This window comes from Pseudorca crassidens, chromosome 2, assembly GCF_039906515.1.
Source record: "Pseudorca crassidens isolate mPseCra1 chromosome 2, mPseCra1.hap1, whole genome shotgun sequence".
NCBI classification, from domain to species: domain Eukaryota; kingdom Metazoa; phylum Chordata; class Mammalia; order Artiodactyla; family Delphinidae; genus Pseudorca; species Pseudorca crassidens.
Window position 1 is genome coordinate 28,579,198 of NC_090297.1, and position 52,941 is coordinate 28,632,138.

General features: G+C 43.7%; 1 protein-coding gene across 5 annotated transcripts; it reads left to right on the top strand.

Moving 5' to 3' along the window:
- The first annotated feature begins 18,303 nt into the window (after positions 1 to 18,303).
- AGO1 (argonaute RISC component 1) lies at positions 18,304 to 52,477 on the top strand. 5 transcript variants are annotated; one of them, XM_067725468.1, is made up of 19 exons: positions 18,304 to 18,531; positions 23,485 to 23,668; positions 25,933 to 26,053; positions 26,486 to 26,667; positions 27,066 to 27,202; positions 27,427 to 27,561; positions 27,712 to 27,799; positions 28,458 to 28,605; positions 32,663 to 32,782; positions 33,154 to 33,285; positions 33,412 to 33,545; positions 36,691 to 36,875; positions 42,154 to 42,313; positions 42,499 to 42,589; positions 43,688 to 43,882; positions 46,072 to 46,206; positions 46,820 to 46,921; positions 47,250 to 47,449; positions 47,688 to 52,477. In XM_067725468.1, the coding sequence occupies exons 1-19, from the start codon at positions 18,507 to 18,509 to the stop codon at positions 47,794 to 47,796; spliced, it is 2,583 nt and encodes an 860-aa protein (XP_067581569.1). In that variant the 5' UTR covers positions 18,304 to 18,506; the 3' UTR covers positions 47,797 to 52,477. The 5 variants fall into 5 exon arrangements, with proteins under 5 accessions (XP_067581569.1, XP_067581570.1, XP_067581567.1 ...); XM_067725469.1 differs by having other exon boundaries at positions 33,154 to 33,276; XM_067725466.1 differs by lacking the exon at positions 18,304 to 18,531 and adding an exon at positions 18,625 to 18,794.
- The last annotated feature ends 464 nt before the right edge of the window (positions 52,478 to 52,941 follow it).

A 52,941-nucleotide genomic window follows, 5' to 3' on the forward strand; every position in this document is an offset into this window, starting at 1 on the left:
ACACTTCTTCCCCCTCCATTTGTGTCCTGTTCATGTCCATCCTTGAATCAGTCCCTGGGGGATGTGTCACATAATGACTCCTGTGTCAGGGAGTGGCTAGCAAGTAGGCATGTCACAAACAAGGCATGTTCCTCCTCCGTCTCTTTTTCTCTATCTCTTGGCTCTGATTTCCTCTATGTTGACTTTATTCTCCAGAAGCTATTGGCAAATCTTTAAGGAGAAGAGGGACAAAATCAGATGGGAAAACTAGCAACTATATTGCAAATTGACTGGAGAAGGAAAGAAATTATTTTAGTTTAACAAACATTTTTGGAGCTCCTATTATGTGCTAAGGAATATAAAGATGAAAGACACAAGTTCTGGTCATTGAAAGGTTCACTTGTAAACTTGGGTGCCACATATGTAACAAGGTAGCTTTAAGGGTTAAGTATTATGAGAAATATATACACATAACCATGGGACCACTTAGAGAGGCTGCTAACCCAGCTTGGGGAGATCAAGGAAGGCTTCTTAGAAGAAATGATGACTGAGATGTCTTATAAAGAATAAATAAGAGGGCTTCCCTGGTGGCGCAGTGGTTGGGAGTCTGCCTGCCGATGCTAGGGGATGCAGGTTCGTGTCCCGGTCCGGGAAGATCCCACATGCCGCGGAGCGGCTGGGCCCGTGAGCCATGGCCGCTGAGCCTGCGTGTCCGGAGCCTGTGCTCCGCAACGGGAGAGGCCACAACAGTGAGAGGCCTGCGTACCGCAAAAAAAAAAAAAAAAAAAAAGAATAAATAAGAGTTTTATAAATGAACAAGGTGGAAGAAGGCATTCTAAGGATTCTTTTCATGGGCAAAGGCACAGAGAGGAAAACAAAGATCATGACTTGTTGGGAAAAATTACAAGTAATTTCAGTACTCTTGGATTATAAGGGAAGTGGAAATGATAAGGCTGAACCACAGAGGCAAGCATCAGTTCCTGACAGGACAGGACTTGCATGGCATTCTAAGGAGTTTAAAGTTTGTCCACAGGTACAATAGCACAGTCTGATTTGTGTTACTTAGGCTGTCAGTAGTGTTGTGGGTAGTTTGAAGCTGAAGTTCTGAGAGTTTTACTGTGGAGCTCAAGCTAAAGATGATGAGGCTTGAACTTGAGCAGTGATAGTGCAATTGGAGAGAACGAATGAACACGAGATATTCAGAATTTAGAAGAAGCAGAACTTGGGGAAAGTGGATATAGAGAGTGCAGGGAAGGAAGACTCATTAGGAGGGCTCTCAGATTTCTGGCTTGGGTAGCTGGGAGGTAATAGTGCCACTGAGAAAATGAACACAGAAGAAGCAGATTTGTGATTTGTGGGAAGTAAGAATGTGGTGAGTTGAATTTTGGATGGATTTGATTTGAGGGTGGTATATATGGACTGGAGAAGGGGATTTGGAAGCCATCAGTATATATATCTATATATCTAACTATAGCTATGTCTATATCCTATTCGTTCTGTTTCTCTGGGGAACACTGACCAGTACAGGCTGCTCTTAGTATCTTCTCTTTGTTTTTGATTTGCAACACTTTAATAGGCCTAGGAATCTTTATATTTATCCTGCTTAGAACTTTGTCTTATTCATCTTTGTGAAACCAGCACACAGGGTCTGGCATATAGTAGATGCTCAATAAATGTTAGCTAATATCATTATTTGAGGAAATTCCCCAACACAAAAGTCAGAGAACAAAACAAACAGTAAACATAACTCAAAGAAAATAGAGACCATGTGAAGGGAGCAGAAGAAAACTTCCCCCCGCAAATTGTTTTATTTATTTATTTATTTATTTTTGCCTCTCACTGCTGTGGCCTCTCCTGTTGCAGAGCACAGGCTCCGGACGCGCAGGCTCAGCGGCCATGGCTTATGGGCCTAGCCGCTCCGCGGCATGTGGGATCCTCCCAGACCAGGGCAGGAACCCATGTCCCCTGCATCGGCAGGCGGACTCTCAACCACTGCGCCACCAGGGAAGACCCTTTTTTTTAAATTTTAAAAATTTATTTGGCTACATTGGGTCTTTTAAAAAATATTTATTTATTTTAAGATTTTAAATTTTATTTATTTATTTATTTGGCTGCATTGGGTCTTCGTTGCTGTGTGCAGGCTTTCTCTAGTTGCAGCGAGCGGGGGCTACTCTTTGTTACGGTGTGCGGGCTTCTCCTTGTGGTGGCTTCTCTTGTTGCGGAGAACGGGCTCTAGGTACGTGGGCTTCAGTAGTTGCGGCATGCAGGCTCAGTAGTTGTGGCTCATGGACTCTGGTGCGCAGGCTCAGTAGTTGTGGCGCACGGGCTTAGTTGCTCCGCAGCATGTGGGATCTTCCCAGACCAGGGCTCGAACCCGTGTCCCCTGCATTGGCAGGCAGATTCTTATCCACTGCACCACCAGGGAAGTCCCTTAATATTTATTTTATTTATTTACTTATTTGGTTGCTCCAGGTCTTAGTTGTGGCTTGCGGGCTCCATAGTTGTGGCTTGGCGGCTCCTTAGTTGTGGCATGCGAACTCTTAGTTGAGGCATGCATGTGGGATCTAGTTCCCTGGCCAGGCATCAAATCTGGGCCCCCTGCATTGGGAGCTCAGAGTCTTAACCACTGCGCCACGAGAAGTCCCCCAAATTGTATTTTATATTCTCGGAAAGATAAAAGAAGATACTGCATTCATTAAACAAGAGGAGACTATAACAATAGGAACAACTTAAATTAAAAGAAAATATTAAAATAGCAAAAATTTTAAAAATCATAAGTGAAACAAATGAAATCCATAGACTCCCACAGATATTTAAGGAAGTCATGCTTGAACTCCCCTCCACCCTAAACTTTGCTCACCAGTGATCCTGTCTCTTCTAATTCTGAACTCCAGTCTCTGTGATCTCTTTCCTTGACCCTGCTCCTGGCCCCTGGACTTGGTTGGCATTTGGACTTGGTTTCTCTCATGTTTAATCCTGCTTTCTCTAACTTCCTTCACTTGGTTGCCCTCAGAGTCTCGGTGTCCCATGTAACATTAACCCCCACCCCGAACCCACATGTGTGTGTGTCGGGGGAGGCAATTCAGACATCAGCAATAGTGAAAAGTTAAGAAAATTCTTGTTAAAAAGATACCAAACACAATGGCAATCGATTTTTACATATCACCTTTCAATGCACATACATTTTTATATAGTTGTAATCTTAATGCGTACAGGATTTTGTGTTCTGTTATTTCATTAACTATTACATAACGAACAGTTACCCTTTTTCAAGACTGAAGTCATGTCATTTTGTGGTCATAGTTCATTAGGCAAGCATTTATTGAATACCTATTGCCTACTTAACATTGTGTTAAGCATTGGGGCTACAAAGGTAAGTATGGGTTTTTCTTCATGCTTTTGAGACTTTTGCATATTTAGAGGGAGGAGGAGGAGGAGGATGGAGAAGGCTATATCAACAAAGGAGAGCAGCTAAGTATTGCCACATGCATCACAGGAAGTGCAAGCAAGGACACATGGGAGGGAATGTCAGGAAGTTGTCATGAACACAGGAAGCAAGTAACTTCACCAGTCTGATGGAGGAGGTGTTGAGGTTTTAGGGGATTAATAAATCATACCCCCTTCCCTGCAACAGTTCAGAACCAACTGAAAAATAGCCATAGATATCAGATAGTTGGATGAAGAGCAAGATGTCAGTTTTATTGCTGATAAGACTTAGATAAGAGGACTTGCTTAGAAGTGAGGGCAAATGGGAGTGTAACATTCCCCTTTACTTAACATGCTTGCCTTCCTAGTCATAGTAAGCACAGGAAAACCTTGGTTTTCCACAAAGGGAAGAGTCTACTTTTCCAAATGTACTGATTAAGCAATTTAGGATAAAATGGAAACAAATTAAATCCCATTTAAATAGCATCAAAAATAAAAAGTGTTTAGGAACCAATTTGAAAAAAATGTGCAAGATCTATACATTGAAAACTAGAAAACATTGCTGAAAGAAATTAAAGACCTACATAAATGAAGAGATGCAATACGATCATGGATCAGAAGACTTGATAGTGTTATGGTGTTATTTGTACCCAAATTGATCTATAAATAAATTCCAATAAAAACTCCAGCAAGCTTTTTTCGTAGAAATTTATTGCTAATTCTAAAATTTATTTGGAAATTCAAAGGACCTAGAATAGCCAAAAACAACTTTGAAAAGAAAAACGTATTTGGAACTTATCTGTGGAGGATGTAGTCTAAGATGGCCTTATGGTCCCCACATCCTGGTGTTAAGGCATTTGTATAATCCCTCCCCTGTTGAGTGTGGACAGGGCCTGTGACTTGCTTGTAACCAATAAAATACGGCAAACGTGATGGGATGTGATTTTTGTGATTACCTTAATTTATATACGATTCTGTTTGCTAGCAGACTCACTAGAAAGTCCTCCCCACCACCACCACCACCTCGCCCCGTCTCTCTCTCTCTCTCTCCCTTTCGGCTGTGTTGGGGATGCCAATGTAGCAAGGAGTTGTGATGTGAATGGGCTCTAGGACCTGAGGTTGGCCTCCAGCCACCAGTCAACAAAAACAGAAGCTCTTGGTTATACAGTTGCAGTGAACCAAATGACAAACACAGGAGCTGGAAAGTGGATTTTTTTTCCTAGTCAAGCCTCCAGATGAGAACCCAGCCCAGCCCACACTTTGACTATAGCCTGTGAGATGCTAAGCAGATGATCTAAGACATGCCTGGATCCTTAACCCACAGCAACTATGAGATAATAAACGTATATTGTTTTAAGCCTCCAAACTTGTGGTAATTTGTTATGCAGCAATAGGTAACGAATACACTACCTGATTCAAGACTTATTATAAAGCTACAATAATCAAGACAGTTGGCATCAAGATAGATATATGGAACAGAATAAAGTGTCCAATTGCATAAATGGCTAATTGATTTTCAACACAAGTTCCAGGGCATATTAACTGAAGGAATCTTTTCAAAAACTGGATAGACTTGTGCAAAAAAAAGATGAACTGATGAACCTGACCTTTACCTTTCACCATATATAAAAAGTAGCTCAAAAAGGATGATAGAACTAAATGTAAAAGCTAAAACTGTAAAACTTCTAGAAGAATACATGGAAGAAAATCTCAGTGACCCAGAGTTTTAAAACATAACACAAAAAGCATCAACTACAAAAGAAAAAACAATCAATAAATTGGATTTCATGAAAATTGAAAATCTTGCTCTTCATAAGACACTGCTATGAAAATGAACAGGCAAGCCATAACCTAAAAGAAAATATTTGAAAAATGTATATCTGATAAAGGACTTTATGTAGAATATATGAAGAATTCCTACAACTTAAGAAGACAAATAACCCAATTAAAAATGATTGACAGATTTGAACAGACACTTCACCTAAGAAAATATACAAATGAGGATCTCCCTGGTGGTCCAGCGGTTAAGACTCAGCGCTCCCAATGCAGGGGCCCCGGGTTCAATCCCTGGTCAGGGAACTAGATCCCAAATGCCGTGCCGCAACTAAGACCCGGCGCAGCCAAATAAATACATTTTTTAAAAAAAGAAAAGAAAATATGCAAATGGAAAATAAACATAATTTGTCATTAGGAAAGTGTAAATTGAAACCACAATGAGATACCACCGTACTCCCACTGGAATGACTAAAATTAAAAAGATTGTGGGTACCAACTGTTCAGGAGGATGTGGAGCAACTGGAATTCTCATAACACTTGTGAGAATGTAAAGTGAGGCAGTCACTTTGGAAAGCAGGTTGGCTACTTTTTAAAAAGTTCTTTAAGTTCTTTTAAAGTTATGCACCTACCCTAAATCCCAGTCATTTGACTCCTAGGTGTTTACCCAAGCAAATGTCCCAAAGACTTGTAGACAAATGTTTATAGCAGTTTTGTTTGTTTGTTTTTTTGCGGTACACGGGCCTCTCACTGTTGTGGCCTCTCCCGTTGCGGAGCACGGGCTCTGGACGCGCAGGCTCAGCGGCCATGGCTCACGGGCCCAGCCGCTCCGCGGCATGTGGGATCTTCCTGGACCGGGGCACGAACCCGTGTCCCCTGCATCGGCAGGCAGACTCTCAGCCATTGCGCCACCAGGGAAGCCCGTTTACAGCAGTTTTATTTGTAATGTTCTCAAACTGAAAACAACACAAATGCCCACCAACATGAGAATGAATAAACAAGTGGTCATATATCCACATAATGGAATACTCTTCAGCATTGAAAAGCAATGAACTCTTTCTTTTTTAAAATTTTATTTCTTTATCTATCTATCTATTTATTTATTTTTGGCTGCATTGGGTCCTCGTTGCTGTGCACGGGCCCTCTCCAGTTGCGGTGAGCAGGGACTACTCTTCGTTGCGGTGCCCGGGCTTCTCACTGCCGTGGCCTCTCCTGCTGCGGAGTGCGGGCTCTAGGCTTGCAGGCTTCGGTAGTTGTGGCATGCAGGCTCAGCAGTTGTGGCACACGGGCTCAGTTGCTCCGCGGCATGTGGGATCCTCCCGGACCAGGGCTCGAACCCGTGTCCCCTGCATTGGCAGGTGGATTCCTAACCACTGCCTCACCAGGGAAGCCAGCAATGAACTCTTGATACACACAACTACATAGGTGAATCTCAAAATAATTATGGTAAGAGAAAGAAGCAGCAAAAAAAAAAAAAAGAATTTATTCCAGTTATATAAAATACGAGAAAATGAAAACTAATCTTTGATGACAGAAAGAAGATCAGTGGTGGCAGGAGGGGAAGGCAAGGAGTGACAAGACGTAGGATTACCGAGGGTCAGGAGGAAACTTTTGAGGGTGATGGATATGTTAATTGTCTTTTTTTTTTTTTTTTTTATGGTACACGGGCCTCTCACTGTTGTGGCCTCTCCCGTTGCGGAGCACAGGCTCCGGACGCGCAGGCTCAACGGCCATGGCTCACGGGCCCAGCTGCTCCGCGGCATGGAGGATCTTCCCGGACCGGGGCGTGAACCCGTGTCCCCTGCATCGGCAGGCGGACTCTCAACCACTGCGCCACCAGGGAAGCCCTGTTCATTGTCTTGATTGTAGTGATGGGGTAACGTGTATACTTATGACAAAACTCATCAGATTGCCCACTTGCAGTTTATTGAATGTCAATTAAACCTCTGCAGAATGGTGAGTGAGCGGTTGCAAAAAGGCCAGCTTTCTGCAACCCTGAGGCTCTGAAATGAGGGGTGGGAGGAGGGGCTAGGTCGCGCATGCTCAGTCCTTCCTCCACGCTCACCAATCAGATCCCGGCTGGGCGACCTGACTAGTTGCAGACGCCGATAGACCTGAGAGGTCGCCATGATGAGAAGGAGCCACGTGAGAGGTGCGCAGCCGGGATGCCTGAGGCCTTCCAGAACTCGGTGAGTTTATATCCTGAGGGCACAGAAGCGCCATGGAAGTACTCTAAGCAGGCAAGTGATTTAAGCGGGTGTTCATTTTGAAACGATATTTTGAAGCTCTGTGGAAAATGGGCTCGAGAGGGTGGGGAACGACGCGTCGGGAGGCTGTGGTAATTTTTTTCTTTCTCTTCGTTGGTCTCCTTATTCAACCACGAACTCTTGGAGGGATAGGACTCTTTTGTACTTATCACCAAAGTACCCCTTCCCCACATGCGCCCCGGCCCCATGGCTGGTGGTCAGTAAGTTTTTGTTGAACGGGTTGAGTAATCCCAGGTCACACAAGCTTGTAAGTAAGAGCCGCGTTCGGCTTTAGCACTTTTGGACTCCAAACCCTGAGGTCTTTCTTTCCAAGCATAATGACAATCTAAAAAAAATTTTGGGTGTTCCTTTTGGGATTCAGTAGTCGAATCAATGAGTGACTTCCCTGAAATGCCTGCCATCAGTAATGAGGGGTTTCCAAGGGTGAGTGGAGAGATTGGTGTATTTTTAAAAATTATGCAAGATTGATTCAACGAATATTATGTACCTACTCTTCTCTGGGCACTGCATTTGGCTCTGGGTATTTCAGTGAGGAGGGTGGGCATAGTCCCTGCCGTCACGAAAAACAGACAAAATAATAAACAAGAAAGTGTGCTAAGTGCTCTAAGATCTCTTTCTTTCTCTGAAATTTTGAAATTTTACTGTGATCTGCTCTTGTGTGAGTTTTTTTTTCTCCTTTTTTTCCCTCTCAGTGGGTTGAGCACAGAATTGCCCCCTACAGGAAACTAAGCCTTTTAGGTCTGAGAAAGTTTTTTTGTATTAGATCTTTGATAATTTCTTCTCTTCCATTTTTTCCCTCCTCTCTCCTGAATTGGATCTTCTGTTGTTCAGCTGTGGGACCTAATGAGTGGCACCTCTAATTTTATTTCATTCTCTCTTCTATTTTCCATCTCTGCTTTTTGTTCTACTTTATGGGGTCATTTTCTCAACTTTATCTTTCGTGTATGAATTTAAAATGTTAGTTATCTTAATATTTTACTGTAAATTGGTCCTGTTGTTGTAGTCTCCTCCTGTTAAATGAGTTCAGTATCTTATTTTTCTGAGAATGTAAAATGCAGTTTGGGGGGAGGTTTTCTTGTGTTCCATTTGCGTGGTCTATATTTCCTTTGAGTTGTGTTTACAGTTTGTTTTGTTCTCTGACTTTCATGTTGGGGCCTCTCCTCAAATAATATTAGCTAACATTTATTGAGCACTTACAGCATTGTGGGCAAGTTTAAGCTCTTACAAATATTAACTTATTTAATCATCATAATAACTAATGAAGTAGGTGCTACTACCTTCAATTTATAAATGCTGAAATGAAGGAAATGAGAGCTTGAGTAATTTAACAAAGGTCACACAGTTGGAAAGTGGTGGAGCCAAGATATTAACTAACCAAGGCAGTCTGGGACATGTGTTCTTTTTTTTTTTTTAATGATTTTTTTAATTTATTTTTTTTGGCTGCATTGGGTCTTCATTGCTGCATCCTCCACAGATAAGGCTTTCTCTAGTTGTGGTGAATGGGGGCTACTCTTTGTTGAGGTATGTGGGCTTCTCATTGCAATGGCTTCTCTTGTTACGGAGCATGGGCTCTAGGGCGTGCAGGCTTCAGTGGTTGTGGCTCACAGGCTCTAGAGCGCAGGCTCAGTAGTTGTGGCGCACAGGCTTAGTTGCTCCATGGCATGTGGGATCTTCCCTGACCAGGGCTTGAACCTGTGTCCCCTGCATTGGCAGGCAGATTCTTTTTAAAAATTTTTTTTAATTAATTAATTTATTTTGGGCTGTGTTGGGTCTTCATTGCTGCACACGGGCTTTCTCTAGTTGCAGTGAGCAGGGACTACTCTTCATTGCCGTGCGCGGGCTTCTCGCTGCGGTGGCTTCTCTTGTTGCAGAGCATGAGCTCTAGGCATGTGGGCTTCAGTAGTTGTGGCATGCAGTCTCTAGAGCGCAGGCTCAGTAGTTGTGGCACACAGGCTTAGTTGGTCCGCAGCGTGTGGGATCTTTCCGGACCATGGCTCGAACCCGTGTCCCCTGAATTGGCAGGCGGATTCTTAACCACTGTGCCACCAGGGAAGCCCCTGTTGGCCATCGTTATGTCTTCTTTGGATAAATGTCTGTTTAGGTCTTCTGCCCATTTTTTGATTGGGTTGTTTGTTTTTTTGATATTGAGCTGTATGAACTGTTTGTTAATGGTTTCCTTTGCTTACACTGCCTCATATTTAAGAATGAGACCTTGCTTCTGATTAAAGATGGTGGATTACACACCCATATTTACCTGTTTCTTCTACTAACCCCACAAAACAAAAATAAATGGATAAAATAATAAGTAAATAAATAATACATTGAAAAAAGGAGAAAACAGTTACAAAATTTTGGAAGTTAGAAAGCCTATGGACCTATGGTCACTGACTTTGCATATCCCAGAAAGCTAAATCCTAAAGTGATGTGGGAGAAAACCAAAAGGCAAACTATTGATAATTTTCCTTGTGGACCACCATCCTTTTCTCTCCTCAAGCTTTCTTTCACACACATACACACACACACAGACACACACACAGGTTTGGAATAGGAGGCACCAGGAATCTCTGGACATGGGGGTGAAGTGGGGCCGAAAATAGGAAGATAGGTTGAAAGAACGGTAAAAATCTGTTAGATCCTCTCTGGCTTCACAATCGTCAGATGACTGCCCATCTCTGCTACATGCAGCCTGATAGAAGATTGAAGGTTTATTCTCTAGAGAGGATAAAGCAGTCTTAGTCTGGGGGACAGTAAGTATCATTGAGGTACAGAGTACCACACTGAAAACAGGCAGTAAGTGAACGTTTACACATTAAATTGAGGCACTTTAATGTGTATCAATATTAAACAGTTAAATTCTCCCAACAGCCTTATAGATGTGGGTGTTATTGTTTTTCCTGACTTACAGAGGAGAAAACTGAGGCACAGTAAGACTAAATAAGTTGCCTAATATCACATAGATAGTCACAAGAGAATATTTATAACATACATACATATAAAGAAGAATGCTGTAACAGACACCTATAACCCAATCTCCTACCATTCAGTTTACCAAAAAAAAATAATAATAAAGAAAAAGAAAAGATAAAGAGAATATTACTTTTATCTTTGTGTTTTTTTTTTTTTAACCTTTACCTTTTGAGTTGTGTTCCTTCAAAACCCAGTCCCATTCTTTTCCCTTTCAGATGTAACTGCCATCTTGAAATTTGGGTTTATCTTTTCCTTGCTTTTCTTTGTTTCTTTCTTTTTTTAAATAAATATTTGTTTATGTATTTTTGGCTACATTGGGTCTTTGTTGCTGCGCATGGGCTTTCTCTTGTTATGGTAAGCAGGGGCTATTCTTCGTTGTGGTGCACGGGCTTCTCATTGCAGTGGCTTCTCTTGTTGCGGAGCATGGATTCTAGGCACGTGGGCTTCAGTAGTTGTGGCATGTGGGCTCAGTTGTTGTGGCTCGTTGGCTCTAAAACACAGGCTCAGTAGTTGTGGCACACGGGCTTAGTTGCTCCATGGCATGTGGAATCTTCCCGGACCAGGGATCGAACCCATGTCCCCTGCATTGGCAGGCGGATTCTTAACCACTGCGCCACCAGGGAAGTCCTCTATGAGATTTTCACAAATGAGGAAATTACAGTTAATAGTGGAACTATACTTTGCTTGAGATCACATGTTTACATGTGGTAGAACTGAGATTTGACCCAGGTTTGTCTGATTTCAAGTGTTGCAGTATGTAACTGGGTGGAATATTATAAGTCAAAGAGCAGAAACATGGTTGTTTCATGGCTGTTGATAAATATTGCCAAATTGCTTTCCAAAGGATCATACTGGTATAAAATGCCAGTGTATCAGTTCCATCACAATATCTTGATCACTGAGTATGTAATAAAAAATTTTAAATTAATAGATATAGGATTATTATTCTATATTGACTTTCTTAAGAATGAATGATAATTATATAGTCCTACTTATGCAGACAGTCTTTTTCCTTGGCCCATTGATATACTGAGGCCATATTTATTAAAAATACTTTTCCATTGAGCCCCCTTGTGTATTAATGGAGGTGAAGGAAGATAATAGGAGTTAATTCTGCCCCTATCCTTTCCACTGATCAGCAGCTTGGTAACATCCACCCAGATAGATTCTGGGTCGAAAGTTGAGTTGTTATTTACGTTCACTAAGGGATCAAGATAGGACACCACAGGTTGACTAACATCTTTGGGGTTCATTTGGTATAGTATATCTACATCTACTTTTATTTTAAAGAGGATGCCTTTCCTGGACATACCTGACCCTTAACTTCAATATCCCAGAGTTCTGTTCCTAGACATGGATGTTCATAAGATTCTCTAACCCACTCAGGGCCAGCCTATCCAAAGGACTCTCCTGTTCTGCCAGCCCAGGTGTAGGGTTTTGGGGCTTCCATGTGTGCTGCAGAAAGCCCAAAGAAATAGACTTGATCTGGGTCAGTTCCAGCTTGGGTGGAACTTACACTGTGAATCTGCCTTGGATGTCAGAACCAGGGACAGCTCCTTCCATTCCTCCCCCAGCTGCCCCTCCCCTGGCTTCGGCTGGGGAGAGAATGGGCAGATTTGGGAATGGTGTACTTCTCTAGCCTCATCTCAGTGTTTCTTGCTTCCTTCTTTATGCTAGGATAGCACTACTGATAGTTCCTTGTATAAGTGCTCTTTCTTACTTTCATGCTCTCCGTTAATGCTGCTTAGAATGCCTTTCTCCCATCCTTCCTTTGCCTGGCTAATTCCTGCTCATCCTCCCAGGCCTGTTTAAGTAGGTATCTCTTGTAGGAAACCTACCCTGATTATCCCAGACTGAATTAGACATATCTCCTCTTAGTTCCCATGGCACCCATGCTTGCCTTTGTCATACTCAAAATTGCATTGAAATGACCATCTGTGCTGTCCAGTGCAGTAGCCATTTGCCACATGTATTAAGCACTTAAATTTGTGGCTAGTCTGAATTAACATGTGTTATGAGTGTAAAATACACACCAGATTTCAAAAACTTATATAAAAAATGTAAAATATTAATAATTTTTATATTGATGACATGTTGAAACGATAATATTTGGAGGTTAAATAAAATATTAAAATCAATTTCACCTGTTTCTTTTTTGCTTTTTATAATGTGGCTGTTAGAAATCCAAAATGACAAATGTATCTCACAGGTATTTATATTGGATAGCACTCAACTGTATGTTTGTCTCTTCTTAGGGGTAGGAACTGGCTCTAATACATCCTTATCTCTTTGTATTTCTAAAGCTCAGTACACAGGGAATGATGGAAATACCTGATGCTAGTCCTCAGAACTTGGGGCTGGAAAACAAGGGTCCAACAGACATCATTACATTATTTGGTTTTTCCATCCAGGAACTTGGCATCTCTCTCTACTTAACTCACTTTTTCTATTTAAGAAAACTCTCTTTAAGAGTTTTTACTTTTAACTCTACTTAACTTACTTTTTTCTATGTCTTATTGATTCTTACAGATTTTCTTATAGAACACAAGCATCTCATTAAATTTATTTCTAAGTATTTTAAATGAGATATTTTACCCTTATAGTTTCTAATTAGTTATTACTTATACCAGTAGTGAATGCTATAGATTTCTGCTTATTTTCTTGAATCTTTCCACTTAGTCTTACTAATTTTAAAATTAGCAAGACTGTATATTCCTATTATATAATTGCAACAACTGCAATAAAGATTTTTTCTTATATACTTAATTTTATTTCTCTCTCTCTCTCTGTCTCTGACTCCCTCTGCTCTGGCTAAAATATCCAAAGCAGTATTAAAATAGTATTAGTGGTGAAGAGTGACCTCATTTATTCCTTAAAAACAGGAAAGCATCTCTGCTTCTCCACTAGCTAAAGATAGATATTCTATTATCTTGTTAATATTATTATTAATAATAATAATAATTAAATAAATATTAATAAATAATATAAATAATAAAATATAATATAAATTATAATTATAAATAAATATAATTAAATAATAATATAATAATAATTAATAATATTATTATTATTCTATTATCTTGATTTTAATGATTTTTATTAAGAATGGGTCTTGGGCTTCCCTGGTGGCGCAGTGGTTGAGAGTCCGCCTGCCGATGCAGGGGACACGGGTTCGTGCCCCGGTCCGGGAAGATCCCACATGCCACGGAGTGGCTGGGCCTGTGAGCCATGGCCGCTGAACCTGCACGTCCGGAGCCTGTGCTCCGCGGCGGGAGAGGCCACAACAGTGAGAGGCCCGCGTACAGCAAAAAAAATAAAAAATTAAAAAATTTTAAAAAGAATGGGTCTTAAAATTTATGAAATATTTTAATCTATTACAATTATCCTGTTTATTTTTTGTTAATCTACCTATATGGTATATATTTATTTTTGAACCATTCCTGAATTACCCTTATGCTTGTGATATGCTGCTCTTTTAATAATAATGTCATATAGTGTTATGAAGAGTGTTGACCTTGGAACCATCCAGCATGGGTTCATGTTCTGCCTCTGCTAATTGTAAGCTGTGTGATCTTGAGCAAGTTACTTAGCCTCTCTGTGTCTTCATTTTTTAAAAATCTTTTTAATTTTTAAAAAAATTTATTTTATTCATTTTTGGCTGTGTTGGGTCTTTGTTGCTGCGCGTGGGCTTTCTCTAGTTGCGGCGAGCGGGGGCTACTCTTCGTTGCGGTGCGCGAGCTTCTCATTGCAGTGGCTTCTCTCATTGTGGAGCACGGGCTCTAGGCGCACGGGCTTCAGTAGTTGCGGCACGCGGGGCTCAGTAGTTGTGGCTCACGGGCTCTAGAGCACAGGCTCAGTAGTTGTGGCACACGAGCTTAGTTGCTCCGCGGCATGTGGGATCTTCCCGGACCAGGGATCAAACCTGTGTCCCTGCATTGGCAGGCGGATTCTCAGCCACTGTGCCACCGGGGAAGCCCTTCATTTTTTTAAAAATTAATTAGTTAATTTGGCTGCGCTGGGTCTTAGTTGCAGCACGTGGGATCTTTGTTGCGGTGTGTGGGATCTTTTTTAGTTGCTGCGTGCAGGATCTAGTTTCCTGACCAGGGATCAAACCTGGGCCCCCTGCATTGGGAACATGGAGTCCTAACTGCTGGACCACCAGGGAAGTCCCTCTGTGTCTTTATTTTTAATGATAGTATCTGCCTGTGCTGTTTATTTACCTATTGCTTCTTAGCCCAAGCTCACCTATATGTTCTATGATGCACCAGGATTTTTGTGAGGATTATGTGAGTTAACTTATGTAAAGTGTTGGAACAGTGCCTGACACTTAATATTAAGTAAATACTTAATAATGTTAAGTGTTAATATTATTATCATAATTTTAATTATTCTCTTACAGAATTCTGTAGGCTAGTATTTGACTTGTGATTTTTGCATCCATATTCCTGAGATCTCTTTTTGTAATATCATCATATGATAAGAGGTGTGGGTCTTTATCTGCTATTGTGAACAAATTGGGAAAATTCCCGTTTTTCTCATGTTCTAGAACCATTCATATAACATGGAACAGAATTATCTCTTTAAGGAATGGTTGGAAATATTACACAGTAAACCTTCTGGGCCAGATGTTGTTTGGTAATTTTTGATAGTTTTCTCAGTGTCCTCCTTAATTGTTGCTCAATTCTTGCTTTTTATTCTGTTTTGAATTTTTTAAAGGAAAAAAATTGTAGTTTAAACTTTTGATCAGGTATCAGATTCATTAGTCTATAGTTATGTAAAAAAATTCCCTTGTATTTGTTAAATCTCTGTGATGAGTTTTAAAATTGGGGAGATAAATATGTTCACTGTCTTGATTGTGATGATGGTTTCACAGATCGATACATATGTTAGAATTGATTAAATTGTATACTTTATGTGCAGTTTATGTATGTCAATGATAGCATAATTTTAAAAAGTCTACCAATTGCATAAATCTTTTCAAAGTACAAGGTAACATTTATTAATTCCATTGTTCATGATTTCTGATTTTTAGAATTATCTCCTGAAATATTATACAAGAAATACATTTTATTATAGATAAAAAGAGATGGTGCATGCAGGAGGTGTTAGTGATTCATTTTCTGATAATAGGGTATACGATTTGTTTTATGTCTACTATACTACCTTGATTTCATTGTTCCCAGGCTGTTCTTTTAATATTTTAAAAAAGGAAAATATAGATGGAGATACAGTTTTTTTCTTAGGCCATTCTTGTTGTTTTGGGGCCAGGAAACTCTGCGTTTAGGGAAGGTGTGTAAGTGGAAAGATCTGAGGTCTGGCCTACGTAGCAGAGGCCCCTGGGTGTGACTTAGCTATGGATTGAGGTGGAAGGATTGAACTGGAAACAGAAGGAGCCAATAAGCTTTCTGGGAAGGTACATCAGGAGTTACTGAAAGAAGTCTGAATAAGAAAACAAGATACTATCTGGAATTCCTTTATACTCTACCACTTTGCCTAGCCAAGAGTGAAATCCTTGATGATGAAGACACTCTGCAGAGAGACCCTGCAAGGCCAGGGCAAGGCTTGACTCCACTAGCCACTTTGGAGGTGGATCAGAATAGTGACCAGTGCCTTTCCACAAAGTTAAGTGTGAGGCTTCATATTTAGAACAGGGGATTCAAACTCTTCTTAAGGAATGCTGAGCTTCTAGCTTAGTTACACCAAGGCAGAGATCTTGCTATTTCTGAGGATGTTTTGATGCCATCTGTTTGACACAGATCAACCCAAATTTACTGATCATTCTGGGCACAGCTTGTGCGAACCACTAAAGGGGGACAGAAGTACATCTGATATGGTCCCTGCTCTTAAAGAATTTAGAATGTAGTACAAGAGACAGACAGTAATTATGGTAGTAGCCAATACTTCACCTGCATTCTTCTAGGTACTGTTCTAAGGTCTTTATATATATTAATAACAGTCCAATGAGGTAGGTACTATTTTCACCCCCTAAAATAGGGGAGGAGGAAATTGGGACACACAGAAGTTAAGTAATTTTCACAGCTAGTAAATGGCAGCACCAGGATTGGAACCAAAACAGTGTGGCTTTAGAGTCTTTGTTCTTAACTTTATCTTGTAGAGCAGTAGTTCTTAAAATGTGGTCCCCAGATCAGCAGCAGCAGCCCCATCTGGAAACTTACCAGAAACATGTATTCTTTGGGTCCCACCCAAGACCTACTGAATCACAAATTCTGGAGGCGGTGCTTAACATTCAGTGTTTTAACAAGCCCTCCAGGTGATTCTGATGCCTGCTATTTGAGAACCTCTGCTAGAGAAAAGCAAAGCATACTATGAAAAGTGTCAGAAATTAATCTTCCCAATGGGTAGCAACTGGATATGGTCTCTCTCTTAAGTTCCTAGCCTTCTGCACGGCATCTAGTGTAAAGTAGGCATCAAAAAATACAGATGGATGATGCATACATATGAATGAATATATGGAAAAGTGATGTTTGAGCTGGGGTCTCTTACCACCTATCAATTGATGCAGACCAAATAGGAGAAATGTTCCCCGAAACCGTGAGACCAGCAAGGAGGTGATTGTGATACTTTTGGCAAGGTATGGTAAAGGTCTGCACCAGCACAAGGAGCCATCAGAAGAATGTCAGGGAGATCATGCGAGAGCAGTTCAGGAGGTAAACATGTCAGGTCTTTGTGAACAGCTGTATAGGGGAAGAAGCAAGGGAGAGAGAGAAACTGTCATTTCTGGGATGAAGGTGCCCTTCACAGAGACAGGAGGTATAGGACAAGCACGTTTGTGGGGGAAAGATAGAGTTTGGATTTGGACTCTTGAAATTTGAAGTGCTGGTAGATCCAGGTGGAGCTGTCCAGCAGACACTTGGAAATATGAGTCTGAGACATGGTTGGAAATAGAGATTTGGAAGGATAGTTGAGTCATAAGAATGGATGAGACCTTTAAGGGAAAAGTGGAGAGTGGAATGAGAAGAGAGGTGGGTTTGAAACCATGGTGAACACTGTTATTTAATGAATCAAAAGCAAGAGTGGGGCCCTTGAAGAAGGCTGAAAAGGGCTTAGGCAATAGGAGACCTCAGAAAATGCTGAAGCCAAGTAGAAGCCTCAAAAAGGAAGGAGAGGCAAAGTGTCAGATGCTGCAGAGAAATAAGAGTTGAAAATTATCCTTTGAATTTCGACACAAAAAGTGTTTTAAGTGACATGGTGAGGGCAGAAACGGATTGACTGAGTTGAGGCGTGAGCTGTAGATGAGAAAGTGGAGACAGGTGTTTCCCAGGTCCCGCAGGTAGAGCTCAGGAGCTGCACTCAAGTTGAGACTGCGACATCTTCCAGGGTAGGCAGTCTCTTTCATATCTGTGGTCTCAGCGCCCGGTAGTCGGCCTGGAAGAGAGGGTGGCGTCAGTGAGTTCAGTGACTAGGGACGGAGAAAGGCTTCGCGGAGGCAATCGCTTTGCAGCCGAGGCTTGAAGGATGAGGGTGATTGGGAGGAGAGGTGGGAGGCAGGGCCCCTGGGTGACGGGGCTCTCGGAGTGTGTGAGGGTGACCTGGGAATGAGGTGGAAATGTGCGCGTGGCCCTGTGTGAAGGGGGGAGGCTGTGTGTAGGCTTGGAGGGACAGGTTTGGGGAAAAGACAAGGCCGGAGGTTGCTGCGGGGGGTTGTCCTCCCGCCCCGCCCCACTTAAGCCACTGCGTGGTTCCGCGGCGCCTCTACCGGAGCCCTCTCGCCGGGCTGCATGGCGACGGGTGACCGCCAGGGGCCGCTGCCTCCGGTCCCCGGTGCCCCCGCCCCTCTCCATTGGCCTTTGTTGCTGTCGGAGCGCCCCGTTTGACTCGTTCCCGTCCGCCCCCTGGGCCTGGCGGTCGCGCCTGCGCACTGGCAGCGGGCCGGGCGCTAGCTGGGGGAGCTGCTGCAGGCTCCGCGGCGGCGGCTGCAACGGAGGCTGCGGGGGCGGCGGCGCGAGCGGCCGGGCTTGGGGGGGTAGCCGAGCCCGGCCCGGGAGCCCAAGCAGCTAAAGTGCGGGGTACCTAGGCCCTTCACGCTGGACTCCACAGTCTCCGGGCCGCCTGACCTCCACACGGGTATATGGGATGGAAGCGGGACCCTCGGGAGCAGGTAAGGGCCCCCGGCAGAGGGGCACGGTGCATGCTCCAAGGACTAGGGGACTCCCGCGTGAAGAGCAGGATTTCCGAGTGAGGAAAGGTTTCCTGAGTGAGGAAAGGGGCTCTTATGAGATGGGGGGCCCAGTTTGAAGGGGGCTGTGTGCAGTTCCGGGGGAAACCTTGTGAAGGGAGCTCAGAGACGGGGGCCATTTATCAAAGGAGGCTGTATGCACTCCTGGAGGTGGGAAGTGCTCTGGGAGAAGGGCCTGAACGCACGTAAGGACACTCGGAGATCCCGGGAGGCCTAGGGAGAGGCCCGGCAGGTGGCAGGGGGCGGGCCCCAGGTGTCCAGGAGAGGAGGGGGTCGACACAGATGGGCCCAGAGCTGCCGCATGCCGGGGGCGGGGGCTCAGCCGGGCTGGGCTGGGCTGATGTCTTTTGGGAGAAGGCGCCAGAGCTGGGCTGTGAGCTCCGCCCCAGCCGGGCCTGACGCGGGGGCGAGGGTCAGGGGGCAGTGGGTGGGGATCCAGCCCCGGGATCCCCCCCCCCAGTCTAGGGAGATGGAGCGGAGGCGCCGGAGCATGCGCGGAGGTGGCAGCTGGAACGGGTTGCCCGATGTGGTGGGGGCGTGGCCGCCCGAACCCCCCACCCCCAGACCCTCAGGTTGGATTGCAAAAAGGAGCGCACTGTTGGGCTGCAGTCTCTCTTAGGTTATGCTGGCAGAGTACAAGTGGAAATGGGCCCCTTCCCCATCTTGGGGCTCTTGCACTTGGCCCTGAAAACCTTCAGTCATAATTTGCCAAGAATAGGTTGAGGGAAACTGCTAAAGTGCCTTATTCTGCCACTGGGATGAGGAAAGACTGGGATGGAAGCAATGTTTTAGGTTATGGACGGGTCCCCCTTGAAGACAGGCCTTAAAAAATGTGTTGGTTACTGAGGTACCAAGGCCAGGACCAGGTTTACCTAGAAGGGGTTTTCTGCCTGGTTTGCACGGTCCAACAGTGAGCAGAATTGGGATCTTTTAATCCAAGGAAAATGACCTCTCTATTGAATGTCTCCTGAGTCGACAGCCTAATCTTTCTATACCTTAATATTTTTATGTTTGTTGTCCCCCACTGAGTATCTTTTCTTTTTCCTCTCTCTACTCCCCAGAAACTGTCAGGGCCATGTTATTAGACCCAAGGTCGTCAAGCTAGCCTTTTGTCACAAATACGTTGTTTGGGGTAGGGGGAAGTCTATAGCCTTCACCATGGTGTCCCAGGTGATAGCCTTAACTTCTCCTTATTTACAATCAGGAGAAAAGGTGGTAAGAATAGAGGAGAAACTGAGGCAAGGCTGCCCCAAGAAGACCAGAGTCCCTGGATGTGTTGTGTAGTGGTGGCACCTCCTGTGTCCTGTCTCTTACCCTTTTGATGGGAGGAGCAGTCTGGACCTGGGAATCCTTTAGGTCTTGTCTCACTACTTCCTTCCATTTGATCTCGGAGTGGGAATAGGATTTCCATTTGGGACAGGAATTTCATTTCTGGTTGAAGCATCTTTGTCTTTTATACCAGATCTAATCCCCTTAAGGAAATAGCTCCTGCCGACTCAGACTCATTCTTCGAGTCATCCATTCAGTGATCTATAAGTACTTAGTGACTACTTTCCCTGGGACAAAAACAACCTTGTAAAGGCTGTGTAAGCCTTAAGGTGGAATGCAGGGAGCAACTGACTTCAGAAAACTACTTCCTCCTTCCCGTAGGCCCCTTTCTCCATTCCAGGAGCTCTCGTGGTTTTCTGGGCTGGAGACTACTTGCAGCAACCCAGGGACTAGAGTAGTAGAGGTCCCAGAGGTCCAGATGGATTGCTGGGAGCTGGCACCCATACCAGATTGATCTATTATGGTGAATTTCTAATAGCCTCTAGAGTGATGAAAAAGTTGACTTTTTCCGATTCATGTTACATATTTATAGCTTCTAGGGAAGGAACTAGAGCCTGGTATCTGGAGTTGGCTGTAGCCTAATGAGGCAGGCTTTACCTCATCAAAAGGTGTAATTGAAATTCATTCTGGAAGCTGTGAGTGGAGGGATCCCATAACTGCCTCCTTCCTAGGCTCGGACTATTTTCTTGGAGGTTTGAGGACACAGTACGTACACAAAGCAAGGTATTGTTGCTGGCTTCACTGGGCTTATGGCCAGGTGTGCCTTCTGTGCTCAGGTGTGTTACAAGTACATATACTGGACTGGGAGCTCCCAGAGGGTAGAGGTGGTGTCTGATTTATCTGTGGAACCAACCAATGTCTAGGCCCTGACACAAGTACGTCTTTATTTTTTGAATTGAATCACATTCCAGTGTGAACATAAATGGTTAAGCACATGTGTGGATATTTAATAATTTGTGTGTACTCAGTGTGTGGACAAATTCTTTTTGGAGCGATTGGCCCTTTACTCTTTGCTTACTGGACAGCTAACCCAACCTTGAGTTTGTCTTTTGAGTGGGCTGTCTAGCTTATTGGGAGGTATGTGTGCCTCAGAACTGCAGGGAAGGAATCCCTGAGCCAGGCCTTTCAGCTCTGTTACTTTTCCTTCTCAGGGCTGGTTGAGGATGGGGGAGGGGGAGTGTCCTTTTCATAGCCCCTCCCTCCATGCTTTTGTCTGCAGGGAAGGGCCCCGCCCCTTTCCCCCAAGGCCCAAGCTTTGTCCTCTGTGCTGGGGCCCTCATCTGCATCACAAAGTGGCCGTCTGTCCCTGTCTGGCTCTGAAGGGAAGTGTCTCCCTTTCTCAGACTAAAAGCTGGGGGCAGGGTGGGGTTAGGGGAGGAACTTTGTACTGCTGTAAGGCTTTCAGGGGAGTGGAGTGGGAGAGAGGTTCTCTCTTCCTCCTGCCTTCCCTAGTTTGGGTATGAAGGGGAGGGTGGGGGCTCCTTGTTTTTCCAAAGCCTCCTAGGAGTGGAGGGTGCCTAAGGCTAAGTCTGGTGTGTAGTCCTGTTTCTGGGAAAGAGAAGGTTTTGAGGCTAGAGTGTCTGTCCCATCCCCCATCATTTCTACCCAGCCCCTAGCTCTAGGGGATGTCTTTCTCCCAAGGCTCCTAACAATTATTCAGCCTGGGAGGCTAAGGAGATGAATGGAATGTAAGAACTTGGGGAGGGAAAGGGTATCTCTTACCAGCTACTTCCACTAGGGTCATGTTTGTCCTGTGCTGGGTTTATAATTGTTTCTGAGCAGTGTGCAGGTGTTTGTGTGCTGTGTATGCTTGTGTGTTCTTTGTGGTGTGTCTATGGATCTGTTTGTTAATTCATTTAGTATCTGTATATTGAACACCTATATGCCAGGCGCTGGAGATTCAGCAGTGACCAAGGCAGATACAGCCTGTATCTTTGAAGATCTCACAATCTAGGCTGGTGAGGGGTATGTGTATGAAGGTACACTGTCCAGGTCTAAGTATGTGTTTGGATGTGTATGTCTATCTATGGCTTGTGTATAATTTCTGTTCAGCTCTTTCTGGGGTATGTGGCCAGGTGCTAGTAGTTAAGCTTTCACTTCCCCAGGTAGCTGAATCCTGAAGGCCTTTTCTCCCCAGACTGGGCTGCCATTCCCGTCTGTGTTTCCCTGTCTGTGGAGTAGGGTAGGCTTGACAGGTGGTTAGAAGGAGACACAGCAGCTTAGCTCTGGAAAGCAGGCCCCTCCCTTGAATGGTTCTGACCTCTTCCTGACCCCCCTGCTGAGGATATGCCCCATCCCCCCAGCCTCGCCAACTGTGAAAGCAGATCTCTGGTAATGGGAGGTTCTGGGCTGTTTTGTCCCTCTTTCCTCCCACCTGGGCTGGTCCTCTGCTGGCAAAGACAATAGTAGATGCTGAGGGAGGGTTCTCTTAGGCAGTTTCCTCTTTTCTTCCCTTTCCCCTCAAGCTAGAAAATAAAACCAGGGGCAGCAATCAGACTGGTCGCAATAGAGGAGAAAGTAGTGGGAGTTGGCCCTGCCCTAGCCCTTTCCCAAGGGCTGCCTCTGTCTTAAACCCCTTCTGCTACTGTCTGGGCCCTCTGTGTAGAAGGAGCTGTGGGCCTGGAAAGAATCTTGTATTCTTCCCAGAAGCAGTAATCTCGTCTTCTCCAGGATGCTACTGTCTGCCCCTCCTTCCCAAATCCTCTACTCTAGTTTACTCTTGCCTCAGTCTCCTATATTTAGCCTGTCTTCATTCCCTAGCTTTTTCTTCTTTTGAACTTCTTCATTGTCTCCCCACTTGCAGCCTTGCTTCTTGCCCAGGCTCTCAACTGTCTTGCCCCAGCCCTAACTCCAGTCTTTCCTCCTTCCCAGTTCAAGCATTTTTGGGCTGTGACCTCCAGTTCCAGCCTCTTCACCAGCTCCGTGTTTCAGCCTCTCTCCTTTCCTTAGTCTCCAAAATCCATCCTTTTAGCCTTTTCTCCTTTTCTGCTCCATCCTCAGCCATTCGGTTGCCTTAATCTTTTCTCAGACACTGCCCTGTTCCTTGCGTGGCCTCCCCCCATCCGCCCGCCCCAGCACTTGGCCTTCTTTAGGTCTTCCTCCTGCCTGCAGTGCAGAGAAGCATTAAGATGATACTATTTTGTGTTCAGGATGGTGATGAGTGAAGTGAGCATCTGGCTGACAGATAATAAGGCTTTCTTGGTCTGCTAGATACCTGAAGGAGTCTTCATCTAGTAGAGGGAAGAAAGAGTTTTGTTACTAGAGCCAGATTTAGCCCGTCTACTTAACATGTAATAGGAAGATATTACATACTCATTTGATGAATTTAAGATAGACAACAAGGGTAATTTTCCTAACTGGAAAGAGTTTTTAAAAAATGAGCCTGGGTTGTTTCAGCCAGTGGAAGCCCTCAGTTGGGTTGGGTAGTCAGGAAAGAGGCTTTTCCTACACTTTGCTGCTCCCGTTCTAGGAGGCCTTGTGCCTTCTCTGATCAGAGTGGTAAGGAAATTACCAGACTCTACCCTCACCAGCCTCTCTGTCTTGTAGCTGCAGGCACCTACCTGCCCCCCCTGCAGCAGGTGTTCCAGGCACCTCGCCGGCCTGGCATTGGCACCGTGGGGAAACCAATCAAGCTTCTGGCCAACTACTTTGAAGTGGACATCCCTAAGATTGACGTCTACCACTACGAGGTGGATATCAAGCCGGATAAGTGTCCTCGCAGAGTCAACCGGTAAGTAATGCACGTTTAAGCCACTAAGTCCAGTAGTCCTTATTTTCCTGAGTCTCACAGCCTTAAAAGAGAATCCAGAGGGATAAAAGAAAAACTAGTAGAGGGTGATATCACCAAATTCAAGAAAGTTCTTGAGGAAGAGATTCTAAGTAAGGTAAATGTTGAAAAATATCACTGGATTTGGCTATTAGGAGACAGTTGGTACCTATTGCCACAGTAGTTTCAGTAGAGGAGTTGGGCTAGTAATCTAACAGTGAGTTAAGGAATAAATGGAAGGTAATGTGGTAGGGATAGTGAGAACAGATAGCTTTTTTCTAGATAGCTTGATAGTGAAGCATGGGGAGAGAGGGAATATGTTGGCTAGAGAAGATTATAGGGGCCAAGTATGGTGCCTACTGCATTTCATTATTTGTTGAAATGAATAAATGAAAAGTTTTTAAGAATGAGACATGGGTATGTTTATAAACCGAGAAGGAGCTAGTGCAGGAGAGGTTAAAGGTACAAGACAGAGAGGAGAGGAGTGAGTGGGATGTCCTTGCTGAGGCAGGAGGACACATATATATATGCACAATGTAAAAAAAAAATTTAATATTACAGGAAGAGTAGCAATGAAAAATGTCTCGTATTACCCTGGCCTCCTGTCTCCTAGTCCCTTTCCCCAGATGCATTCATTATTACCATTCTTGAGTACACTTCCAGATATTTTTCTATACATATGCAAGCCTATATGTTTACAGAACATTTTTAAAGCACACAGAATACAGAATCTTATATACACTGCTCTGCACCTTGCTTTTTTCCACTGAACAATATAATTTGGAAAGTAATACATATCAGTACCTACATATCTGTCTCATTCTTTTGCATAACTTCATAGATATTCCATTGAATGGATATATTATAACCTATTTAATAAATCTATTCAGGAACATTTAGGTTGAGTCTAAACTTTTGCTACGAAAGTGAAACTGTGTAGAATATTAATATAGATACATTTTTGCACGCAAATACAAGTGTATCTGTAGGATAAGTTCCTAGGCTGGAATTGCTGGCATAATACATTTAAAATTTTTGAGATGTTACCAGTTTTTTTTAAGGTAAGTTGTACCAATTTATACTCCCATCAGTAAGGTATCATCCCATATCCGCACCAATTCAGTATATTGGATTTTTTAGTTGTTGGCATTCTGATAAGTAGAGAATTGTATCTTGGTCTAATTTTAAATTGTATTTCTCTACTGAGTGAAGTTGAACATATTTTCAGATGTTTAAAAATTATATATGGAAGGGATATTTCAAGTGTGAGAGGAAAGAAAGAGGAAAAGAGGCAAGTGTATATAAATGTATTTGTCTATATGTCTGGGAACTTGAGGGTGGCCTTGCCTTCTATGTTCTACTCCTTTCAAAATTATTAAAGATGCTTTTTGATCTGAGGTAGGAGTGGATTCTGTCATTAGGCGGGTAGTGGAGAAGGTTTGACACAATCTATGAGGATGGAAGTGATCAGAGATATGAAAAAGATTGCTGGGCAGCACTGAGGCCTAATTGGCATTAAAACCATGTGTTTACAGTTGCTTCCAATGTATAGTTTGAGTCTTTTTATCCAATAGTATTCAAGAGCTTTGGTTTAGAAAGCGAAGAGTTCAGATAGTTGGATGGACTGGGATTTTGAAGGCTAGATGGATACTCTGGAATCTAAGTAGCAGAGCACAGGAACTGAAATCAGGAAAGAGATGATAATGGAGAGAAAACAGGGTGGTAGGACTAAGGACTTCAGAGAGATGGAAGAGGTGAGGTTCTTCTTCCACACTTTATTCCTATTCCAATTCAGGGCTCTTCCCATCTACCTTTCTTGATTATCAGCTTGGGGATTGGAGCAGCCTAGATTTTGTTCCTGATTCTGGACAGACCCTGAGATTAAGCCCTTCTCCCCTCAGCCTCCCCCTCTGCTCAGAAGGCACTCACAACCACTCTTTTAGGTCCTTCGGAGCCTGGGTGATCCGAGGACCAAAAATATCACCTGGGAGCGTATTAGAAACGTAGAATTTCAGACTTTGCTCTAAATCTGCTGAATCAGAACCTGCATTTTAGATCTCTAGGTGGTTCATATGAATGTTGAAGCTTGAGAAGCACTGCTTAGAATAGAGATTAGTAGCTGGTAGGACAGAATATAGTAGATGGGACATTGCCTGGAGTTTAAATTACTTCCAAGAGCTTGAAGTAGTAGTGTTTCAGCTTCCACTGGCCTTTCCCATTCCCCACAGGGAAGTGGTGGAATACATGGTCCAGCATTTCAAGCCTCAGATCTTTGGTGATCGCAAGCCCGTGTATGATGGAAAGAAGAACATTTACACTGTCACAGCACTGCCCATTGGCAATGAACGGGTAAGGTTGGGAGTCAGGCTGGACCTGTCTGGGGAGGGACAGAACTCAACTAAGCCTGTTTGGAGTCTGGCAGTCCAGAGATCCCTTTCGTCTTTTGTGCTGAGAAAGTGTGTTTTAGGGTGAGGGATGGGTAGGTGCTGATGTTTATTTAGCCTCTTGTATGTCTGTCCCTGTCCAAACAGACTGAGATTAGACTTAAAATAGACCTAAGGGACTTCCTACTAAGTGTGGTTGAGAGGGACAGATACACTGAGCCAAGGTGGCTGGAGACTAAGGGGCTGGATTTACTCTGAAGTTTTCATTGTGAGTCCCTATCAGATTAAGAAGCAGATTCTGGGAAATCTATGGGGTGAAGGATAATAGGGGCAAGGCAGGGAATATTGGACTGTGGGACAGCATCAGCAATCTTTCACCCCTTTCTCTTTCCTGAAGGTTGACTTCGAGGTGACAATCCCTGGGGAAGGGAAGGATCGAATCTTCAAGGTCTCCATCAAGTGGCTAGCCATTGTGAGCTGGCGCATGCTGCATGAGGCCTTGGTTAGTGGCCAGATCCCCGTTCCCCTGGAGTCTGTGCAAGCCCTGGATGTGGCCATGAGGCACCTGGCATCCATGAGGTACTGGGTGTAGTTAGTATCTGGGCTACAAGTGGTGGCAGAAGTGCTGTGGGAGGAGGAGGGGAATGAGCGTATATTAAGGTCCCACCGTGTGCCTTTCAAATAAAAAATTCTTTGAAGCCCTACCATATACCAGGCAAGTGTGCATATACATTTAGATGGTTTAAAGCTTTGGCCCTGTCCCTTGTAGATATCTTTGGACCTCACCCCATCTGTCCCTGCAGGGCAGTAAAAGGGGAGAGACTTGCACAAGGTCAGTCACACAACTAGTAAAGGATCAGAGCTGGAATTAAAGCCCTGGTGTCCTGCCTTCCAGGCCAGGGCTCCTCCGTGCCCAGGATGCCTCACAGGGTGGGGGCCTGTGCCCGAGGGACCAGTTCTCTGCCTGTCCCTGCCAGGTACACCCCTGTGGGCCGCTCCTTCTTCTCACCGCCTGAGGGCTACTACCACCCGCTGGGGGGTGGGCGCGAGGTCTGGTTCGGCTTTCACCAGTCTGTGCGCCCTGCCATGTGGAAGATGATGCTCAACATTGATGGTGAGTGGGGAGAGCTATGGAGCCAGGGGCACCCTGAGTCCAGTGACCACACTCCCAGCCTCATCCCTCCCAGCTCTGTAACCACACTCCTAGTCTAATCCCTACAGCCCTGGGACCCCTCCCCCATCCCAATACCCTATAAAGAAGAGGGTGTAAAGAGCAGTGCTTCCATTTATTCTGGAAGACAGAACCTGAGCTGAGCTGTACTTACCATGTCCCCACAGTCTCAGCCACTGCCTTCTACAAGGCGCAGCCAGTGATTGAGTTCATGTGTGAGGTGCTGGACATCAGGAACATAGATGAGCAGCCCAAGCCCCTCACGGACTCTCAGCGTGTGCGCTTCACCAAGGAGATCAAGGGTGAGGACCCAACCAGGCGGGGAGGGGAATCAGTGCTACTTTCTCTTTAGTCCTAAAAGGAAATCCCCTTGGGATATATTCAGGGGAGAGGCCAAGCCTGGGCACATGAGCAACCTTTTCCAACCCTGACAAGCAGTGTGTGTGTCCCAGGCCTGAAGGTGGAAGTGACCCACTGTGGACAGATGAAGAGGAAATACCGCGTGTGTAATGTTACCCGCCGCCCTGCCAGCCATCAGACGTAAGTTGACAGGGCTGCTAAGCCATACTGTTGGTGGAAGAGGGCCGATATTTCAACATACTCTGTTCACTTTCTCTGCACCCACACCTGGCCCTGAGGATGAGCCCTGTTTTTGAAGATAAGCTGTGGGAATTTGGCATCCCTCCCCTAACCTTCCCAGATCCATTGATACTCTCCCTACCATTTTTACCTTCTTGGTCTCCACCTTTCCTTCTTGGGCCTTTACTGGAGAGCAGGTGTCTTTCTCTGGCTTCTTTCTCAGTTCTATAAATGTTAGGATCTCTCTCAACTTATTCTTCCTCCTGAAAAAGCAAGTTGATATCCTAGGCTAGACCCTTGGGAAAGTTGTCACTGATTCCATCTACGTCCTTCACTTCAGACTGTGCTGGACTGTGAGTGCCTACTGTGTGTCAGGCTTCATGCACAACACTAGACATACAGATGAGTCAGATATGATCTGACCATTGTGGAACTTGCCTTTCAAATCTTTGGCTTCACTCTTGGAGCCCTGTATTTCCTCTGCTTTCCTGTGAGTGGTGGGAGTGCTCAAAGAGGTTGGATAGGGATGAAGTCAAGTCTGGCGCTTCCCATGGTTGTAGGTCTAGAAAGGTGTTACTGAATGCTAGGCTATGACACTTCTTTCCCTTCCCCCAAACAGGTTTCCCTTGCAGCTGGAGAGTGGACAGACTGTGGAGTGCACAGTGGCACAGTATTTCAAGCAGAAATATAACCTTCAGCTCAAGTATCCCCACCTGCCCTGCCTGCAAGTTGGCCAGGAACAAAAGCATACCTACCTGCCCCTAGAGGTGAGACTGCCAAGTAATGGCCTGGCTGGGGAACAAGCACGGTACCTGCACACTGATCATCAGAGGTCTATTCTTCCATTTGTAGTCTCTCATCATTTTTAGGTTTGGAAAATTGATGTTCTGAGAGGTCATTCTGTGAAATGTAGGCCTCATTCTTAACTGCTGAGTTCTTTACTTATCCCGCATCCTGCTCTCGTATTCTTTCAGGACTGCCAGGCAGAGGCGAAAGCTGTATTTACTGTTTAATAAGTAATTAGTTCATTCAGTACAGAGATTTCAGATACCTACACTCATGTCCTCTTAATTTCTCTTTCCCTGTCTGGAGCTCGGGATCTAAATGACCTAAAGATACAAGTATACTTTATTTTACAGAAAATGTACATGAACGTTACCTATAACGTGAATCCTGTATCCCCAGTGATCAATGTGTTCCTTTTTTTTAAAAAATTAATTAATTTATGTTTGGCTGCATTGGGTCTTCATTGCTATGCGCGGGCTTTCTCTAGTTGTGGCAAGCGGGGGCTACTCTTCGTTGCGCGGTGCGCGGGCTTCTCATTGCGGTGGCTTCTCTTCCTGAGGAGCACAGCCTCTAGGTTCACGGGCTCAGTAGTTGTGGCTCAAGGACTCAGTAGTGGCTCACGGGCTCTAGAGTGCAGGCTCAGTAGTTGTGGCGCATGGGCTTAGTTGCTCCGCGGCATGTGGGATCTTCCCAGACCAGGGCTCGAACCCGTGTCCCCTGCATTGGCAGGCATCAGATTCTTAACCACTGTGCCACGAGGGAAACCCAGTGTGTTCCTTTTGAAAAAGTTTTCGCTCCAAGATTTGTCATATTTTTATGCTTCAGCAGACCTTTGAAATTCTGCAATTAAGGAAAGAATAGTAATGCTCTTAAGTCATTACTTAAGTCATTACTTAAGTAATGCTTTTAAGTCATTTGCATTAAGTCATAGAATGCAAATGGAGAACCACTGGGCTGTATTTGGTTTTCTATACACTAGCCAAAATGTCTAATGAGAAACTGTCTCTGACTGCTTCATTGTCTAGTCTAGTGCTGCTCAAAGTGTGGTCAGTGGACCAAGAGCATAGGTATTACCTGAGAGCTTGTTTGAAATGTAGAATCTCAGGTTCCACCTAGACCTACTGAATCAGTATCTCTTTTAACAGAATCTAAAGAGGATTCATATGAACATTTAAGTTGGAAAAGCACTAGCCTAGATGACCGTCCTCTGTTCTAGCAGCAGGAGTCAGATAGCTGGGACCAAAACTTAAGCCTTCTTTCTGTGAGCTTCTGGGATTTCAGAACTAACCAGAGGAAATTAGGCTGAAGGGAGAAGAGATCCCAAAGCCCAAGAACTCTGACTTAGTAATAGCTGCTGATGCACAGAAAGTGGGATGAAGACAGTATGTTCTCTGAGATGTAAACAGAAGTCTTTAATGGCAATTACAGCTAAGTAGATAGGCTTTGGGTAATATCTACTGCAAGCTGAGATTTGTTAGCAAATTGACATTACTTCTGTTTAAACAATAGTTTCCAAGGTGAATAACTTATGTGTTTTGATTTTTACTGTTGCTTGTTTATTTAACAAATATTTATTGAACTCCTACTATGAGTCATACACTCTTAGGTGTGGGGAAAGCAGAGATTAACAAGACAGATAAAGTCCCTGCTGTCATGGAGCTTATAATCTAGAAGGGGGAGATAGATAATAAGTTGGTAAATAAGATAGTTTCAGTTGGTGGTAAGTGCTATAAGAATAATAAAACAGGTTAAGGGGATAGTCATAAGGGTGGAGCGGGTTGGAGATTCACTTTAGTTATTGTGGTCAGGGAAGGCTTCTTTTTTTTTTTCTTTTTGGCCACACTGACGGCATGTGGAACTTCCTCAACCAGGGATCAAACCTGTGCGAGTGCGGAATCTTAACCACTGGACCACCAGGGAAGGCTTCTTTTAGGAGACATTTGAGCTGAGTCCCAAATTATGAGATAGAACCAACCTTTTACAACCTGAAGGAAGAGCCTTCCAGGCAAGAGTTTAATAGTGAGTACAGAGGCTCTAAAGCAGCAGGGAGCTTGGATCTTCTTAGAGAGACAGAAGGCTTAGTGGCTGGTATGTAGTGTATGAGGGGAGAAGTAGTAGGAGATGATTTTGGAGAGAGGTACAGGGTCAAATCACATAGGCTATTGTAGGTGATAGGTTTTTTTTAGAATTGCTTTATTGAGATATAATTCACATTCCATAAAACTCACCCTCTTAAAATGTACAATTCAGTGGGTTTTAGTTAATTCACAGAGTTGCGCAACCATTACCGTTGTCTGATTCTAAAACATTTTCATTGCCCCCAGAAGAAAGCCCATACCCATTAATAGTCACTTACCATTCCTTCTGCCCTCCTCACCAGCCCCTGCTAACCACTGATCTACTTCTGTCTCTGTGGATTTGCCTATTCTAGACATTTCATATAAATGGAATTATATAATATATGGCCTTTTTTTAAGTGGCCTATTTCACTTAACGTAATGTCTTCAGGGTTCATCTATATTGTAGCATATGTCAGAATTCCCTTCCTTTTTAAGGCTGAATAATATTTCGATGTATGTATATACCGCATTTTGTTTGTCTGTTCATTCATTGATGGACACTTGGGTTGCTTTCACCTTCTAGCTATTATGAATAATGCTGCTATGAATATAGGCGTACAAATATTTGTTCTAGTCCCTGCTTTCATTTCTTTTGAGTACATACCCAGAAGTGGAATTACTGGGTCATATGGTAATTCTGTGTTTAATTTTTTGAGGAATCACCATACTGTTTTCCACAGCAGCTGTACCATTTTACATTCTCACCAGCAATGCACAAGGGGTCCGATTTCTCTACATCCCTGCTTTAGTCTTTTTTCCAGTGTTGATTCTGTAGTTGAAATTATCCGTAAAGAGTTCTACAACTTGAAGTTACCTTCAAGAGAGCAACCTCACAAATTTTAACAATTCTGGATTTTCATTAAGGGAATTGACTAATTCTTTGAGGTACAGAGTCTAAGGGCAGGTGACCTTGTCCTGGTTTTCCCTACCATTGTTCAGCATGAACTCTGGAAGTTAGGCAGAGAAGCAGTACTTAGTGTATTGGCCCTATGGGAACAAGTTTTACATTTCATTTCATCTAAATCCTCACAACAGCTTCAGGAGACAGCTAGTGCTTTTTCCGGTGGCTAAAATTAAAGAAGCAGAGCCTTAGAGTGGTTAAGAGTCCTACCCAAGGTAGCATCTTCTAGAATTGGCAAAGCTAGACTTCAAACTCAAGTGTTCTTGAGTTCTCTCTACTTTGCCAAAAGGCTTCCTGTTCACTGCTTCCTGAATATAGTATGTTGGGCAATGGAAGTCTTATATATCACTAGGAAGTCTTTTCTGATCTCCATTGTGTTCTCTTGGGCCCAATACAGAGAACCATGTGGCAGGATGTTCCTCACACCAACAGAGCACACTGTCAGTCAACAGACAGTGATTTCTATAGTCCAGGGGCTCAGTGATCATCTGTAGGCTCGGGCTCAAGAGTTGAGTCACTGCTGGTTCTCCTGGTGTGTTGCAGTGTGGAACGACTGACTGCCTGCTACCATTGGAGAGCTGTCTGCTACCCAGGCATCCAGTTTGTGTGTATTGAGTTTTTTTAGTCTTAAGAAGAGCTCTAGACTGGGTCCTTTGGTAAATAATAATTTATGCTACAACTTACTGAGTGTTTACAATGTTCAGAACTGTACTTGGTTCTTTAAGTGCTTTATTTAATTTAGTCTCCAGACAGTCCTAGGAGATTGTTACTGTTCTCCCTATTTAATATATGAGCCCTGAGCCCAGATCTGCCTCTGGATCCCAAGCTCTTAATCACAAAGTGGCTGTATTACCTTTTGTATTGCACGTGGATATTTTCTAACTTACCTGTCTATGAACAAGGGATTTTCTAGTCCATTTCCCAGGACTGAGAGCCAAGTCCTCTTTCCTTACTATGGGGCTCTGGGTATAGGGTGAACTATACTCAGGCCAGCGGTACGTATTCTTGTTTCCTTAGGTCTGTAACATTGTGGCTGGGCAGCGCTGCATTAAGAAGCTGACTGACAACCAGACTTCAACCATGATAAAGGCTACAGCTAGATCGGCCCCAGACAGACAAGAGGAGATCAGCCGCCTGGTCAGTGAGGATGCAGAGAAACGTATGCTTGGTTGCTCAGTCATGGGAGTCCCTGGTAGCACAGATGCCTTTCTGCCCTGGCAGGACCCTTAGGAAAACAAAAGTCTGGATTTGTTACCTGGGACTCCATAGGACTGCTCTTGCTTCTTGACCCTGTAGCTACTTTGTTTCCTATCTCTTTTTCTCTCCTGTATTACTTCCCTATGTTATCCATTCCCACTTACCTCATCTTCCACTTCCCCCCAACCCCTTTTTTAGGGCTATTTCTTGCCAGCCTCAGCTGTTCTTCAGGGCTTTCTGCTTGGGACCTGGAAGGTGAGCAGTATTGCCAAGCTACTGCTCTCCTGAGATCCCCTTCTTTTGTCTTACAGATGAAGAATGCCAGCTACAACCTAGATCCCTACATTCAGGAATTTGGGATCAAGGTGAAGGATGACATGACGGAGGTGACGGGGCGAGTGCTGCCGGCGCCCATCTTGCAGTACGGCGGCCGGGTGAGCAGGGTCAGGGCCAGACAACATCTCTGGGACATGTGGGGGGAGGTTGGGTTGTATAGCCCGTGGCTTTTGCTCCCCTACGCACCTGGCTCTACTGAGGCTCACCTGGACGCCCCCTTTGCCTATCCCCAGAACCGGGCCATTGCCACACCCAATCAAGGTGTCTGGGACATGCGGGGGAAACAGTTCTACAATGGAATTGAGATCAAAGTCTGGGCCATTGCCTGCTTCGCACCCCAAAAACAGTGTCGAGAAGAAGTGCTCAAGTAAGGAGGTTGGGTGTATGGATGGAAGGGTGGGAAGGATCCTAGAGCTGCCTAACTTCCTCTACTCCCAGGGGGCCACAATTTGATCTGTAGTCTGTTCTTTCTGAGTCTTGACTCTCCCCACCTGTGCTGTCTGGCTCACACTTCTGCCTGCTTCTTTTCTGTCCATCTGTGGTCAGGAGTCTTGATAAGGAGCCATATCTGCGTCAGAGATGATGATTTCAGGACATGAATCTCCTAAGGGAGACCTGAATTATTTTATTGTTATAATTATTAACATGGATGGTAAACAGTAGTAGTGATGACTATAATGTTTGTGCCAACATTGTACCTAATTTTATGTTCTCATTTCATCTTCACAGTGAGTAGGTGGTGGTATTTCCATTTTCAGGAGACTGAGGCTCAAAGAGGTTAAGTAACTTGTACAAGGTTTGCATATCAAGAAAGTGTCAGATTGGAATCAAATCAGTTCTGAGGTTTCAAAGCTTATATTCCTAATTGGAAATAAAAGTTCAGCTGGTACTCTGAGCTGTCCTTTCCTGTGCACAGAATTTGTTCAGTCGGGTCCAAGTGACCTGAATTAGGTGAACATGAATTGTAAGGGCCTCTGAGCCACCTGTGGCTGAGTGGCTGGGAGTAGATGATAGCAATGAAGAAAGTGATATAGCCAAATGGTTTAAAGGAACAGTTTAGGGGAGTAATGGTCTTGAATGAGTGAATAAGTAAGTGAAGAAGTCACCAACCCTTCCCCTGCAGTCTTCTTTTTTTTTTAACAGCTTTATTGAGATATTTTTCAAATACCACAAAATTTACCCATTTAAAGTGTACAGTTCAGTGTTCCTGCAGTCTTTTGAAGTGGTAGCTTTTTTTTTCCTCTGGATCTGGAGTAAGGTCAGTGCACTCTGGGGCTGAGAAAGAATCAGTGGAGCTGACCACTTCGGGCAGTGATGAGAATTAGTAGAGATGTGTGCCCTGGTGGGTTCAGCTGGCCTTGGGATTTTCATAAGAATTAGTTACAGCAGCTCCTGATGAATATGGAGACTCTGGCCCTCCTTCTCCTCTCACAGATACATAACTACTTCCACACAATTATAGTTTCTCTTAAATGTGTTCCTCTTGTCTCCTTTCCTGGGTTCTTGGGATTTTAGCCCCATTTAAGCCAGGCTGCTCTTAGCCTTGGCCAGGCTTTGGAGGGCTGGTCCTTAACCAATATTAGAAAGGCTCTCAGCGCTGTGCCTTTGTGTCACATTGTTGGTAGCTCCACTCTTGGTGTGTTTCTCTCTCATTCCCGTGTCCTTCCCCTGTCCCATTCTTTTGAGAAGCAATTTGTTGTTTTGGATATTTTGGGGTACAGAAACTGATAAACCTAGATTCTCAGAGTTGGAAGGAGTCAGTTCATCAGACAGCCCCTTCTTGCAATGATCCCTAGATTCAGGGAGTAAAAATGTGACTTGTACACCTGGGTCAGGGTACCCAGTTGCATGTATGGTTCTGGGCTAAAGATTAAGATTTGAGAGTTTTCGGCTGTGGCAGTGGATGAGATTGTCCAGGGAGAATGTGCATAGTGAACAGAGGCTGTAAATAGAACCCAGAGAAACCAGAAAGGAAATAGAACAAAGTTCCTACATGTGTATGAGGGAATGGGATCCAAAGCACAGGAAAAGCCATCCTTTCCACTGAGACAAAAGGGGAAGAGATGAGGTGGAGAAATTGGTAATTGGGGAGGTATAAGGGAGTCCTAGGGTCAACCCTCAGAATTTTCTTCTGGCTAAAGAAGCCGTTACCTCAGCTGTATCACTTTTAGGACAGGATTTTAAGACTTTCTCCATCCTAGAGTTCTCTAAACACTTTGTGGCCCCCAGCACTGGACATAATATCCCAAGTGTGATCTGGTAATAGAAGATAGGGAAAACCACTTTCCTGGAAGTAAAGACCCACTTATTGATGGAATCTGGTAACACCTTGGCTTTTTAAATAGCTATACTGTAGTTGTATACAAAGCAGAGAAATGGAAGAAACACTGTTAGGTTGTCCATCAGAGCCCTGGCTCTTATTTACATGAAATAATAGGTTATATTTTTTATTCTAATGTTTATTTGAAAGAATTTTTTAAATTAGAATAATATGGAAAACATCCATGTGTCCATCATCCAGAGTATTGTCATATTTATTTTATCCTTTTTAAAAAGTAAATAAAATAGTAAAGATAAATTTGACATTCCTTTATATTCTCCATTCTAGTCCCATTCCTCCTTTCTGATGCAGTCACTGTCATGAATTATTATAACCTTCCTACCCAATTTATGTATTTTATATACCTATATGTATATAAGTGATTTAAAATTTTATACAACAGTGTTGTACTATATTAATCTTACGGGTTTTTTTTCTTTTTAACTAATAAGTAAAAAATTTATTTCCTCGCTGTATAGGCTTTTAAATCCATCTTATTGATATTTATATGCTATATAATAACATCCCCTAAACGATTGCTTTTATTCTCTATTTGTACATTGTTGCTTTTAATCTAAATGCAGGACTTTCACAATTGAATTTCCTGCTGCTCCTTTCAGTCTGTCATTATATTTATGTAGCTCGATTTTTTTTTTTAATCTGTTGCATGTGAACCCTCTCTTCCAGCTTTGTCTTCCTTTCCTAGGGTAAAGCTCTAAAGGCAAAAGAAAGAAGCTTGTTTAATTATTTGCTCTCAGGCTTCAAAGAACCAGTAGGGGAGGAGGGAGCTCATTTTTTTCTGAGCATCTCCTGTGCTCTGATCACTGTTGGAACCTTATTTATTTTAATTTGAGCCAAGAGGCCTTCCTCTTGGGCATCTTCCTATTGCTGTAGACTTGAAACATAGGAACCAGCTGCTTGAATGGGACAACATGGGGGACTTTGAGAATTCCCACAGATCCCTTCTCTGGGCTCCCTCAGCTCTCTGCTCATACCATTGAACACTTGGCAAGCTCTATCTTGTCCTATCCAACTGTAAATGTGCTTTTTACACTAGATGTGATGATGTCTCATTCATCTTATAATCTGTCAGTGCCTGTCATAGTGCTAGGCACCTAAGATGGAGGCATTTGGTTAGAGGTATTAAAGTGGGACTTACCTGCCTCCTGTCATGACCATACTTGTGCTGCAGGAACTTCACAGACCAGCTGCGGAAGATTTCCAAGGATGCAGGGATGCCCATCCAGGGCCAGCCTTGCTTCTGCAAATATGCGCAGGGGGCAGACAGCGTGGAGCCCATGTTCCGGCATCTCAAGAACACCTACTCAGGGCTGCAGCTCATTATCGTCATCCTGCCAGGGAAGACGCCAGTGTATGGTACAGTTCTGTTGGGACAGTGATTACGGTGATAGGACTCCTCTCAGGGTAGCTCCCTGGAAGATCCTAGGGACGACTCAGTGTGGATTCTTGACTCTAGCCAGAGCTGTTCCTTAGTGTCAGTGCTCTTCTTAGAGGAGAAATATTAGACTATATGAGCCAGTTAGTCATCTCTGGTCCTGTTTACCTGCTCACAGTCCTTCCCAGTAACATTTACTGGGGTCCTCTGTGTGCTGGTGTGTATGCCAGGCTAAGCTGAGCTGGATACAGAGATGAGTCAGTCCAGATTCCTATTCTCAGGAGTGCATTGTCTGTCAAGACATAGGGCAGCACACCCAAGCAGAATTTGTGGTGGTTCTGTTGGTGTTCAACTGCTGGGAATGATGGAGACTTTTTGAGAAGCTTTCCCTCTCTTTTCCTCTCTTTTAAGAATGAGAATGACTATATACATCTCTGACTCAGTGCTCTTCTCTTACTCTTTTTTTCCTCCACGTCTCCTCTTCAAAGGAAGAGGTGTCTCTCCTTTTATCTTACTCAACCCACGTGTGCTCTTGTTTCTATTCCTTCCTTTTACCTTTGGGACCCTTGAACCCTCAAACATCTTTAGATTCCCCACCCTAGAGCACTTTACCACAGTCATGCCATCTCCTTTAGCTTTTTTCTTCCTATTTTTTTGTTTTTCTTCATCAACGTTTTTAAATGAGTTCTCTACATTTTCTACCCCCACTTCCTCACCAGCCACTTACTCCTTAGCCTTTTTCATTTATTTTACCTCTGCCATTCTCCTAAACCTCCTCTGCAGAGGGTCACCAATGACCTTTCTCCTCTTGACTTCTTGATATTTTCTCCTGTCTCTCCTTAATTGTTTTTGTCATTACCAGGAATGCCTGGCATTTTCCAGATTTCTGTACTCTGCCCTCTCTGCCTTTTCATTCTAGTGAAATTCTCATCCATTTCAGTTGTTTCAGTCACCAACTATTGTTACTGTATGTTATATTGTATTATTAAAATCTTGATTCCACCCTTGACCTCTCTGCAGTTCCGATCTCTCCCTTTGACCTATCTCCTTTCCACAAGAGTTTATTGATCACCTACTGTGTGTGAAAAGAAACACCGCTAGATCCTGAATACATTGGTATGTGCTCTCTGCTCTTACGAAGTGTTTTGGTGAACCATTTCTTTACTAGCTTGTCTCCTCTGTCTACCAGTAAGCCCTTCTCTTTACTTTTCTCTTCTGTGTTGGCATCACAGTTGCTTCTGGGTACCTTCATCCAGACTTTGGGGACAGTCTGTCTTCTCTTTGCCTCACCTCTAATGCTCTTTTTTACAGTATTAAGGTGTATTCCCTGCTCTCCACCCACTCTTCTCAATTTAGTTCTAACATTTCTTCTTAAATCTTTCTTGTATAGGTTACTGGATGAGACTTTTTGTGATTGTACTCTCAAAAAAACCCCAAAAACCTTCATTAGCCCCCATTCACAAAATAAAAGTTTTTTAGGGCCCTGATCTTAGTTTAACCTTTTCAGCTTCAGGTACTGTTCCCTTTGCCACACATACCAGAAAGATGACTTGTTCTGGAATTAGATAGAACTGGATTTTAATCCTGGCTATGCCAGATTACTGTCTTAGGCAAATTATCTAACCTTTCTCAGCCTCATTAATTAATTATATAAAATGCAGCATCTAACACAGTGCCTGTGACATAGTAGATGCTCTAAATGCTCATTCCTTGTCTCTGCTGTCTAGTCTCTGGTTTTGCTTACATCATTTGCCTTTGCCTAGAATATTTAAGTACTCTTTTTATCCTCCACCTTGCCCTTAAAATTCTCTATCCTTCAAGTCCTAGTTTAAATGTACTTATTCCTGGAAGCTTTCTCTTGTCATCCTACCTACAGGATTAACTTGTCTCTTTTTGGATTCCTCTAGAAATTGTATCAGGCTGCTGATCAATTACGGTCTTGCTTGATATTGTTTTGAGCATGGAGTGGATCTGATTCTGCTCTGAAATCTTCTTCCCTCTGCACATATATACCCAAGGTAGAGCCTTCCGCTCACATGATACTCAATACTTATGGAAGTTGGTTCACCTCCAGTCCATGTCTCTCTTGGGCCATAAATTGGTGTCCCTTGTGATTGATAAAGTGGAGTGTCTTTTTATATTTCTATTGGCTGTTTCACTAGCCTCTTTTGAGAAGTGCCTGCTCAAGTCTTTTCCTTTTTTCATTGGTTTCACTACCTTTTTCTTATTGATTTATCGGATGTTTTTTAGGAGAACTGCCTTGAGTAATTATCCATGTTTCTGGTTTCCTCCATAAAGGGAGAATCCAGTGTTTTTGGCCTGCATGTGGAGTATAGTGCGGCATGCTTGGAGAAGTCAGTGCTTACTCAGAAAATTTTCCCTTCCCTGGGCTCAGTCATGTTATACCTCTCGCCAGTCTCATACCTTGATTAGGACCTTGGGTTTCTTCCACTTACATGCTGTTCTTTGATTATATTGAATACCACTTAGGTAATGGGGGCATTGCCTAGGAATTAAGCCTGCAGATAAGAGGAACAGTCAGATTCTTTTAAAGATCCTTCATCCTCCTTCCTGGTAGGCCAAGTGATGGTCAAAGCAAGGTCCATATGCATTGTGATTGCCCTGAGAGTGTAAAAGGATAGTGTCACATTTGTCCAGTTCTAATCTGCTACCGTACCTCACCCTGTTCTTAGTATTTTTAACTCCTTCCTCTCCACTAAACTGGTACAATTTTTTTAATGTAAACTTTTTATTGAAGTACGGTATACGTATAGAGATCTTTTGTGTTCAGTCAATTAATTCTCACAAAATGTCTTAGCAAGGTAACCAGTACCTAGTTTTGATAGTAGAACATTACCACAATCCCAGGCTACCAATCACTACAACTCCCCATCAGTGTTAACCACTATTATTTTGGCTTCTAACACCATAGATTAGTTTTGACTGTCTTTGAACTTTATATAAATGGAGTCATATACCATGTACCTTTTTTTGTGTCTGGCTTCTTTCACTCAACATTATGTTTGTAAGATTTATCCGTGTTTGTTTAGTTGTAGTTTGCTACAGTTTTTCCATTATATGATAATAACACAATTTACATGTATTTATACATTCTACTGTTAATGGACATATTTGGGTTGGTTCCAGTTTTTACTATTATAAATAATGCTTCATTGAACATTCTTGTACATGTCCTTTGAACATATATGCCCATTTCTATTGGGTGTGTAACTAGGAGGGATTTTAAGTGTACAAATGTATACTTCCAACAGCAGCAAATGAGAGTTGTAGTTATTGATGTCCTTACCAAACTTGGTATTGTCGCTTTCATTTTAGCCATTCTTATGGGTGTTTAGTTATACTGCATTTTGCTTTTAATTTGAATTCTCCGGTGATTGATAAAGTTGAGTATCTTTTTATATTTCTATTGGCTGTTTCACGAGCCTCTTTTGAGAAGTTCCTGCTCAAGTCTTTTCCTTTTGTTGCTGGCTTCACTATCTTTCTCTTATTGATTTATAGATGTTCTTTATAATTCCTTTATTTAAATTTATATGTATTATACATATCTGTGGCTTGCCTTTTTACTTTCTTAATGGGTTCTTTTGTTGAACAGAAATTTAAAATTTTAATGTAGTCCTATTTGTCAATATTGTTCCTTTACGCCTAGTACTTTCTGAGTCCTGTTTAGGAAATTCCAAGGTCATGAAGATACTAGTCTGTGTTTTCTTTTAAATGTTTTTTTTTAACCTTTCACGTTTAGAACTAGCCTGTGTTCGCCAGAAACTGTTGCTTTCTCTGTCCCTTGGCAGTGGTTCCTCTTTTGGTGCAAAGCCTAGAATCTCAGCCTCCTGCCCACACCTAGAATCAGCACATGTACCCAGGGCAAAAGCAGCTGCAGCAGATGGCTCACCTCTGTGAGATTCTCTCCCTCTCTGCAGTGTTAACCCTTCCAGTTCTTGTTGTCTTAGCACTTCTCTACTGCCTACAAAAAGATGATTTCTATATTTTATTTGGCTTTTCTGAATGTTATGTGCAGAGACACTGGTTTGCCTCTAACTTTATCTATTAGAAGTAGAAATGATCCCTTTAGCTTTTTAAACATTCTCAAATCTCTCCCATTGAAAACATATCATACCGTTCATTGATCCTACATCTCCTCCTTGGTACTTTGTATTACCAAAAACAGTTTTTGCCTCTATACATTAATTTTTGCCTCACTATCACAAAATTCTGGTCCTCATTTTACCAATCTCTTAGCAGCATTTGACTTAGTTGAACACTTGCTCCTTCTTGAAACACTCTTTCTTCCCTGGCATTCATGATATAATACTGTCTTGATCTTTCTCTTGGTTCTCTGAATTTTTGTCCTTTGCAGACTCATCTTCTTCCTGTTCTGCAAGTATTGTGAGTTCAGAGATACAGGTCTAAGCCTTCTTCTCCTTTCATTCTGTTCTCTTCCTTGGTGATCTCAAGATCATGTTTTCAATTACTGCCTGTACCTAAATAGCTCATAAATTTACATCTCCATTTCAGACTACTCCTGAACTTCCAACTACTATACTCAGTTGCGTGATGGATATCCTCACTGGGATGACCAAAAAACACTTCAAACTCAAAATGTCTCAAAAAGAACTTATGATCTATCTGTTCTATTATAAAAATCTAGAAACTCAGAGGTTATCCATAAGAATTATTTTCCCTTACATATATATAGTCTCTTGAATCTGTTTCTTTCCATCTTGACAGCTGCCTTCTTAAGCTACCCTCATTCCCCTAGATTGGTCTCATGACCACATTCTTCCTCTCACACTATGGTTCCTTTTTATTCTCCTTTGTAGTTACTTTGGCCTTTCAGTTTCTCAAAAGTATGTTGCTTTCTCCTATCAGCGTACATTTTTGCACGCTCTTCCCTCTGCCTGGAATGCTCTTTCCCATATTCCCTCTCCCTTCTAAGTTCTCTTCTACCTTTAGATTTCAGTTCACTCATTACTTACTCAGGAATCCTTTCCTGACTAGGTTATTACCCCCACGTTATATGCTCTCACAGCTCCATGGAGTTTTCTGTTGTAGCATTTGTCATTGTTATACTTTTCATAATTTTTAAAATTAGTCACTGGATAGTAAGCACTATAAGAGTAGGGACCCTGTGTGTTTCTGGTCATCATTGTATTCCCTAGCACCTCATATACTTCGTGGCATCTAGGAGGCATTCAGTAAATATTTGTTGAATGCACTAATCAGTTTTCTCCCTGCTCATAGCTGAAGTGAAGCGTGTTGGAGATACACTCTTGGGAATGGCTACACAGTGTGTGCAAGTGAAGAATGTGGTCAAGACCTCGCCTCAGACTCTGTCCAACCTTTGCCTGAAGATCAATGTCAAACTTGGTGGCATTAACAACATCCTAGTTCCACACCAACGGTATGAACTCTATTGCCCACTTGCCCTTGTCAAGCAAGGTACCATACTGGTGATTGATGAAAAGATAGGACCCTGTCCAGGCCAAGTGAATCACACACAAGGGAGAGAGGACCAAAGTGGGTGCTAGATGGTGCTAGGAAGAGAAGACCCAAGTCCTCACCATTTGTTTTCTCTTCCTTGTTTAGCTCTGCTGTCTTTCAACAACCAGTGATATTCCTGGGAGCAGATGTTACACACCCCCCAGCAGGGGATGGGAAAAAACCTTCTATCACAGCAGTGAGTGTTACTTTCCAACTTCCTCATAAGGTTCTTCTCTTAGCTCTGGGCCCCCAAGACTACACATGATTTCCTTCCCTTAGCTCTGGTGCTTGACCCTTCACAAGATCTTTTTATTTCAGCTGATCATCCCCATTAACCACTCCCTTGGTTTCTTAATAAAACTAACTCTGCATGGCATTTTCTTTTCAGAGAGAGAGCAGTGAGAGTGTAGGCTGTGGCCAGAGACTTGGCCCTGTCTCCATCACTTTTGTTCTGTGTTCGAGTTTCCCTCTCTCTCTCTCTGTGCCCACTTTTGGAATATGAACATATCTCTTCTCTGAAATCCCTTTTAAGGGAGTTACTTAGTTGCTGCGATTGTCCTTTACTCTTCCCCATCCCTACCCCTGATCCACCTAGTAGATTAGATAGCTCTCCAATCCCTCTCCTGACATCTTTGCTCCCTGTCTCATAGGGGCTTCTGAATTGGCTAAAGGGACCAGGCCTTCTTTCCCACTTCTCTTTCTTCAACCCTCAAGTTTCTCTAGGCAGACTGGGCCTCTCTCAGTAAATGTGGGGAACTCTATACTATGCTTATCTTTAATTTCCTTGTGGCCATCCATCCTAGTAGGCTTTGGCTATTGTCCCCTTAGAAAATGATGTTATTCCACCACCCACAAGAACACTCTTCACTGTGGTTCCTAGCGTAGATTAGCACTTGAATTGAAAAAAAAAGATAAACTTGTTTTTGAATGAGGTCACTCTTTGAGCTAGTAGTGCCAAACCTTCACATGCCCCTCTGCAAGAAGTAGGGAAATCAAACTTATCAAGTACCTACTGTGTGTTAGGCCCTGTACAAGATGACTTATATGTGCTTCAACAGCACTGCAAGTAGGTGGTATTCTTATCTCCATTTCAGAGGAGGAACAAGAAGATCACGTGGATTAAGTAACTTCCACACGTGTGATAGAACAGAGATTGAACCAGGGCTTATTGAATCCAAAAAACCTCATTCAATTGCATAGTTGTTTTGCTAAGAGGCCTTTCCCCAAACCCAGAACCTAACAGTGTTGGGAGGGTGGAGGTTCTGGGAGCTTATCCTGCCTCTTTGGTTATCAGGTGGTAGGCAGTATGGATGCCCACCCCAGCCGTTACTGTGCTACTGTGCGGGTGCAGCGACCTCGGCAGGAGATCATTGAAGACTTATCCTACATGGTACGTGAGCTGCTCATCCAGTTCTACAAGTCCACCCGCTTCAAGCCTACCCGCATCATCTTCTACCGAGATGGGGTTCCTGAAGGCCAGCTCCCCCAGGTAGGGCCCACAATAGGTCAAGAAAACCTCACATTGAGGCCAGGGGGCCTGATGGTAGCAGAGAGTACTGCTGTCTTTTCTGAGCTGTTGACACTGGGAGGTGCTACTACTTAGGGAGGTTTGCTAAATGGAGTAGTCTTGGAAGCAGAGATCACAATTGAGAGATGGCGTGTACAATCACTGATAGACCTTTCTTCTTGTAATAAGTGTAATCAGTGCCTATTTACTAGTTGGTCCATGTTGAAGACTGATTCTTTAGACCAGTGGTTCTCAAACTTTAGCATCCATCAGAATCGTTTGGAGAGCTTATTAAAGTAGTTTGCAGAGCTCTACCCTTAGAATTTCTGCTTCAGTGAGTCTAGGATGGGGCCCTAAAATTTGTAGCTCTGACAGGTTCTTAGGTGATGCTGCTGGTCTGGAGACCACACTTTGAGAATCACTGCTATTGACCTTCACGATGTTCCTCCTATTCTTTCTCCCTGCTAAGCCTTCATATTCTGTTGTTTAGATTAGTGTACTGAACTGGTCTCCTTGACTACCATTTAATACATAGTAATATAACTACCATTTATTGGGTACCTCTTATGTGCCGTAAACTGAGCTAAGCACTTTGTATGTATTTCTATTTAATGCTTACAATAACCCTATGAAATAATTATTATTCCACTTGATAGATGATGAAACTGAGGCTTGAAAATGTTAAATGATTTCTTCAGTGTCATCCAGGCTAGTAAGTGGTAGAGCTGGGATTCAGACAAATTGGTTAGATTCCAAAGTTCATGCTCTTAACCATTATGCTCAATTTCCTCCAAGTCATACAGTGTTTCCTAAAATGCCAGATGCATTTATCATAACATGTCTGTGTTTAGAGATGTCTAGTGACCTCACATAGCCTGGGGTTAAAATTCAAACTGCTTACTAAGCAAAGCAGTCAGTGGTTATTAAGCCACTACTAGGTTTTTTGTGTTTTTACTTAATTATTTGTTTTAGTCTTCACAACAGTTTTGTGAAGCTGATCTTATTAGTAACTTTAGTCAGTATGGAGAAAATGAGACTTAAAGGGGTTAAGTAACTTGCTCAAGGTAATAAAATTAGATAAAGCTTGGGTTTAAACCTAGTTCTAATTGATTCTAAATTGTATTTACTTCTGCCATACAGTTTTTACTCCCTATACCTGACATCCAAGGCCACAAGGCAACTACTGACTATGGTTTTTCACCTGTGGCTTCTTGAGCTAGTCCATTTTTGTATAATACTGCTTTTTTTCAGGACTGAATTTATCTAGTCCCTCTACACCCATTTCTGAACTATGTGTCTAGTCTTCTATGGTGGTCCCAATCCTGTCTGCTCTTAGAGCTCATGGGTAACTTCCATTTTCCTTCTGATCCTAAATTCAGCCTTACTTTGGGCATTGTGATTTCTCTCTGAACCTTGGTTCTGTGTCTTTATGTTAGGTCTAATTATACATAGGAACCAGGTGAGTGCTCTCTGCTGATACTAAGCCTCCCAGCTAAGCCTTATAGGAACATATCAGGTGAACTGTCTACAGGCATACCTCGTTTTATTGCACTTTGCTTTATTGTGCTTCGCAGATACTGCATTTTTTACAAATTGAAGGTTTGTGGCAACCCTGCGTCCAGCAAGTGTGTCGGCACCATTTTTCCAACAGCATTTGCTAAAACTTCATGGCTCTGTATCACATTTTGATAATTCTTGCAGTATTTCAAACTTTTTTTTTATTATTATATTTGTTATGGTGATCTGTGATCAGTGATCTTTGATGTTACTACTACGACTCACTGGCTCAGGTGATAGTTAGCAATTTTTAGCCATAAAGTATTTTTTAATTAAGGTATATACTTTTTTTTTTTAGACATACTGCTACTGCACACTTAATAGACTATAGCATAGTGTAAGCATAACTTTCATATGCACTGGGAAACCAAAAAAATCATGTGACTTACTTTATTGTAGTGATCTGGAACTGAACCCACAATATCTCCGAGGTATGCCTGTATAAGGCTGATTTTGGTAGGAAGGGCTTATCATCTCTAATGGTTGGGTATCAGCTTATAAAGAGAGGCTGAACAAAAAGCCGTATTACAAGTGGCAACCCCTTAGTTCAGAAAGATGCGTGAACTCAAGAGGAGCTGTATGTCTCTTTGTCTCCCTCCTCACCCTGTGCCTAGATCCTCCACTATGAGCTGCTGGCCATTCGTGATGCCTGCATCAAACTGGAAAAGGACTACCAGCCCGGGATCACTTATATTGTGGTGCAGAAACGCCATCACACCCGCCTTTTTTGTGCTGACAAGAATGAGCGAGTGAGTGAGGGATTGAGGAAGCCACCCATACCCTTATCTTGTCTCCCTTCTCTTAATATGGAAGAAGCCCTTGAAATAAAATCTGGGGATTTAGTCCTTGGCCTGTCCATCTTCCCTGGTCCCTTTCTTCCCCTTAGCTCTTGTGGTCCTTCCTCTGCTGCTTCCTTCCCTTTGTTTCCCCCTTCTCCCCTCCTTCCCTTATACTTCATCTCCCTCCTCCTAGCTCCCTGGCCTATAGACCCCATATATAGACCAGCTCCCAGAGAAGGGAAAGGGAACTTCCATTTATTGAACTTCTCCTATGTGCCAGACACTGTACAAGGCGTCTTCCTCACAGCAGCCCTGTGAGGTAGGTACTGTTATTATCTCCAGTTTAGCCTCAGAAAGGTTAAATGACTTGCTAAGATCACACAGCTAATAAATGGTGAAAGCAGCACTTAAACACAGGTCTGTATGACTTTAGAAGCCTATTATTTCAATTCCCAGTACCCTCTGGGAATAGCAGCTTCTACTTTACTCTTGGGATTCTGATGGAATCAGATTAGAATTGAGTCGGGGCCCTAGTTAGGGTCATGCAGGTCTTGGGATCTCGGTTGTCTTTGTCTCTATACAGATTGGGAAGAGTGGTAACATCCCAGCTGGGACCACTGTGGACACCAACATCACCCACCCATTTGAGTTTGACTTCTATCTGTGCAGCCACGCAGGCATCCAGGTAGCTGGGCTATGTCCTGGGATTTCCAATGGGTCAAAGATTAGTTGATTATTCCCACTGCCTCTAGAATATATCATTCCTCACTGAGTGGCATTCAAATCAGGATTGTTCTCTTAATAAGCCCTTCGTGCACTTGAACATGAGTGCACTTTGAACGTCTTAGGCAGGTTGCCCATAAGATGAGTGCTTTATGACATAGGTGGCTTTGTGTCTGCCTTTTCATAGGTGGGTCTTCCAACCCAGCCATACTCTTAATAGTGAGCCTGTTCCTTATCGTCAACCATCCCCTCTGCCCAACCTGGGGCCCCTCACCTTCCTATCTTCCCAGGGCACCAGCCGACCATCCCATTACTATGTCCTTTGGGATGACAACCGTTTCACAGCGGATGAGCTCCAGATCTTGACGTACCAGCTGTGCCACACTTACGTACGATGCACACGCTCCGTCTCAATTCCAGCACCTGCCTACTATGCCCGCTTGGTGGCTTTCCGGGCACGATACCACCTAGTGGACAAGGAGCATGACAGGTGAGGCCTGGGATCAGGCTGGCTTCCTTTTTGCTTCAGCCTCTGGTACCAGACCCTCTCAATTTTCCTTGGGTAGTAGGAAATGAGTATTGTCCGATTTGATGTCCTTGGGCTCGTCAGCCCAAATCTGGGTTGGGGTTTTCTCTTAAATTGTTATGGGAATTGGCATCCTAGGGGTGGGGGAAGGAATTAGCAGCTCAGTTCACCAGGAAGGACTTCTTTCATTTTTCCTTTTCAGTGGAGAGGGGAGCCACATATCGGGGCAGAGCAATGGGCGGGACCCCCAGGCCCTGGCCAAAGCCGTGCAGGTTCACCAGGATACTCTGCGCACCATGTACTTCGCTTGAAGGCAGAACGCTGTTACCTCACTGGATAGAAGAAAGCTTTCCAAGCCCCAAGAGCTGTGCCGCCCAAATCCAGAGGAAGCAGGGAGGAGGGAGGTGGGGCAGGGAGGAATGCAGAAGGCCTTGTTTCCTCTACAGAGGGGGCGAAAGGGTGGGGAACAGGGCCAGTAAGCCAGACCACCAGCCAGAAATCTCTGATATTCACCTCATGCCCTCCACCCCTCACCCCATCTTGTCACATCTGGCCCTGACTCCACTGGACCAAGAGAGGCAGCCCCGGTGCCCACCATACACACAGATGTCGCATGTGACTCACAGTGCTAAAGACTCATGCCTGACAGCTTGGTAAGGTCGGCCCTGCAGCCCTGCAGACAAAAGCTGGTAGGTTTGGGTTTGATACTTTAGATGGGAAAGTGAGGGGCTTGAAAAGTGGGTGGGAGGAGGGAAGGATTTTTTAGGAGCCTTAATCAGAAAAGGTCTAGATTTGTTTAAGAAGAAAAACGAAACCAGATGCAGATCAATATTTTAGGATACTAGATGTTTTAATGGGTTGAGAATCCAGCTTGTAGGAAGATTTTTAATGCTAATGATTTGGTTGCCCCTCCCCCAGCTGCCACTCCTCTTTCCCTTATTCCTCTTTTTCCACCTTTTCTACCCCACCTTACACCTTCTCCCTGACAGACATCCAGCCCCTAGTAAGACTTAAGGCACTATGGCACTTAGCTCTGAAGTGACACGACCCTGTCTTCCTTCCGCCTGCTGGTGGGTAACCAGTGCCTTCCCTGTAACGGTAATGCTGCAGAACTGCAACCTTTTGTACCTATTTTTGGGGGGGTGGGGGCGGGGTGGGGGTGGGAGAGGAGGTAGGTGGGGATGAAATACCCCTAACCCAACAAGCCTCCAGCCAGAGCGCCAGCTATTTTGCATTTGAAGGAGTTGACTTCCATATTCATTGAGCTTTTAAAAAGATCGCCACCTCAAGATGGTTAAAATCCATTGACATTTGCACTTTCAGACATGACAAGTCTCTCGGAGCTGCTGAGGTGACTGGCCTCTGGCCTTTCCACTTACGTCTCCTTTCTTCCTGTCCCTGCTTCCTCCCCACCTGCCTGGGTCTGGAGTTACTTTCATAGCATTTCTCACTCTTGGCTTCTTTTTTTTCCCTGACGATCAAGTCTGTTTATGTTTCAATATTTTTTAACTGGGGTGTCTTTTAACAAACGATCCTTAGGTCTAAAATAAGAAAAAAAAAAAAAAAGCAAAAACTAAATGTTATTTTTATACCATAACTTGAGTCTATTGCCAAAATCTGGAAATCCCTCCCATGCCCAATGAGTTTACATCCCAGAAACATTGAGCCGTCAGAAGGAACTATGTACCTGACTTGTTCTTTGGCCTGGCTCTGTAGGGGGTGGTTATCTCCCCAAGGTGGGGCTCAGTCTCCACCCTCCTCTGTGCAGATAATATCTTTCTCTTGCTGCAGGCACCCCTTCTGCACTGCCCTGCACTCTTTTCTGCAAGTGCATCTTCCCTTCCTCTGGAGTGTCCTCTGACACTTTGGCTTATCCCAGATTTCAGTGTGTCCTGTGGATAGGCTGGGGAATTTTGCTGCTCCCTTTTGCTTCTGTTTACACAAATGAATTTTTCCTGATTTCCCACTAGGGCATGTGAGTGGGTGGCATGGGCTTTTTAAAAAATTTTTTCCTGTCTTCCTGGGTAGAGATGGGGTTTGGCTGTGTTGCAGAACTGGAAAAGTAGGGGGTTCTAGCTTGGGGCCTGTTGGCCTTGAAGCAAGGCTTCCTCATTTCTTGACTGTTCATTTTTTCCTGTCCCACTGCTTGGGATGAGGAGTTGCAGCTTCAGTGTGGAAATTCCTCTTTTTGAGGAGCCTGGGCTTGGGCTTGCCCCAATCTGGTGATGAAGCCACGACACTTTAGACCTAGCTCAGGCTTGGAGGCCAGCCAGAGGAAGGCTGGTCTGAATATGGGCGTATGAAGTTAGAGCTACCATTTCCCCTCCCCAGCAGCCTTTGTACAGACCCAGATTTGCTATGCAAAACAGTCTATCCCAGGTTCTGTTCTGGTTGGCTACTTTGTTCAGCAACTTCACAAAACGTAGCACAAACATTGATTATGGAGAAGGCATCAGGGCTGTTGAGTAGCTCTTCCTTTACTTCTTTCCTGCTGGCTACAGTGTGGGGTGCCCCATGGGCACAGCCCAGCTGAAGAACAGAATGGAGGGCTCTGGGAGGAGGCAGCTCACTGGAGAGCCTACATTCCTTACACAAGTGCCTAAAGAGAGTGATGCCAACACTCCATCTGCCCTGTCCATCGCCTTCATATACTGTCTATTTTGTGTTCAGTCACCCTTTGGGGAGGGGAGTTCTCTTGGGACAGTGGGCTCTGAGTGTTCTCTTCTCGGGTATGTTTTGGGGCTGGGATCAGGGCAGTATTCCTGGAGGGTCCAGTCATTCACCAGCATTTTGCAAATGTCCATTGAGAGCTGGTGGCAGCCACCTACTCTTAGCAGCAAGTTTGTGTTCTCTCCTTTTTGTCTCTTTGCCTCACTCTGTCCAGTTGGGTTTTGAGCTGAGGCTTGACATGCATTTTTTAGCCCTTTGGCATTGTACATGCCATTTAAGAAATAAAAGCAAAAGAAACAGCTTGGGCAGTGGCAAGAATATGACATCTTGCTGTGATTTTCTCTATTTCGTTTTATCTTTGAAACTTGAAAAACACCCTTGACCTTGAGGATTACTCTTGTTTGAAAGGTGGTGCATGCAGATTGAGAAGTGGTGTTGGCAACAAGCTTTGGCTTTCTTTGATTTCGTTCAAGTGGTGCTTCTTACTTAGGCTCTGAAGAAGCTCTGGGGAGACCCCAGCCTCATCCTCTTAGAGAAGTCTCCTGCTCCCTTTGTTCCACTCTTTTACCTTCCTTTTCCTCTTCTCTCTTTCCCTGGCCTCCTTTTATTTTATTTTCTGTTCACTCAGCTTGCTTGCTGGCCTCCCTGCCTGTCTGCCTTTGTGATGATGAATTCTCTGCATGGCTAAAATGATCGCACTGTTCGCTGACAAGGTCAGGCTTAGCTCCTCGGCTGCAGAAGACCAAGAATCTTCTTCCCAAGCCCAGTGATGTCCTCACTGGGCTGGACTGCCCCCAAACTTACGTGAGGGCATAGCAGAAGGCCTGCCCAACTGGCATGAAATCAGGAGGGCTTCTGGCAACTTCCACACCTGTCCACTCTTTGGAGTTGGTTTCTCTCATTGCTTTTTCTAGATCTGGTTTCATTTCTCTCTACCTGGGACCTCCCTTTTCTGAGGATGTCCTAGGGTTGACCTACTTGGTTATCCAGCGTTGAAGGGTTAGGGGATAGACATGGGGGAAGAAGAGAGGAATGAGAAGAGAATGGAGAGAATTTGGCTAAAATCTGGGAAAGGAGAGCGCTGCTCATTGATCACTTTTCCAGTCCAGCCTAACTCACTGGGGCTGAGGTGCTACTGCTGGCCGCTGGGGATAAGCCTAAGGCTGTTGTTGTGGGAAACTTAGGCTTAGATTAATGCTGAAGAAGGTACCTAACAGTGTGAAACCTCCCTAAGAAGCTCCCACCTACTCAGTAGCTCCACTGCAGCCTCCTCTTTGGCTCAGCAATGATGTTCTTGGATAGTTTTCTTGTCCAGAATTCTGTAAATGAGGCCAGCAAGATGGGCAGCCAGGGGGACACTGTGACTTCTTAGCTGGCCCATAGGGTATCTGCAAGGCTGGTGGGACAGTGTTTTAGACCTGGCGTCATGTGCAACAAAGAAGGATGAAAGTTCCTTCCCCTTCAGGGTAGAGAGACATCTCTAACTAAAATGCAGTTTTGGAAATTACATTGGGGGAAGTTATTTTTATTTATATTTGCTGGGCGTAGGCCAATCCAGGATGGTAGCTGGGATGCCTTCCTTCTTAAAGTCTGATCATGGCAGGGTTATGCAGGGCACTCTTTCCTCTTTGGCCTTCTAAGCAGACTGGGGAGAAGGGATTCTCTGGTTTTCTCTTTTCGCCCATTTATTAGGACTTGCCTTCTCCCTGGACAGGGAGAGAGGCTAGGTTGGTGCTCTCCCCTTACTCTACTCCTACTGACTTAGAACCTCTGGCTGCTGTTTGGGAGCCCAAGAAAGGTAGTGGAGGTTATGGGCTCAAAACAAAAGAAAACAAAGCAAAAAAACAATAAGGTGGGGAAGGCAGATTTCCTTCTTTAAAAAGGAAAATAGGAAACCCTCCAAGGATTGTGCAAGTAAAGACAATATGTCAAATGCACTGACCCCCCTGGTGTAGTAGCAATAAGGAAAAATGAGATGACTTTCCTGTGCACACAGTCCAACCTGATTGGTGTGTGATGTTGCACTTAGCAGCCATCTGGTGGGCATGTGTGTCTACTCTGGGTTTCACTTTAGTTTCTAAACTTTTTATCCCTCTCAAGTCCAGCATGGGTGGGGAAATGTCCCTGGAGCCCCACAGCTGTGTACTTGTTTGCATTTGTTTCCCTTTGAGACTTGTGTTTGTGTCCTGCTTTGAGCTGTACCTTGTCCAGTCCATTGTAAAATTATCCCAGCAGCTGTAATGTACAGTTTCTTCTGAAGCAAGCAACAGCAGCAGCACAATTCTGTGTTTTATAAAGACAACAGTGGCTTCTATTTCTAAAGTGCGGTCTCTCTCTCTTTTTTTTTTCTTAGCAAAGCAAACTGTTGGGATTAATTATAATCTCTGATAGATTTTACGTTAGAATAACAGATTGTTAGAAGAGCAGAACCATCACTTTCTAAAGGAGTAAAGTGGGTAAAACAAATTCCGGAGTGTTGAAACTGCAGATTGTATGTAATCACTTCACAGGGCCTCCATTTATTCTTCATTCAACAAACATGCAAAGCACTGTGTCTAGAAGTATTATGAGGGGAGTAAGCAGGCACAATTCAAAAATGAGGAAAACAGTGTTTCTCTCTTTAAGGAGTTTAAAAAGTTTGGTGGTGGACATCAGTAGCCAGATGGTTCTCTGGTACCATTTAGAGAGATTATGAGGACTGGAACAAGGCTCTAGGGCTGTATCAGTGAAGATAGAAAGGAAAGCACAAATTGGAGAGACACTTGGGGAGATAGAATTAATAGGAC

What these genes read in the sequence shown, in the direction of transcription:
- AGO1 (XM_067725466.1), top strand. Translation starts at nt 18,746, where the DNA reads ATGCACTCCTGGAGGTGGGAAGTGCTCTGGGAGAAGGGCCTGAACGCA. An exon ending in AAGAGGAGATCAGCCGCCTG is followed by an intron (nt 32,783 to 33,153) that starts GTCAGTGAGGAT and finishes TTTGTCTTACAG; the next exon opens with ATGAAGAATGCCAGCTACAA. An exon ending in GTGGACAAGGAGCATGACAG is followed by an intron (nt 47,450 to 47,687) that starts GTGAGGCCTGGG and finishes TTTCCTTTTCAG; the next exon opens with TGGAGAGGGGAGCCACATAT.